The following is a 72,089-nucleotide window of genomic DNA, read 5'->3' as shown; positions in this document are numbered from 1 at the left end:
TGCAACTCCTGAGAGCGAGCGCAGCGCCACTGAACTGGATACTCCCACTTCACGTAAATGCAGTAAATAATTAACAGTAACCTGCAGCCGAACCCCGTCACTTGCCGCGACATCCCTGGAACCCGCTATACGCCACCATGTACCCCAAGTTGGTGGAGTCACCAAGGAGCTGACAAGGGTCATTAGCTGCTGTCCACTAGCTCCCAGAGGTGCGGCGGGCAGAAATGGCCATGAGCATCCGCTTCCGGGAAAAGCATTCGGAATTCCTGCCAATGACAACGGGATAGGGCATCAGCAATGGAATTTTGCTTACCTGGAACATGCTGCGCCCGGAAATATATGTTCAGCTGTAGGCAACGTAGTACTAGGTGACGCAGCAATGACAAAACAGGGAGAGAGGAAGAAGAAAGTCGATTAATACCATAAACCACCCTTAAATTGTCAGTACAAAAACTAATGTGACGGTTGGTGTGTCCCCAAATTTCAATTGCGACTGCAATGGGGAAAAGCTCCAGAAGCGTAAGATCCTTGCAGAGTCTGATGCCAGTGCTCAGGCCAGTGGGAAAAACAAGCTTTTTAAAAAATAGCTCCAAAGCCACAAGCACCAGGTCCGCTCATTGTAGGAACAAAGGAAAGATTTCCATACCTGTAAGTCACTTTTCAGTTGTTTTGTTATATGAATGCGATGTTCAGGGGCTCTGACCCCCAGGTCGACAGCGATAGGCAGAGGGAGAAAACCCTGCCCTCCGGCATGACCCCGCAGTCAAAAACTAAAAGGCCTAGTAGGCACCGCATTTGTTTCAACGTCACCTTTGAGACTGCATAGAAACCATCAATTTACTGGGATAATCTAAGAAGTTTATCAGTGGTAAGTCTGAAGACCATTTGTATGTAGTCTATATTAATACCCAAAAAGGACAGTGTAGTACTGGAGCCTTCCATCTTATCCTCAGACACCGGGACACCAAAACAGGCCATAAAATAATGAAATGTGTTGAGAAGGAAAAGACATTTACTATCACCATCCGGGGCTACGAAGAGAAAGTCGTCAAGGTAATGGATTACCGCCGTGGAGTCCGTCTCACATCTAACCACCCATTCGAGGAAAGAACTGAACGTCTCAAAATAGTGGCAAGATATGGACCAACCCATCGGCAAACAGGTGTCATAGTAATACTTCCCTCCTAAGTGGCAGCCAAGTAGGTGATAGCACTTTGGATGCAATGGTAAAAGACGGAAGGCCGACTCAATATCAGATTTCGCTATAAAGCGCCCCATGTCCCGCCTGGCTCATGAGCATAACTGCCCGATCAAACGAGACATACGAGACTGAGGCGTCCTCTGGAGAAATCCCATCGTTAACCAAAGCACCTCTCGGATGTGAAAGGTGATGGATAAGCCGGAACTTTCCCATTTACTTTTTAAGCACCACGCCTAAAGGGGAAACCCGCATGTTAGGGAACAGTGGTAAGTCAAATGGACCCTCAATTCGCCCCAATGAGACCTCTTTGTCCAACTTCTCCTGAAGGACCATTTGAGGCTATCTGCAAATAAGGAGTGCGACTGAGAATGAAGGGGATGAAAAAACCTAATGTAAATCTGACCCGCAATTGCGCCGCAGCCTGCTTATTGGGATACAGATTTAGCCAGGGCTCCATGGCAGCTGCGCTCACCGAAGTCCTTTGTATCACTAGCTCCTGGCCTTGTGGGCTTTGAATTGGTTGATCAGCAGCAGAGGGCAGGATGGTTTCCTCCGCAAGCAGAACATTCATGCCAGTACTTGCAACGTCTTGCGAATCTACACCTACATTGAACAACCAGCACGCACCTGGTCTACGAACGGCCACTGTGCCCTGGCCTAGTTCAAAGACCGCAAGAGTGCCTTCCCACGGTAGAAAAAAAAAGGCCCAAAAACATAATTGCATGGTTGTATGGCATTAATGGGGATACTTATGGTCTTCTTTGGTAACTATGACTGATATTTAGAAATCTACAATATTAATTTGCATAGAAAATAGATATATGATAAAGATGAGATAGATAGATAGATAGATAGATAGATAGATAGATAGATAGATAGATAGATAGATAGATAGATAGATAGATAGATCTAGTTTGAATTAGATATCTAGTAGCTCTGGCAGGTATGTTGCATTGCATATACATGTACAGTACTGTGCCTACATAAGAACACAACCAGCTGCCACCTTTCAATGATTAAAAAGCTTATTACCAATACCCCAAATATATAGTAGACAGTGATAGTCAGGTTATCGGGGTTATCCACAGTTTAAAAAACAGGTTTTTGTTTTTTTTCCCCCAAAAACAATGCCATACCTGCGCCAAGGAGTGTAGTGTTACATCCTGACTCAATTCACTTCAGTGGTACTGAGTGGTAATATACGCAGCCTGAAGACAGGTGTGGAGATGTTTTTGAAAGACAGCCGTGTTTTTCTTTTTATTAATCCTGGATACCCCTTTAACCCCTTCTGGACAGGGCTAATTCTCATTTTTGCGCTTTCGTTTTTTCCTCCTCGTGTTTAAAAGGCCATAGCACTTGCATTTTTTCACCTACAGACCCACATGAGCCCTTATTTTTTGCGTCACTAATGTAATTGTACATTTTTTTTTAATTTGGGGAGGTTTTGTGTTTACACCATTTGCCCTAGGGTAAAACTGTATACATGTTCCTCAAGTTGTTACAATAACAACGATATGTAACTTGTGTAACTTTTATTTTATTTGATGGCTTTTAAAAAATTAAAACCTTTTTTTTTTTTTTTAAATAAATGTTCCTTAAAATCGCTCTATTACCATGCTTATAGCGCTTTTATCCTTTAGTCTATGGGGCTATGTGAGATGTCATTTTTTGCGCCATGATCTGTACTTTCTATCAGTACCTTGATTGCACATATGCAACTTTTTGATTGCGACTAAAAATGCGCAATTTTGCACTTTGGAATTTTTTTGCGCTTACGCCCCTGGGGGACTTTTAGTATAACTGCTGTGATCTCTCATTGAGATCTATGCAGTATAGATGTACTGCATAGATCAATGAGATAGGCATTCTATTGCTTTTGGCTGCTGCAGCCGAAAACAATAGAATGCCGAGCTGGGATCAGCACCATTGCGGCGCTGCCTCCGGCCGGGTGAGGATGTGGGGATCTCTCCTCCACGACCACGTCACGGGGTAAGGGGGGGGGGGGGCAATCCCCCCCCCAATAGACACCAGGGAAGGGGAAAAGCAGCATTTTAAATGCAGCTGTGAACGCTGACAGCTGCATTTAAAAGGCTAATTAGCGGGCACGTTGATCAGACCGTGCCCACTAATTGCCGCGGTCCCAGGCTGCAGATAGAACCCAGGATTGCAGGGGTTCAGAGCGGGGTCGCCAGACAAGCCCTCTCTGAACGCCCCCACCCGTATGAGGATGTACAGTTACACCCTCATGCGAGAAGGGACTAAAGGAAATCTGTCAGCTTCATACCATGTACAGAGCTGCAGATCCCGGCAGACAGGTGCGTGGAGATATAAACCACCTTTAGTGGCGCTGATCACTGCTTATGTGGGGTCCTACCACAGGTTTTACTACTATATACACCCTTCGTAAAAGTCTGTACTTATTGTAATTATGTGGTAATGAAAGTAGTATTGAGGTTTTGCCACTACATGTCGCTGTATTAGATTTGTGTGTTCAGAAGCTATACAGCTGAAGTATGTAAAGGGTTATTGTTCTTTGTGTGTCACACAGATCTGCGGACCAATGGGAATCTGTTCTTCTCTCCTATCAGCTCTCTCTTTACTTCTTCTATTGCACTCTTCACCCACTCACAGCGCACATTAGTCATGCTGGGGAAGGAAGTCACATGTGTGGAGGAGGTGCATGACTCTTTCACATTGGACATTGTAGAGGAAGGACTCAAGTGATCCTCTCTGGGTCCTGGCCCACTGCCAGGTCTCCTACTCTAGTCAGTCTTAGTCAGAACCCCGTAAGGCTAGGGCGCCAGACAGGTCACGCCTATCAACTTTCTTCTTAGTAATGCTACACAACAGTATGCAGTGCTAAACCCCTTCTATCCACGCTGTGGATTATGAGTATCACAGAGCAGGACAGTATCCACAGCAGTAAGCTAGGAACTGATCCGGATAGAGCAAAGTTGCGCAAAGCCTTGGAACTCTATCTCGCGCCGCCGTTGTCAGCAGGGAGCCCTTAGCCTTCCGCTCATACCAGGTAATAAGGTCAGGCACTTGTGTCACCCCCTAGGACGGTTCGGCCAAATCTAGTGGGCATAAGGTGGTGTGAAGACTAACAAATGGTCAATACACGGGCACAAGTGTTCTTCTTCTAAGTATTCTTCTACCTCATCCTCCAACCTCCTGGCAGAGCACAGGACTACTTGGGTTGAGACTCTCACGACATCCTCTTCTCTGCTACTCTGCTTCTTTGTATCACTCAGCACGCTACTCAATTGGCACAACTGTATTCTACACTACATTGCTATCGCAGATTCGGTTGCTGTATTGTCAAATCCTTGTCTTCAAGTGTTATCAAGTGTATTATCTAGTGCTTTATCAAGGGAACTATCAAATGTAACTTATCTTGTTAATGCACAGCTGTATGTCTTGCTGCACACAAGTAGCTGCCAAGTAAAAGCAAGCTATTTATGGTAAAGAGACTCTGTGATTCTTCGCCTTATACCGACAAAGCACACATCGCAACCTTGGGACACTTCTCCTTTCTGGGGTGGCAGTTCCGATAGTCTGGGAGGGTCACTGCACCGCTCTGGCCATCCGTGATTATGCTATCCCAAGGAACCCAGTAGCAACCCGTCAGGACACTGACCACAGGGGAAAAAGGTTACAACCGGCCTTGTAAAATAAGGCAGGAGTGCCATCACACCTGTGTGCCCAACCGGCACTAGCGTCACGAAGTAACAGCCTCAAGGTCCGGCTGTATCTCAGCCAACCACCTCTGGCATGGAGTCACACTTCACTATCTAGCAAGTGACCGACCAATCCTCCGACAACATCATCACCAGGGGCATAAACCACACTAATAAACTTTCATAATCGTCCTTTTCATTAGCAGCTGAAGTGTCAGAGACAGCAGCCACACCACTGCCCTGTATATCAATCAGTCAGTACAGAAAGGGCAGGGCTGTGCTGCTGTCGCTTGGCTCCGCCTCTCTGACACTTTAGCTGGTAATGAAAAGGATGAATATAAAAGTTTACAAGAGGTGATGAGCAGCAGTGAAGGTCCTGTCACTTTTCTCCTCTGCATCTGTTTGCTGGGATCCGCAGCTTTGTACCTGGCATGGGTCTCACAGATTCATGCGTCGAGTTAAATGGGTGCTGCGCCGAGTTGAATGGGTTGGCGCAGCACCCAGTGGTGTCCCTTTTTCAGTGTTGCAATGGCTGACCAAAGGATCCTAGGGTGGGTCCCGATGACTGCAGGGCCATCCTGGAAATCTCTGTCACCTATCCATTGTCCACCAAGGTTTATTGGACAATTCAATTGCATGTGCACTGTTAGACTATGTTCACACAACATATTTTCTCGTATTTCTACGTCCGTTGATGCCGATTGCAACAACGGCCTTAGTTAATACGGCCATGCTGCCTATGGGGCCCTGGCCGGAGCGTATACAGATAGTATACGCTCCAGCCGGGACCCCTAGCGGCGCTGCAAACAACCGACATGTCAATTTTTTTGCGGCCGCTATTCATTGAATAGCGGCCACAGAAAGCTCTGTCAGTGCACACTATGGAGTAAGTGGCTCCCGCTGCAAGCTCCATAGCGTGCAGTGGTGAGTTCTGATGCAGGCGCGCACGGATGCGCCTGCATCAGAACACTGCGGGCCGAAAAAAATCATCTGGCCGGTACTGCAGTACTGGCTGGGATAATCTTTCCAGAAACTGGCAGCTCTGTGATCTGGCCGGGTCACGGAATGGCCGGTCTCTTATGCCATGTGAACATGACCTTAAGATGCATGAGCAATTGACTGAGCAACACTTCCGACAGAGGTAGTATGATATTTTTTTCTTTTCTTCTTTCTAATTTGCAAATGGGGGCCATTACATAGTGGACTAATTTGGGGGTCTACTATAAGGTATTACACATAGGTGGGGTGATAGTACTATAGAGGACTAAACAGAGAGGCTTTACTGCAGGGGACTAAACAGATAGACCTTTACTGTAGGGGACTGCACAGAGGGGGGTATCTACTATAGGAGAATGCACAGAGGGGGCATCTACTATATGGAGACTGCACAGAGGGGGCCACTTACTATATGGAGACTGCACAGAGGGAGGCACCAACTATATGTAAACTGCACAAAGGAGGCCACTCACTATATGGAGGCAGAGACTGTATTTACAGCTCCTCAGCATTGCTGTGTGCCTTTATTCACAACTTATGCTTCAGTTTTGTATAGTTTCCTGCTAAGGCTTATGGTGTTTCATATCTGGGGACTGTACTTACCCAGTGCTGTCCACATGATCCATATAATATATCACACACACACACACACACACACACACACACACACACACACACACACACACACACACACACACACAGGGCCTGCACTAGCACTTGGCTTGCTAGGGCAAGTGACGGGGCCCACATAGCCTGTAAGGGGCCCAGGTTGACTACACTTTTTTCAAAAAATCTTAAGTCTTTCCGAATTCAAAGATTTTTTTTGTTGCTGAACTACCCCTTTAAATGCAACACATTGGTCCAGCACTACTGATTATGTCCTCCAGATGTCACTGTGATCTACAGTCCTACAGTTGGAAAGAGTTCTAGCGGTTTTTCGGTCTATGGTCTCCGGTTGCCTTGGTTATTGTAATGTTGCAAGAAGTTGTGCTCAGGAGCCACACTCCATACTTTTCTATGGGGATGCTGTAATTGAAGACGGGATGGAGGAGAACAAGTCGCTGGTGGAACTGGGGAATAACAGGATTGTTCGAGTGGTGGGCACGGGCAGCTGTGCAGAGGTCAGCCTGGCCATCCAGCGGACAGAGGGCAAGCAGGTCATACATACAGGGGCGTAGCTAGGATTCATGGGGCCCCATAACAAAACATTGAAAGGGCCCACCCTCCCCTACACTAATATATATATATATATATATATATATATATATATATATATATATATATATATATATATATATATACACACACACACACACATACATACACACACGCACACACACTCGGTGATGTGGCCAAAAAATAAAATGTCTTGTGGCCAGAGGAAGAATCCTGCCTGCAGCCACAAGAGCTGGCAGAGTAGAGAGACATTGGCTGCTTGCTCTGTTAGGCCACTGTTTTTAACTATAAGGGCCCATTAAGAGCCCTTATAATTAAATACATAGGTGCAAGAGCAGACTCTCTTTTGCTTAACCCCTTATGTACTGCAGTGTGTAAGTGACCCAATGTTCAGAAGACAAGGAGATATCTCCTTTATTGCCCGTGCACTGATAACCCCTGACCTCTTCACGGAGTCTTGCACATTTTCCTACTTGATTGCGGCAGGCAGCCAGAACAGGGGTCAGGGGTTATCAGTGCAGTAAAGCAAATATCTCTGTCTTCTGCTTGTTAACCCTTTTTTTGTGTTGCAGCATGTAGGTAAACATTGCATCACTTACACACTGCAGTACATAAGGGGTTAAGCAGAAGGATACAGGAGGCTCTCATCTTCCTTGTGCATACCTGGGCCCCCCTCCCCCACAGGCCCCATAGCAGCTGCATACCCTGCCTCTATGGTAGCTACGCCACTGCATACAGTCACGTGTACTATAGCAAAGCCATAGAATAACACTGTATACTGTACTATAGCATAATCTATAGACAAAGAATAACACCGTATAGTGCTGCAGGGCTCTGCCATCACTCTGTATACTGTACTATAGCCATACCTCCCAACTGTCCCGGATCCGGCGGGACAGTCCCGTTTTTGGGGTCATGTCCTGCCATCCCGGGACAGCCTTCATGTGCCCCCCCCCCCCCCGCACCTCAGTTACACTGGTAGAGCAGGAGACATCGGCTTCCTGCTCTGCTAAACCTCTTGTGGCTGAAGGCGTCATTCTGCCTCCGGACACAAGAGGCCGCTCTCTCCCCCGTAGCTCCAGCACATGAGTGACGTCACTCATGTACACAAAGCAGGGAGAGGGGACACTGGAGGACAGAGGAGACCAGCTGCAGAGGTGAGTAAATGGCTTTTTTGTTTTTTTACTGCACAGGGGGCATTGTCCACATGGGAGAGAGGAGTAATGCCACCTACTACCAGGGGGCCATGGCTACCTGAGGGGGAGTTAATACCAGGGGGCAATGGTTACCTCAGGGAGGGGGGGGGGGCTTACTACCAGGGGGCAAAGGCTACCTCAGGGGGGGCTTACTACCAGGGGGCAATGGCTACCTCAGGGTGGGCTTACTACCAGAGGGCAATGGCTACCTGAGGGGGGCTAACTACCAGTGGGCAATGGCTACCTGAGGGGGGGGGGATTAATACCAGGGAACAATGGCAGCTGCATAGTGCTTCACAACTACAACCCCCAGCATGTCCTGACAGCTGCATACTGCTCCACAACTACAACCCCCAGCCTGTCCTGACAGCTGCATACTGCTCCACAACTACAACCCCCAGCCTGTCCTGACAGCTGCATACTGCTCCACAACTACAACCCCCAGCATGTCCTGACAGCTGCATACTGCTCCACAACTACAACCCCCAGCATGTCCAGACAGCGGCATACTGCTCCACAACTACAACCCCCAGCATGTCCTGACAGCTGCATACTGCTCCACAACTACAACCCCCAGCATGTCCTGACAGCTGCATACTGCTCAACTACAACCCCCAGCATGTCCTGACAGCTTCATATTGCTCCACAACCCCCAGCATGTCCTGACAGCTGCATACTGCTTCACAACTACAACCCCCAGCATGTCCTGACAGCTTCATACTGCTCCACAACCCCCAGCATGTCCTGACAGCTGCATACTGCTCCACAACCCCAACCAACTACCCCAACTGCAGCCCTCCAGATGTTGCAAAACTACAACTCCTATCAGGCCTGGATATCTAAAGCTTTGTCTGTCCAGGCATGATGGGGATAATAGTTTTTCAACAGCTGGAGGGCTGTGAGCTTGACACAGACAATGCTCTGTGAGCTGCAGCTGCTGCCTGTTATATATACTGGTACACTGTATACAGCTCAGACTGTACAGCACAGGACTGGATATATGTTCTCTATACTGACACACTGTATACAGGACTGAATATAGGTTCTCTATACTGAAACATGGTTTCCAAGAGATGATCCTGGCAGGGATCAATGGACCGATATACCCCCTTGAGGCTGAGCGCAGATGACTGGTTCCAATACACGTTTAGACGGTATCGCGATAATGATGTCAATATGTATTCCGGTTAACAGATACTTCCGATTTTTATTTCATATGATGCAACGCGTTTCGGCCCCCAAGTGCTGTTAGGCCTTTCTCAACCATAAACTAAAACAGTGGACTCTCAGAGTGTCTCAAATACCCTGCTGGGTATATTCACTTCCAGGTTAATTACAAGCCAATATGCCACATAAACATGATTCATATTACATAAGTGAAACAAAAACAGTGTTAAATCTCAGTACCTTTTCCTTGGAGGTTAAGCTGGGTTGGCGTGCTGTGCGCGCTCTCCTCGGTACGCACTACTGATGCCAACGCCAGGAGCTGCGTTGACACGCCAGTAGAAGCGCTGTGTAGAGTTGTGCCTATATTCTAGCACAACCTATTCAGGTAAGTTGTATAACCAACAGTAAATAAAGTAATGGGACAAAAGCAACTTCCAAAAACGGTTATTTTAATTTATATTAAATATCCTTGGAATGATACAAAAAGTCCATCACATAAATACAAATGAATGAATGAACGTCACCACAGTGTGTTTGGACAGACGCCAGATGATCTTCACACCACGCTTCGGTGCTAGGTAAGTCTCTGTCCTTCGAGGCTCTCACCCTCTGGGGAACGATGATGTTGATACGTACGCTACGTTTCGAGGGAGGAGCCCTCTTTCTCAAGCGCTGTCATTAAGTAAACCCGCCACCATATTTATACTACACGTGAAATAAGATACATGTCACTATAAAAACAGAGACAAGTATTAGAGAAACATAATAGTAATCCATTACACTTACTAAAAACAGAGTCTATACATACGTGCATACAATCTTAAGTTCATTTAATTTTATGTATCTACATGCACTAGTATGACCTATTCTAACGTCATCAAGATAGATGTTATATAAACCTTTTAACCATCTGAATTATACATAGCCCAAAAAAATTCCTTTACTCAATTATTTATAGAAATACAGAAAAATTACATATTTCATTAAGACCTTTAGGGGCCACGCAGTCCAGTGTATATATCCAATAAGTTTCTTTTTGAAGTAATCTTTTCTTCATGTCTGCCTTACTTCCCATCGCAATCTCTTCTAGGATTACCCATTTTAGATCAAATACTCTATGTTTGTGTTCATGAAAATGTCTCGCCACTGTAGTCTACCTATAGCCCTTTCTCTCACTAGTATCACTTTCTGGAGTCTGTTTTAATTTCTGTGCATAAGTGCGAATCGCAGATCTATGTTCATTAACTCTAATACGCACTTCTCGTGATGTCTGACCAACATACACCAGCCCACACGGGCATTTCAACATATAGATCACATTGCTAGTCTTACATGTGAACATTCCCTTCAACTTAATTGAATTACCATTCTGTGGGTGACATATAGAACCTCCTTTTATTATGCTACTACAATTTTGGCAAGATAGGCAGGGAAAGGTACCAGTTTTACATGACCTCATTTTCATTTGTCTTGTTCTTGTTGTCTTACCTATATCAGACTTAATAACATTATTAGCAATAGACTGTCCCTTTTTGTAGACAAAATGTGGTGTATGTTTAAAAAGTCTACCATATTTTTCATCATAGGTCAGTAATGGCCAATATTTGTTTATAGTCTTCCTAATCAGAGTGGCATGGCTGTCATATTTTGATATAAACATTACTCCATCTTTTTCTCTGTCTTTCTTTTTCTTTTTATCTAACAGAACTTCTCTAGACATGGCACTCACTTCCATAGCTATTTTATTTACTTCATTCCGTCTATATCCCCTGTCACATAACCTCTCCACCATCTGTTTACTTTGTCTACTGTATGTCTCATCATCTGTACATATCCGCTTAACTCTCATCATCTGACTTTTTGGTATCCCCTTAAAAGTCGTAGGGGCATGGCGGCTAGTGCGTAACAGAAGGTTATTCCGGTCCATCTCTTTCTGATACAGTTTAGTATCTAGATGCCCATCCACCAACGTGATCTCGACATCCAGATACTGTACCATATTCTTATTGGCCTTCATAGTGAATTCTATCAGTTCATGAGCACTGTTCAGGTACGTAACAAATGCGGTCAACTCATCTATGCTACCACTCCATAATAACAGCACGTCATCCACGTACCTATACCAGGAGTGAATCCGGTGACTGTGCTCATGTGCTGAGAGAAATTTGTCCTCAAACATAGACATAAAGATGTTGGCGATACTTGGGGCCACTGGGGACCCCGTTGTAAAGCACCAGCGTTATCTATATATATTTGCAAGTTGTATAACCGTCACCTCCCCACAGATTCTACCAAAAGAACACCCGCAATATTGCACCAGGGAGCGCCCCTGTCTCTCTTTTCTTTTTTCATACACTGAAACATTGTATACAGGACTGGATATAGGTTCTCTATACTGATACATTGTATACAGGACTGGATATAGGTTCTCCATACTGATACATTGTATACAGGACTGGATATAGATTCTACATACTAATACACTGTATACAGGACTGAATATAGGTTCTCTATACAGATACACTGTATACAGGACTGGATATATGTTCTCTATACTGACACATTGTATACAGGGCTGGATATAGTTTCTCCATACTTATACATTGTATACAGGACCGGTTGTAGGTTCTCCAGGGGGCCTTATACATTGTATACAGGACCGGTTGTAGGTTCTCCAGGGGGCTTCATACCAGGGCACAATGGCTACATGGGAGGGGGGATGTATTACCAGGACAAGAGGCAATGGCTACATGGGAAGGGGGTTGCTACTACCAGGGGACAGAGAGTTTTAGCTACTATATGGGGAAGAAAGAGGGGTCTTAGCACTATATGGGGGAGACAGAGGGGTCTTACTACTATATGAGGGCACAGAGGGGCCTAAGTACTATTTGAGGGTCCACAGCAGGCCTAAACACTACAGGGTGCCATAGAGTGAGCACTGTTACAGTGCAGAGCAATATAGATGGGGACTTTGAATAGATGGTGAGAATGGTGCAAAAGCAAAAAGCCCAAAATATTTGTCTGGCAGATTCTTCAGGGGCGAGGTATTGCCAGAAGTGGTTTTCATGATGCACTCTACCAGATGGAGAAGAGAAGAAAAGAAAAAGTGAGTAATTCCGATCAGAGAAGACGCCCCCTGTGAGTCACTAAATGTAGCTGTACTGTAATCACTAGAGATGAACGAACCTTGAGCATGCTCAAGTCCATCAGAGATACTGGTCTTTGTATAGTGGATGTTATGTAGTAATGGTATTGGGGTATAAGTCACAAAGTGGTGATATTTGTTTTTTATATAATGGTAATAGGTGATGTGGATATGAGGGTGTGACTATGTGGGCGTGGTTTTGTGGAGGGAGTAGCTATAGGGGGCGTGGTTCATTGCCGTGACTGTCCCTCTTTCCTCCCAGCAAATGTTGGGAAGTATGCTATAGCATAGTGTATTGCCATAGAATAACACTCCATAGTGATGCAGGGCTCTGCCATCATGTCACTATGACATAATCGCTGACACAACCTCACAGTACAGCTCTGATGATTGATGATATCACAATGGAATGTGAAGTCTTCTATGACATGACAATGCTGTGTGAAGTGTTCTATGCATCTGGGCTGCAATGGAGTCACTCCAGATTCTGCAGTTGGAGGATAGAGGCTCAGATTGTACTCATGCTCTAATCATTATTTCCTTTGTGCTTTGGAAGAGGAGGTGACCAAGACATCAGGTAATGGCTTCATAGTGGGGGAACTTTATTTTTCTACATGGAAATTACATTTCTGTATTTAATGTCTGTATTTTCCTTTCTGGACAGTGACCTCAGGGATAGTGAATCCCAGCGGACAGGACGGAGGCCATAACAGTGAGTAGCCAATAACACAATGAAAAAAAAAAATTATATATTTTTTTATTATTATTATTATTAATAAAAAAAATTATATATATATATTTTTTTATTAATAATAATAATAAAAACAACAACTGTCTTTGTTTATTACCAGGCGGAGGCTTTATCGGCCTGATAGTTGCTTTGGTCCTGGCTTTTGTTGCCATTGTCTTCTGGTAAGTTACTGCTGCTTATATTCTCTGACTATAGACTGCACTGAGGTTATGATCTCTGCTACAAAGTCATACATGCCTTGAGGGGGAAAGGAAACATTTACAAATTTTATCATTTCAGCTTAAAGGGGAAGTCCTGTGAATTTAGTTTTTATTTTATTTTAGATCAACTGGTGTCAAAACCTTCAATAGATTTGTAATTTACTTCTATATAATAATCTCCAGTCTTCCGGCACTTACCAGCTGCTGTACGTCCTGCAGGAAGTGGTCTATCCAGTCTGACACAGTGCCGATTTTCATATAAAAGTAAATTATAAATCTATATAACTTTCTGACGCCAGTTGATTTAAAAGAAAAAAAATTACAGAGTCCCCCATTAATATAGACAATATATTATCTTGCTTTACTTTCTAGGGAACAGAGCTGACATGTCGTTTTCTATCAAAACTCTAGAGGGCTCAGTAACTATTGCAGCCAGGCTTTATACAGATAATAGGGGAGGGCTGATAAATGAACAGGTAAATGAATCGTGTCATCTATATAAGTTTATCTAAGGACTTTGCTATGTTTCACAGTGCTATATATTGGATTCGGTGCCAGCGTCATCAAAAGCCAAAAGTGACAAAATTGAGAGAAGTCGTTGGTCATAAACCAGTTAATACTTACTATATCATAAAGGAGGAGGATGTGTCGTAAAGGGGAACTCTAGCATTTTTTTCTTCTTTCAAATCAACTGATGTCAGAAAGTTATATAGATTTGTATTCTACTTCTATTTTAATATCTCCACAATGATCAAGCCATCACTGTAGAGGAGGCAGAGACCATCGGCCAAACAACACCGCTACATATTAACATCATCGGACACATGGCTTATTTCCAAATAAGCCAAATAAACAGGAACCGGTGGCCATGACACTGCATCATAGGTAAATCTGTGTACATGAAGTATGTATTTAAGTCTGTGTGTATCGTGTGTGTGTGTGTGTGTATTCATTTGTGCATTTGCTGATAGCTATGTATGATGTATGTATGTTCTGTGCATATTTGTATGTAATATGTATGTTGGAATTGTGTTAGTACAGTACTGCAAAGATTTTAAACTGTTTCAGAGCTCCAAGCATCAAAATGATGATTATTGTATCCCCATAATGATGATTCTTGTATCCCCATAATGATGATTCCTGTATCCCCATAATGATGATTCCTGTATCCCCATAATGATGATTCCTGTATCCCCATAATGATGATTCCTGTATCCCAATAATGATAATTCTTGTATCCCCATAATGATGATTCTTGTATTCCCTTCCTCTAACCAACCTTGACTCAACATCTCACTCTCAGTCTGTGGTATCAAGCTTTATGCTAGACTTGGATCTATCTTTTACTCCCTATATCCAAGCACTTGCACGCTCCTGTCACCTACATCTCAAAACATCTCCAGAATCTGCCCATTTCTTGCCATCGACACAGCTCAGACTCTTACTGTCACCCTGAACCATTTTCCTCTTGACTACTGTAACTCCCTACTTTTCGGTCTTCCTTTCTCTAAACTCTCACCTCTCCAATCTATCCTGAATGCAGAGACCAGACTCATCTTCCTCCCCAGCCGTAAAGCCCCTATTACACAGGGCAACATAGAGGAGCAAACGAGTGCTGTAAGCGCTTGTTTGCTCCTCGTTGCCCGCTTGCTGCCGGCACTATTACACAGCAGCGAGCAGGTAAGTGCAGGGGGGGGGCTGCACGGGTGATCGCTAGATCGTCCAGGCAGCCCATAAAGGATAGCTGGCGGTCTGCTGCTGCTGCTCCTATTCCACGAAGCAACAGCAGCAGATCACTGCTATCACAGTCGTTTGTCTTTTAACATGTTGAAAGACAAACAACGGCAACGATCGATCAGCCGACATCGTTCATGTTGGCTGATTGTTGCCTACTATTACACGGGACGATTATTGGCTGTAACGACTGACATGGGCCAAATACGGACAATAATCGTTCCGTGTAATAGGGCCTTTGCACTGATGTTTCCCCCCGTGCCAGTCACTGCACTGGTTGTCCATTAAATCCAGAATTTAGTTTAAATTCCTCACCCTCACCCATAAAGCTTTCCTCAGTTCTGCCCCTCTATACATCTCCTCCCTCATCTCCACCTACCATCCTTCCTGTGCTCTACCTTCTGCTAATGATCTTACACTAACCTCTTCCATAATCATAACCTCACACTCCCGCCTCCAAGACTTCTCTCGTGCTGCACCAGTTCTCTGGAATGCCCTGACCAAAGATCTCAGACTCATTCCCAACACTCACAGTTTCAAGCGTGACCTAAAGACTCATCTCTTCAGGCACGCTTATAACATTCCCTAAACTTTTCTCCCCCTCTGCTTTTTTTTTTTTTCGCCTTCTACACTATATCTCGTTCAGTGCCATGTACTTTCTACCTGTACTCAGACAATCACCTATAGACACTTTTTGCTTCTATGTACAATGGAGATAAAAATGAGTAAAGGATACCCTAGGTACACCCTGAAGTGTGCCTTTTGTAGAGTCTGGGAGGATATAAGGAAGACTGAAATGGTAAAAGGGGTGTTGGAATGCACTCAGATGTTGAAGAATGAAAGAATGTTTGGCGTCGAAGGTATTCCAGGACCCAGCGTATTGGAAGGATAGGGGTTTAATTAAGGTGGTACAATTCAAAGAAGGGGATAGGTTGAAGGGGTACACTGATTTGGCGAGAGCACCAAAGGGTAATTTATGTAAGTTGAGATACTTACAACTGCAGAGTGTTACACGTAATATAGTTGGCACGGAAAAATGGATGATTTCTAACTCACAATTAATTAAGCACTTAATGAGGGGGGGTGCTTACACGAAAGGGAAAACCTCAAGGATATATAAATGGATGGGAGAATTGGAGGTGGATGACACTAAGATTATAGCACAAGAAAAGTGGAAAAAGGTTATAGGAGATAAGTCTCCACATTTTTTGGAAAGAGGTTTATGGTCTAGCAATGAAAAATCTCACAGATAGGAAATATAAAGTAATTCAGTTTTTTATTTCACATAGACTATTATTCAACAAAGGATATCACAAGGTGGAAAATGGGTAGAGGAGATAAATGTGTGAGCTGTGATATGAATGAAGTAGACTTGGATCACCATTGGTGGGGCTGCAAATGTATTAATGAATTTTGGAATGTAGTGTTTAAAAGAATTGAAGATATTTATACAATAGGAATAGAAGTAGATTATGTATATACTATTTTGGGGAATTTAAGTGCACTGAAATGAAATATAGTTTTACAGGGTGTGATTTACAGAATACTTTTTGCTGCTCGGTTGCTAATAGTGACAAAATGGATGGAAAGGAAGGCCCCAACCCCTAAGGAGTGGAGGGAAAAGGTTAACACCATTCTGAATTATGAGCTATGGGTCCAGAGAAACAAGAAAGGGTGGACAAGATTGAATGAATATGTGTAGGAGTGGAAAGCTTTTGGACAGACTAGCTAGGTGGCGTTTTCTTTTCTTTTTTTTTCGTGGGGGGGGGGGAGGGTTGAGGTTGGTTTTGGGAATGATGTTGTTATTTAATGATATGGAGATATCGCTACAATGGCAAGTAGCTTGGTTTTCCTCCCTTTTGTAACCTGTGGGGGGTGCCCTCCAGGCGCCAGGTAATTTGTGGGATATGGGATTAGGGTTAGTATCTAAGGGGTAGATGTGGTTGGAGTCAATGGTGGTAATTAGAAATAAGGATTAGGAGATGGGTCTGATTTTATATACCTTGTTAAACTTGTTGTGCCGGGAGGGTTATCCCCCTATGGGAATTATGGGGAAGTGGGAGTGGCGAAGTTGCTATGAGAGAAATGTTGGGGATTGCCATTGTGTGCTGGGAGGGGGGGGGGGGGCAAGGTAAGGGTGTCAGCGGCCAGTCTAAGCTGAAGGTGCCTGCCTTTGTCAGATCGCAGACTGCTACAGGGCTTAAAGGGAACCTGTTACCCCCCGTGCTGGCACGGGGGGTGACAGGTTCCCTTTAAGGCCCGTCAAGTACCAGCATGGGAGACTGGCTGGAAATCCCGGGTGCCGCTGGCTTGAAAAATAAATAAATTAATAAAGCACTTGTTGGTTCTTGTGTCACCCTGAGTCCTCCTAGTCTGTAAGCTCTTGCGAGCAGGTCTCTCACTCCCTTTGTATCTTTATTTATTTTATTCTATAATGTGTAAATGTAACCTCGATTGGCACTATTCAGATAAATATAATTATTATTATACATGATGCCGGGAGTTCTAAAAATCCATTTCGTTGCACACTGTCTGTGTATACGGACTTTGCATGGAACATGGGAATAGGGCCTAAGTTTTATAACTATTATAATTGCTGTTTATTCTGCCAATGTATTAATGCAGAGCAAGCCATTCTTCTGGGGAATATTATGTGCCACCGTTTAATAGCATTTTATCATTGCTGCAATGTGGTTTTGAAAACGATGCATAATAAAACAAGGAACATGTCTGCACTAATGCATTATATGACTAAGATGTGCAGAGTCAAATGTCAGTGCAGGAGCGGTCAACCTCCTGAGTCTTTCATGTGGTAGGGTGACTTGTATAAACAGGTTTGTGAATATACTTTAATGAACTATTTCCATAGTGAAGAGTCATGCTATCCTAATGTTTTACATGTGGGGAGCAAACAAGAACATTATCCAAGGCACTGAATGGAATAATTATTGGCAAAAAGTGTATTGGTAGCTGCAGTCAGACAGAACTTTATTATTGAACATTATATCAACGCAGGAGGATTTGAAGCTTTGTATCACAATAGTGTAACACTAAGCAGGTAAAATAAAAGGGTTTTTGCTTTCAGTGCATTTGCAGTTTTGAAATCACAGCAGGGCGTTCATTTTTTTTTCCTCAAAAACATTGATGTTTTCCTTATAAGAGGTAAAAACATCAGAAAACTCATCACGTCTCATATGGTTTTATCCCCATTCAATAGAAATCCTGAAATCACATGATAAAGAATTATATTGCTGGTACTAAGAAAAAAAACAGGGGGAAAAAAAGATAAAACCACCAAAAGGAAAAAAAAACACCTATAGAAATTTACACTAAAATGAAAAAATTCTAGAAACAAGCAGGAAAATTGCAGGCAGTTTTGGGGTGTATTTTATGGAGTTATTTCAGCCCAAAAAAAATGCTATGTAAAAGTTGTGTCAGGGGGAAGCCTTAGCCTTGTCCTGTTTATGGGATCCAAGCTCATGGCACTGAGATTAGAAGATCAAGTGGTTCGCTAATATTAAAACCTTTCCTGTTCCAATCTACACAATGTCACATTGATTTAATTTAAAATAGGAATAGGTTAAAAAAAAAAAAAAAAATCGCCATATAGACTAAACATTGTTTTCTATTTGCCAAAGAGAACACATTTATTTTGCAGATTTAAAAAATAAACTTTTGTTTGTTGGGAAGGCACCAATAGCTTCACACTCCACGGGTACTAGACGTTTCTTCAAGCCTACATCTTTACCGGTTCCATTAACATGCTGGTTGATGGCCTCAGCTAAGGCCAGACCACTGATGGCTGCTCCTTCTACACTGGGACTTACCAGCCAGTCTCCACATATTCCGACATTATGACTTGACTGAAAGACACATTCTTCATCCTGTAGAACATTAAGGGGATTAGCTGCACCCCATAACTGTACCTTGGTAAAACATGGTACTAAACGCTGTCTGTTTATACCAGTTATCTCTGCAAAACCATTCAGAAGCAAATTAATAACTTCTTTCTCTTTAGAAGGTGGTATAAACTCCTGAGGAACCTTATGGTTGGCCCCAAATGTCTTACTGCTGATAATAGTCCAGCACGGCATCTGATTTTCCGCACTGTATTTGGAGGTGTTATTTCCAATCCAAGATATGTCTGAATGTTCCACAAAAGCTCCATCAAAGTCAACCTCAATTTTCTGAGGTAAAGCAAACAGCAGTACCCAGAGGGAGCACAACTGCATGACACTGGTCTGCGGTGATAGAACAGGTCCGAACTTCACCTTCAGAAGGTTGTGGATTTGAGGTGCGCCAGCATCAGCCATCAGTCGCGCTGCACACTTGCCATTATGAGCGACTATCAAATAATCAAACCAGCCATGGTCATCAACTCGCCACTTTTTCATGGAGGGATCCCAGTGAACACTGCTGACCCATTTGTTGCCTTCCACATTAACAAGAGTTGACAGACACTCCGGAACAGACTGCATTCCTCTGGTCCCGATAAAAGCCTGTACATTCTGCACTTCTGTTGGCTTTTCACCCAGTTTAAGTCGAACGATTTTGCCAGGCCACACTTTTACTGCCCCCTTACTGTGCAGAAAGGACACGATTTTGGCAAACCTTGGATCACTGACGGTGAAGAACTGGACAGCATGATCAAATATATGGAGTTTACCTTCAATGTTGATGAATCGACTGCTACATCTCCCACCTGGGGCATGTTTTCCAGTGTCGAAAACGATAGAGTCAGTAATTCCCAGCTGTGACAGTCTTGCTGCACAGACCAAACCTGAGATGCCACCACCAATAATGGCCACTGACGTCTTCTTTCCACTCATCTTCCAAGATGTTAGAGGTCTAAGACAAGAACACAGAATAAATATTTTAGTATTCATAATATTTCATTGTTTTCTGTTAAAGCATTTTAACCCACGTAGAACCACGTCATTACGTAATACGAGGCCAGTTGAAGCGCGGAAAGCGTGAAACGGCCGTAGCCTCAGTGGAACACACTCAGAATATTATTGCCCTGCCTGTGAGCTGATGTACAGCGTATTCTGAATAAAGTCGCACTGGTTGGTGAGTTGCCGCTTCCTGCTTTGTTACTTTACTCTGTGTTAAAGCATTCTATGTTTTTAGTGAAGGGAAGGAGCCTGGTTTGTTGTATTGTATGAAAAAGTTGCATAGTATATACTATATTGTCTAGTATATACAAATACCATATGTGATCACATTATACAGTATTTGTATAAGTATAAAAAACTAGGTCTACCCACGCTTGACAAAAACAGCGACAGCAAAAAAACAAGTTCTTCTGGAGTGCTACAAGTTAAACCCCTTTTACACAGGAACTGCCAAGAGTAAATGTAACACCCCCCCCCCAAAAAAAAAATCTTGTCCCAAAAATCTCTTCGGGAGGTAACCCAGGAACTAATGAAACCTCTATTTACAAGGTGTTTTCATTAACTATATGGAAACCATGGAAGAACCTGGCAGAAAGCATTAAAATTTCTTGCAGCACCACCATTACGTCATTTATACATGTGTTGGGATCCACTAGTTGGGAAACTCTGCACTTGCCTATTTGTATATGTAGATTTGGCAATATGTCTTTGTGTTGAGGGTACACTGAAAAAAAAGTTAACTGGGAACTGGTCCATTAGAGAAATAAAGAAATGATAAGAGTTTCCCTTAGATGGTTGAGCAGCCAGTCATCTGCATGGTTCCTGCATCAGGTCTTGATATATCTCTGTACAGCTGGACTGGCATTCCATGTTGTGAACCACTACACAGTGGTTTCCGGAAACTGGTAAGATTGCAAAACACAGTCACCAACTGCCATGCCGGATATATTTTGCAAGCTGGTCTGCATGTGCCCCCCTACTTTACATCTGTGCCGGAGAATTCTTGTCTTGAGGAAGTCTGGGGCTCCTGAAGAGATGGAGAAACAGACATAATGATGAAGCACCCAGCACATTCTGGGTAAATATAATTAAAACAGGTGTACATGTGGATGTGGAGGAATGGCACTATTATTTGCCACCAACCAATGGGTTATCTAGTCTCAGAATTGGCCATTATAGGGGTACTCCGGAGAAATCAAATGTTCCAGATCAACTGGTATCAGAAAGGTATACAGTTTTGTAACTTACTTCTATGTAAAAAATATTCAAGCCTTCCCAGTACTTATCAGCTGCTTTATGCCCTGGAGGAAGTGGAGTTTTTTTTCCAATCTGACATGGTGCTCTCTTCTGCCACCTCTGTCCATTTCAGGAACTGTTTAGAGCAGGAGACGTTTGCTATAGGGATTTGCTACTGCTCTGGACAGTTTCTGACATGGACAGAGGTGGCGTCTGGGAGCACCACGTAAAGAATACTCCACTTCCTGCAGGACATATAGCAGCTGATAAGGACTGGAAGACTTGAGTTTTTAACATATAAGTCATTTACAAATCTGTGTTGTACATTAGATCTTTGTTGTACATTAGCCCTCTATTACACAGAACAATTACCAACCAAACTGACCAATAACAACCTGTGTCATAGAGCTAGCGATCAGCCAGTGAACGAGCAAACACTGGGCCATTCTGAGTTTCTGACAGGCCAAAAAATCATCTGCTGTAGGTCGCACATCTCCCTGTGAAATAAGGGAAGTGCGGCTGACAACCAAATGCCAGAATGGGAAGGGGTCTGGGTGTTAAGACCCCCAACGATCATGAGAATCAGACACAAGATGCTTAGACTCTCTTTCTTGCCCATCATTGTACATGACAGGTTCAATACTAAAGCCCCTATTACAAGGGCCGCTTGCTCCCCATTCCCCGCTTACTGCCAGCGCTATTACACACTCCAACAGCAAGCGGGTAAGTGGGGGGGGGGGCACGGGAGGTCGTCCGCGAAGCCCATAGGCGATAGCAGCGGTCTGCTGCTGCCAAACCCATTACACCTATTGAATTTGTTTTTAACATGTTGAAAGACAAGGACCAGCCAACATCATGCATGTCGGCTGATCGTTGCCTTTTAACACTAGCTATTACACCAAGTGATTATTGGCCATAATCGCTTGGTGTAATAGGGCCTTAAGCCTATGAGCCCATCACCTGCAGAGGGATGGGGAGATAAGAGTGCATATATGAACGCTTCTCACCGTTTGTTCTAATCATTGGAGGGGGACTGAATACCCAGACTATGAGATGACCAAATCGCCGGGAAAAGCTGGATCAATCCTGGGAAACTTCTCACAGTTTGCCAGGATTGGATCCAGCTTTTCTCTGGCACCCAGGGTGAAGCAGCAGGGAGCAGAGCAGCGCTGACAGCCAGCTGACTAGATGAGCGGAGCACTCATCAAACTAAGCACTTTGATTCGTTTAGATGAGTGATTTGCTCATCTCTAACCCTGACATATCTCAAGTTACAGCGACACTTTAATTTCCATTTTTGGTGCAATTTTCCTTTAAAGGACAATTCCGGCAGGACCTAAAAAAAAAACAAAAAAAAACACAGACACACACACAGGTCACACTCACCATCCCGCCGGTGACGATCGGCACTTGAATCCCCTGCCGCCCGTGACTCAGTCACCTCCGGCCGGCGTCTTCGAAACTCCCTCACTTCTGGGTCCGTGTGAAGTGAATGGGAGGGAAAAGGCTGCCCATGCGCATGCTGAGCTGAGCAAGCTGGAAGCCATGTGATGCGGTCCAGCCAATAAAAAGTCTGCTGGTGCGCAAGTACACCAGCAGCCTTTTCATGTCCCATTCACTTCACCAGTAGACGCAGAGGAGGATGAAGACCTAAAAATGACGCCCGGGAGAAGAGAACAGCGTAGACCGTAATCGGGTATGTATACTTTATTTAATTCCTGGAAGGGGGGGGTCGGGGGTGGGAAAGGGGGGGATCGGAGCCAGACCGCTTATTTAGACACATTCCAAAGTTATATAATTTTGTAATGTGTGTTAATAAGCTAAAAAAGAAAAACGCCTGAGAGGCCCTTTAATACTATTCTTACCACCTCAAACACAACTAGAGATGGGTTGGAAAAACATGGAATCAGCCACAGGCTGCAGCAATGTGAGGGGCACAGTAAGCAGAAGACAGAATATCACCAGTTGTGCTCTTCCAACACAGGCCTGCTTAATGTTTTTAGGGTTTTACCGGTTATTTGTTAAAGGGAGTTCTGCATCTTATATGATTGCTATATATGAGATAAGCTAGTAATCTTGCCTAAAGTTTGGGTTCACACAAACCTGAACAATGGTATTTAAATCTTGCTGCCTGGAGAAGGTGGATGAAGCCTGAGGACTGCAATCGACCGTCTCCAGGCTGTATGATTCAAAAGCCGATTTAAAAGCGGGTTTGTGTGAATCCAAACTTTCGGCAGATTTGCTCATCTCTAGTTTTCACATTTTTTTGGACACATTGGGGTAGATTTAACTGGTGTAAAGTAGAACTGACTTAGATTCCACCTTTCATTTTCCAAGGAGTCTGTGAAGAATGAAAAGTGGAATCTGACTGGTTGCTAGTTCTACTTTACACCCCTTTGATAAATTTCCCCCATTATTTGTATATCATAGCAGCACCCATGTGTTAGTTTACAGGATTTTAGATGTCCATCCTCCATAACACGGCCACCATGTAATAGAGCGTATCACCTGCAATGGTCACTGCAGGAGAAATGACTGACTGACTGTGGCTTTCCACAGCTAAACCAACCGCCAACTGGTTCCACATCGATCAAATGACCCCCACACCATCCTCCATGTGAAAGGCCTTGTCTGTGATGTACAACCATTTAGTATAAGCGAATGAGGCTAATCCACAGGTAGTAAACAGTTATTAGTCGTCTCCATTTCTCCTCACTCAGCCCTCAAAAACAGAAAATCCTGCTGCCTCAAGGCATCCCTATGCAGCCAAAAAAGTGAATGTCTTTGCCTCGCCTCCTTTTCTACCACAAAACTGGCAAAACATGCTTGTCCTGGCAAGTACCTTGAAAGGGATCGTGACCATCCATATCTAGGCAGCTACTTAATATAACCACCGCTATTCATGTATTTTACAAGCGTGTTCGGTGAGAGAAATCAAATATGCTTGCAATTAAATCTTGTGAGTCTGACAGCGTTTGCTGAGACAGGCCCACCAGAAATGACTATTAATATCCAGAATCCTTCAATATTACTTTATTTCCACAAACCATAGAACAGGCTGATGGGTGTTATTTTGCATTTTTTTCCCGAAATAAAGACCTTACAAAAACAGGCTATGGTATTGCCTATAGGGAATACGGGATATTTTAAGCAAGAAAAAACAAGTTTTGGGTACAGTTAATTGGTATGGACGAGACAAAAGAGAATGAAGCCTTTAACACTGGGCACTGTAAACAGTGCGAGATGAGAGCCGCTCTGTGAGGGTGGGAAGATGTCTGCAATTTAGGGTCCATATTGCACCCATAAGACTCAGCATCCTGTGGTTCTACTGAGCCAAATGTAAATGCTCGTAATATTCTATGGTGATTGAAATTTAGTTTATTAGAAAAGTACTGTCCCGAGGTATGGACATACGACCGACATGTGAATGCAGTCTAGTAGTATATAATCTATACCCTGTAAGGGTATAAACACACACACCGTATACGCAGCGTATTTACTGCTGCGATACGCAGCAAATACGCAACAAATACGCAGCAAATTACATCTAAATAACTGAACACAGCATTAAATCTGCTGCAAATCTGCTGCGTATTTGCTGCGTATACAGTGTGTGTGTTTGTACCCTTAGGTTACAAACACACTTGGCGGGTCTGCAGCGAGTCTCCATGCTGCGTTTTTGCAGCGAGACTCGCTGCAGATCCCGGCCCTATGCTTTTAATGGCAGACAAACACGCAACAGGGATGTACATCCCTGCTGCGAGTTTGTTTGCAGCCCACCCCATCAACCCCCCTGGCCGCGGGAGCTGATACTTCACCTGATCCCGGCTCCGGCGGTTCCCGATGTCTTCAGCAAGCCGCAGCAGGGACCAGGTGAAGTATATGCTCCAGCCAGCCGCCCGCAGCCCCGGCCGCCCGATCGCCCCCCCCCCGCAGCACCGATCGCACGCCCCCCCCCCCCCCCCCCGCAGCACCGATCGCACGCCCCCCCCGCAGCACCGATCGCCCACCTGCAGCCCCCATCGGGGGGGGGGGGGCGATTGGGCGGCTGGGGCTGCAGGGGGGCGTGCGAGCGATCGGTGCTGCGGGGGGGCGAGCGATCGGGGCTGCGGGGGGGGCGATTGGGGGGGGGGCGTGCGATCGGTGCTGCGGGGGGGGGGGGGCGTGCGATCGGGCGGCCGGGGCTGCGGGCGGCTGGCTGGAGCATATACTTCACCTGGTCCCCGCTCCGGCTTGCTGAAGACATCGGGAACCGCCGGAGCCGGGATCAGGTGAAGTATCAGCTCCGGCGGCCGGGGGGTTTAATGGGGTGGGCTGCAGACAAACTCGCAGCAGGGATGTACATCCCTGCTGTGTGTTTGTCTGCCATTAAAAGCATAGGGCCGGGATCTGCAGCGAGTCTCGCTGCAAAAACGCAGCATGGAGGCTCGCTGCAGACCCTCCAAGTGTGTTTGTAACCTTAGGGTACAAACACACACACCGTATATGCAGCAGATACGCAGCAGATTTGATGGTGAAGACTTGATGCTGTGTTCAGTTATTTAGATCTAATCTGCTGCGTATCTGCTGCGTATCGCAGCAGTCAATACGCTGCATATACGGTGTGTGTGTTTATACCCTTATGGTACAAACACACACGGCATATACGCTGCGTATTTACTGCTGCGATACGCAGCAGATTAGATCTAAATAACTGAACACAGCATCAAATCTGCTGCGTATGTGCTGCGTATCTGCTGTGTGTGTTTGTACCCTTACACTATATAACAGGTCGTTGGCTGCATGGAGGTAGGAACTGCTGACATGTATAAACCCTCCCTGGAAAAGACTATTTGTAAACGCTAACATCTGTGAGTGTTATATAAAGGTTTCCCAGAACTTGTACATTACTTGCATGCAGATCTGAGCTTTGCACATTCTTGATGCCTGACTCATCTATCTGTATGGAAGGTGCAGGGTCAGCGCAGCCCCTTCTAGTACCTGTAAATGAAATCATCTTACCTATAGTGCACACACTTCTCCAACACAGCTCCACTCTCCTACTTCCTGTGAGCCTGCAGCTTCTCCTCCCAGCATGCTTCACTTCAGAGGAGTTGTATAACAGATCAAGTTTCCAGTACTTTGAATCAGGAGAGGCAGGCTAGAGCTGGTGCATCCTTGGCCTTGTAGTTCCACACGACAAAACACTACACAGCCTAGTCTAGGCATGCAAATGCAGTTCAGTTTCATTATTTAGGTAGTTTCCAAGCCTGCAAGCGGGGAGGTTTATAAGCCTAGCAGTGGCCTCTGGTCCAGCAGTAACCAGTACAAGGAAGCTCCTTTCCTCACTTGTTAGGCTGCAGCCTTCACTTGGTGATAAAAATATTGAAACAAATATCGACCAATTCTTTCCAGTGGAGAGGCACAGTTCTTAAAGGGAATGCACTGTCACAAAAAGGCCTGTTGTTTAAAGTGTACCTGTAGAGATTAGTGAAAAATTACTGTTATGCAGCATTGTGTGCAGTGTTAAAGGGGTAGTGGGGCGCTAAGAAATTATTCACAGAATAACACACATTACAAAGTTATACAACTTTGTAATGTATGTTATGTCTGTGAATCGCCCCCTTCCCGTGTCCCACCACACCCCCGCACGTGTACCCAGAAGTGTGGTGCATTATACATACCTGATCCGTGTCGCGCATGTCCGCCAAGACGTCATCTTTGGACGGACGGCAGAACCGCTCCGACCGTCCCTTGTGCCGGCCGCCTTCTGCAGCGATTCGGCCGGCCTCCCAAAGATGATGTCTTGGTACAAGATGGCGGACGGGCGTGACACGGATCAGGTAATGTATAATGCACCACACTTCCGGGTACACGTGCGGGGGTGGTGGGACACGGGAAGGGGGCGATTCACAGACATAACATACATTACAAAGTTTTATAACTTTGTAATGTGTGTTATTCTGTGAATAATTGTTTACCGCCGCACTACCCCTTTAATTCTTCTAATAGGGATAAATTTTGAATTTGATGCCAAAAAATGTTTTCAAATGTCCGTTCTCCCCACTCCCTGATGCATATAACTTAGCATTAGGAGTCAAAACTTCCTGCCTATGGCACTGGGCCTAAGGGTATATCCACACGGAGTAATTCTAGCGGAAAACTCTGTGTGAAATCTGGCGCTCGCTCCTCCGTGCTCCTTCTTGAAGTTCTGCCCGTCACTTAGGCTTCATTATATGCTCGGGCGGATACCATCGTCGGCCCAACAAAATGACAGTTCAATTCTTTGGGTGGACAGCAGAATCCGCCCAACCATAGAATGGAGTCTATGGAGCCGGAGGAGAGGGAAGCAGGAGCGCGCAGGGATGAGGGGCGGATTCGTCATGGAATTTTCAGTTAGAATTACTCTCTGTGCATATACCCTTAGGGTACATGCACACTACAGAATCCCAACGAAAAACCCGTTGCGGATCCGCGGCTCGCACCCGTGCATAGAATGGAGTCTATGATGTGGGATGTGGAGGGAGGACAATGTAGTATGTAATGTAGTGGCAGATAGGTTAGAGAGGGGACAGAACAATGAGGAGGGAGGAGAAGGGTCCTGTGGGGGGAGGATAAGAGCAGTGCATAGGGAGATCCATATGTTGCGGATGAACAGTGAGGATGATTGTAGCCACAGCACAGTAATAAATCCCATTTCTTATAATGAAGCGGTTAAACTCGATGGTAATATAAAGTGTATGGTTACTAATGCCAGAAGTCTAGCCAGCAAGATGGGGGAGCTAGAGGCCTTGGTTCTGGAGGAGTCCATTGATGTGGTTGGTGTGACTGAGACATGGACTCCTCACATGACTGGGCTGTCAATATTCAGGGATTTACATTGTTCAGAAGGGACCGGGTGGGCAGAAGGGGAGGAGGAGTATGTCTGTATGTCAGAAATGATATTAAAGTGAGTGTAAAAGATGCAATAGTGGGCGATGACTGTGATGATGTGGAAGCATTGTGGGTAGAACTACAGAAGGAGGAAAAGAGGGAAAAAATTATTCTTGGTGTAATCTATAGACCCCCCAACATTACTGAGGAGGTAGATGGCCAGTTGAATAGACAAATAGAGCGGACTGCCCGGGAGGGGACAGTAGTGATAATGGGGGACCTCAACTACCCAGATATAGATTGGGGTCACGGTTCAGCTAAAACCACAAAGGGGAGGGAATTTCTTAACCTACTGCAGGATAATTTTCTGGGCCAGTTTGTGGAGGAGCCAACTAGAAGTGATGCCTTGTTGGATCTGGTTATTTCTAACAACGCTGAGCTGGTTGGGGATGTCACTGTCCATGAACACCTGGGTAATAGTGACCACAATATAGTGACTTTTAGCTTAAAGTGTAGAAAAGAAAAACATGTTGGGAGGGCAAAAACTCTTAATTTTAAAAGGGCCAATTTTCCTGGGTTAAGGGCAGAACTTCAGGGCATAGACTGGGAGCGGCTGCTGTCACATACGGATACAGCTAATAAATGGGACATCTTCAAATCCACATTAAATAACTGTACTGCCAAATATATTCCTATGGGTAACAAATATAAACGGTTAAAATCCAATCCCACATGGCTTACAACCGAGGTAAGAAGGGCTATAAATGAGAAAAAAGGGGCATTCAAAAAATATAAATCAGAGGGGTCAGCTGTAGCATTTAAACATTACAAAGAAGTCAACAAAACCTGTAAAAATGTAATAAAAGCAGCAAAAATTCACAATGAAAGGCAGGTAGCTATAGAAAGCAAAAGAAACCCCCAAAAATTCTTCACATATATTAATGCAAAAAAACCAAGGTCAGAGCATGTAGGACCCCTAAATAATGGTGAAGGGGAATTAATAACTGGGGATCAGGAGAAAGCTGAGTTACTTAATGGGTTCTTCAGTTCTGTATACACAAAAGAGGATGGAGCTGTGGTGGGTGGGGCCAGTACTGAGGTGGGTGGGGCCAGTGCTGCTAACACATGTAATGTACTGAACTGGTTTACTATAGATATGGTCCAAGATAAATTAAACAAACTCAATGTAACCAAAGCTCCAGGGCCTGATGGATTGCACCCCAGAGTTCTTAGGGAACTCAGTTCTGTAATTTTTCTACCCTTGTATGAAATATTCCGTGATTCTTTGCTTACTGGTATTGTGCCGAGGGACTGGCGTAAGGCAAATGTAATGCCGATCTTCAAAAAGGGCTCTCGAACTTCCCCAGGTAACTATAGACCCGTAAGCTTAACGTCCATTGTGGGGAAACTATTTGAGGGGCTTATAAGGGACTACATCCAGGAATATGTAGTGGCTAATAGTATTATAAGTGATAACCAGCATGGTTTTACTAAGGACCGAAGCTGTCAAACCAACCTAATATGTTTCTATGAAGAGGTAAGTAGAAGCCTGGATGGCGGCGCGGCTGTGGATATCGTGTACCTGGATTTTGCAAAAGCGTTTGACACAGTTCCTCATGGACGTCTGATGGGTAAGTTAAAGTCTATCGGTTTGGAAAATTTAATGTGTAACTGGATTGAAAACTGGCTTAATAATCGTACCCAGAGAGTGGTGGTCAATGATTCCTACTCCGAATGGTCCCCGGTAATAAGTGGTGTACCCCAAGGGTCAGTACTGGGCCCTCTTCTGTTTAACTTGTTTATTAATGATATTGAGAATGGAATTAACAGCGATGTTTCTATCTTTGCAGATGACACCAAGCTTTGTAGTACAGTACAGTCTATGCAGATGTTACAGGATGACTTAGACACACTGAGTGTTTGGGCGTCCACTTGGCAAATGAGGTTCAATGTGGATAAATGTAAAGTTATGCACCTGGGTACTAATAACCCACATGCATCATATGTCCTGGGGGGAGTTACTCTGGGAGAGTCACTGATAGAGAAGGATCTGGGTGTACTTGTAGATAATAGACTACAGAACAGCACACAATGTCAGTCAGCTGCTTCTAAGGCCAGCAGGATATTGTCATGCATTAAAACAGGCATGGACTCACGGGACAGGGATATAATATTACCGCTTTATAAAGCTTTGGTGCGGCCTCATCTGGAGTATGCCGTCCAGTTTTGGAACCCGATTCATAAAAAGGACGTTCTAGAGCTGGAGAGGGTACAAAGACGGGCAACTAAACTAATAAGGGGAATGGAGCATCTTAGTTATGAGGAGAGATTAAAAGAATTACATTTGTTTAGTCTGGAGAAGAGACGTTTAAGGGGAGATATGATTAACTTATTTAAATATATAAATGGCCCCTACAAGAGATATGGGGAAAAGATGTTCCAGGTAAAACCCCCTCAAAGGACAAGAGGGCACTGCCTCCGCCTGGAGAAAAAAAGGTTCAATCTCCGGAGGCGACAAGCCTTCTTTACCATGAGAACTGTGAATCTGTGGAACAGTCTACCACAGGATCTGGTCACAGCAAAAACAGTAGAGGGCTTCAAAACCGGCCTAGACAAGTTCTTAGAGCAAAATAATATAAATGCATATGTATAGAACCTATCACCCCTCCCCCTTCCCTGTATCCATCCCCTCCTTGGTTGAACTTGATGGACATGTGTCTTTTTTCAACCGTATTAACTATGTAACTATGTAACTATGATACGGGCGGAGACAGAGTAGGTAGTAACAAGTATGGAAGGAATTGTTAGTCTTACCATGGGCAGCAACATATCAAAAGTTGTCTTTGCACAAAAGGATAAGATGAAGTGCGGCAGCTCACCAAAATCAGTTAAAAGATGCTTTATTTGGACATAGAAGGCATCAATAGCAGGTACTATTCACAAATAAACAGAGCGACGGCCGTTTCACGTATAAAACGCTTCTTCTCGGCTCATCTTATCCTTTTGTGCAAAGACTTTACTGGACTGTTTTCTCAAGCTGAGCACCACCTGCGGTAGAGTTACACAAACCAAGGGAGAGTCACGGTGAGGTCCAAGTTTGGTTTCCTAAAACTGGGGACAGTGCCAGCATACACATCTTGTGTGAATCTATATCAAAAGTTGTGTTTAAGTGGAATACCCCTTTAATAGAGCAGGTAAGAAGCTCAGGCAACTTGACTTCCTATATTAATGTACAAAAAAGTAACAATCAGAAAAAATAGAAATTGATTTAAAAATTGATTCAGTTTGTGGCTCTAGCCAGTGAAAAAAAAATGTAGATGACACATTCTTTTTTAATGGTTACAAATACTTGTTAGGCCCTGTTCACGTGATTATCTTATACAATCTGCATACTGTCTTCTATTTTGTGTCCACAATTGCAGACAATATAGAACCAATTGTATTCAATGCACATCCCTGTGGATTCCACAGTTCATACATATGCCCGGAGTCTAGAATGCAAAAATGTCTGGACAAGACATTATACAGTCTGGATTTGTGTTTAGTGCTCATATACTTCTCTCTAGGACTTCTCCACCTGTTAGCGTTATACCAGGAATCAGCAAAGCATCTCAGCGGGTCCAACAGCGCAGGAGCGAGGCATGCTGCACACAGTCCTGTTTTCTGTAGCAGTATCAGCAACCTCCAACTTCTTCTATACTCTGCAGACTATTTAAGCACAAAAAGGCACAAGAACTATTACATTCAAATTTTAAGGGAAAGTTTTTCTGCAAAACTTGCACAGTGACGCATACTGCCATAGGGTAGAGCAACCCAACAAAGTAAGTAACCTTCACAAGACCTGAAAAGCTAAATGGATGTTTTATATACTATTCTGGGGCCCACAGGGCATTGTGTCTTACCTAGCACTTTCACTGTGAATTTTATTACCAACCACCAATGTTAAACTGACACCCTGACTTAATACACTGCCGAAACACAATAAATATATATATATTTTTTTATCCCAGATTGCATAGTGTGTTGGTGATTGGCGACAAGCGTTCACTTCTATGCATTGCTACACCTGATGTCTACACCTGCGCCTGGCTCACTTGAAGGGTATCCCTGTCCCAGATGGCCTCTGCTGGGTCTCTCTATGCTTCCTAATTGCTCCATTCCTCGGTTTGGCCGTGAATAACCCGGAGCTGGCAGCTGTTATTGGAGTGATTGATAGAGCTGTGCCTATGGTTTGCACAACTCATCCAGGTGAGCGTACAATTGTTAACCTTATCCTCACTCCCTTTGTTTTACACGTATTACTGCACTACAAGGCGCCCCTTCTCTCCTTTCTCTTTACAACAATAACAGGCATAGAGATAGTTCAGTCCAGATAACAATACATAGACATGTAGACATGAATAGAACAGTAATAGTAAGGGAACCCCTTTACACGTTAGGTTCTCCCCATTCACTTTACAAGCAGATGAAAGATAAAATTGATACAGGAATAATATAACCTCTCTTATAGACAGATTGGCAAATTTGCTTCCTATTACAACACCGCGGCTGTAAGTTTTGAGAACATTCCAGGTCTTGACAAGTATGTGTATGAATATAATCTTGGATTAAGCAATGTTAAATATATGCTAATGGACATTTCAACACACTTCCCTTTGATTTTACAAGAGTAAATGTTAAGACGTATTGAAAAACAAGCTTGTGAATCACTTATTGTAGAGGGAAAATGAAACCTGGAAAACAAATATTTGACATAAATTAAAAAAGGTTCCTATGAGTTTTCTCCTTTTTTATATACTCTGGTGGTAGAACAAAAAATGACTTAATGTCGGTTTCATCAGGAATCTCTAGAATTCCTCATCACCGACCGAGGCCTTGAGAGAAGAGAAAGGACACCTGTGTTGGCCAAGGCTGAGCCGCAATAAGGACGGAGCATTTGATACCCGGGGTTTTAGTCACTAACGTCGGCCCTTGGGACGGATGTGGGAGGGTTAAAGGGGTTTTATTGGCCTAATAGCTCAACAGAAAGCACTCAGTGTGAAAAAGAAATATGTGTCTTGGGTGTAATTTTATGCAAAAATAAAAGGGGGATTTTAAAGGGAACTGTTCAAGCACAGCATGAACACCCGCTACTGTAATCCAGTCTTATAATACACTGCTGGCTTTATCTTAAATGCAGAACATTAGAGGTCGTGGTCTGGAGACGGATGGTGGCAGCTCGGGAGTAATGTGAGGAAGTGCGAGCTCACGGAGGAGTTGATAGATTGATAGAACGGGCTCCCAACAAGGTGGGTCATGTAAAATCCACCACTGAGCCCTGTGATTAAGGTCAGTTCATTTTTAACCCCTTAACTATTGGCTACGTAGTTATGATGAGGAGCGAGGGGTTGTTCAGAACTTAATAAATATGGTGTATTGTGGTCTTCTAAGGAAAGCATCTGTGCATCTGAAATAATATATATACCCATACCCGTATCACTTTCCCATGTTTGCATATACCTGTTATGCTACGTTTTGCATCCATGGTCATCAATGGGTCACAACGGCAATTACCTTTGTTTTTATCTTGCCCCATTTAGTATTGGCTGCCGATATGCAACCACTCCAATGCGCATGTGCAAGGCATATTCCAAGTTTTGAGCCATCTCTTTCATCGCAATTTAGTCACGGATAGTGAGTGACGTGCAAATTGTGAGCGCTATGTAGAATACAATTCAGGTGATTATGGACATGACTTTACACCTGAACATATAAAATGATCTCCTCGTCTCCATCTCATTACTCCCTGAGGAAGCAGCAAAGCAGCTGAGGTGGAGACAAAGCGTGTGGGACCATATGCACTTGTGGGTATACCTTTTTGTTTAAAAGCATTGTTTTTATACCCATTAAATGCACTTTATAGCCTTAGCCTTTGGCAATAGGAATTGTACTATGCTTTTTATCTTTTCATGCCAATAGAGGGTGCTATACATGCATGTGATAGGTTTCTTTGTTATGGTATGGTGTCCTTTTTATCTGGCCTCCTTTCTCCATGGTCATGTTTTTAACCTGTTTGTGGTGGATTGATAATAATAAAGTTACATTTTGTTTGAACATGTGGTATTTTTTTTATTAATGGTACAACTCGGTATTGGTGAATCTGTACAGTTGTGTGTGGAGCTGGATGTGGGAGGGGCTGCTGAGAATGATGGACAGCTCTGCACCAACGGAGAATGCTGAGCACAGAGCTATCAATATAACATGAGAATGGCCGTGTCACAGGTTATGTGGTGGGATCCCCCACCCTATCATATACACAATAGGTCAATAGGATGAATTGTTCCCCTACACCCATAAACAGAGATGCTCACCTATCATTTGTGCTCTATGAACAGTGCCATATACATATGTTGGAAAATGTCTCTGATTGACTTCACTTTTCCCCACACTGGTTCCATACACTAGTTATAAAGCCGCTGTAGATTGTAGTGCTAGGTCGGCAGTCCTGTTGGACAGGTGGCTCCATTCACACCATGTTTCCACTACAGATCTACTATTTGCTCTGGAACAGGTTTCAGCTCAATGTATGTACCTTTACATGTCCATTCACCCTTTTAGCCTCTATCGGGCCTGTATACATTGGTTATAAAGTTTCTTTGCTGCAGAGTGAGCCATTCCATGTTAAGGCATCCAGTTGAAATTCTTGTACCGTGCAGTATAGATCTTTTTAACATGGGAGCTTGTGCATGATGTATGCTAGTGACATCTGTCAGAGACGTCCATCTGACATATACTACAACATATAACCTAAACTCGGCTAGGTAACATGTTTTTTTGTATTCCAGTATTAGGGCCACTCATCAGCAACCAATTCTGCCTTGATCAGGGTATTTGTTACCAAATGTTAAAGCGACTCTGTACCCACAATCTGACCCCCCCACACCACTTGCACATTCGGATAGCTGCTTTTAATCCAAGATCTGTCCTGTGGTCCGTTCGCCAGGTGATGCAGTTATTGTCCTATAAAAATACGTTTAAACTTGAAGCCCGTGCCAAACGGGAGTATCTGTGCCCTAACTTTGCACCACCCCTCTGTCCCTCCTACCCACCCTCTTCATTACTAGGAATGCCACTGAAAAATTTTCTCCATGTTGAACATTGCACAGGTCCTTAACGATCCAGCCCAGGTGCCGGGCTGACACAGGTGGGGAATAGGAGACAATCTGCCTGGAGCATTCCTATTGATGAAGCGGGTGCGGAGGAAGCACAGAGAGGTTGTGCAAAGTTAGGGCCCAGATACTCCCGTTTGGCACGGGGCTTCAAGTTTAAAAGTATTTTTTTAGGACAATAACTGCATCACCTGCCGAACGGACCCCAGGACAGATCTTGAATTAAAAGCAGCTATCCGAAGGTACAAGTGGATTGGGGGGGTCAGATTGTGGGTACAGAGTCGCTTTAACATAGACAACATACACATAGAGCTCTGTGATAGGATGGCACATACATAGGCATCCAAACTATAAAAATTATTACAATTAAACAAGCAATCTGAGGGCGAAGGTAAATAAGAACCATCTTAAAGGAGAAGTCCAGCGATTTTTTTTTTTTTTTAAGTATTGTATTGCCCCCTAAAAGTTATACAAATCACCAATATACACGTATTACAGGAAATGCTTGTAAAGTGCTTTTTCCCTGCACTGCATCAAGGCTTCACTTCTTGGATAAAATGGTGATGTCACGACCCGACTCCCAAAACTGTGTGGGCTGAGGCTGCTGGAGAGGATGATGGCAGAGGGATGCTCAGTGTCCCTTCAGTGCCCTGTGTCCCTCAGTGTCCCCCTGACATCATCCTCTCCAGCAGCCACAGCCCGCACAGCTCTGGGAGTCAGGTCATGACATCACCATTTTATCCAGGAAGTGAAGCCTTGATGCAGTAGTAGTTTTGCCGACTTCTCCTTTAAGGGCCTTTTACACGGGCCGATAATTGTGCAATAAATCCTTAAGTTGTTTGAATTTAAGCTAAAATCTTCTGGTGTATATGTGGCAATGATCAAACGATGAACGAAAAATTGGTTATTGCCTATGTCATTGAATGCATCTTTTGAGCAGACATCAAAATGCAAGTCTTTCAGTGTTAACAGTCGCTTAATGAGGGCTTAAACAATTTCTCTGTATGTGTAAAAGGAGCCATACTCTCTCCCTAGTTTGTGATAGGTACTGCCAGGATATGTACAGAGGAGTAAAGAGTACTTCAAGACTGGGTGCCCAAGAAGTGTTTGAGAACCGAGCAAAAGTTTGAGAACCAAAGCAAACTTTCCTTGAAAATACAGTTTGAGTTCCGAGCAATTTGAGAACCAAGGTACCACTGGACAATCTACTATTGTCAGATGGCATCAATTAAAGGAACGCTCTTTGGAACACTATTATACTGTGTTATGCTTAGAGGGTAGAACATAGTACATGGATACACTGTGTATCTGGGTTCTGCTGTAATTGTAAGGGTATGTTCACAAGGGTATTCCACGACAACAATGCAGTGCAGCAAGGTTTTGCCCATTTGTACACACCAAAATACAATGTATAATATGGCACAGAATTATCAGTCTGAGAAAAAATAGATTTACCCATAGCAACCAATCACAGCTCAGCTTTCATCTCTCAGATTGATCTTGTATAAATATTGTTAGTGATGTCCGTGCAGCCCTTGCCTTTAGTGTAAAATAAAAATAATACCATACCACATTCCCAAGTGCCTTCCCCGGTCTCTGCAGCTCTGCCTTCTTTTCCCTTCTGTTCCATATGCCGGGGTATGCCATATGCCGGGGTAGCTTGTGGCTGCTGCATGGGTGTAGGGTCACTTGTCACGGTAGCCTGGAGTGATGTTGGAACCCACCCCCGAAAAAACAGGCACTGCCCCAAAGTTTGGGTAACCCAAGTGTAACCTGGTGTGTAGATGCATGTTCAGGAAGGATAGACCAGAGTCCAGTGGCTTAAACAGAATATTGTCCGTTTACTTAAAATCTTCAGTGCAATACAGAAATAACACTTTGGTAACTGCAGATGCAGGCAAGAGGTATAGGAGTGAACTTTACAAGTGAGAGTAGAGTGGAGAAGAGAAGCGCTTGAGGGCCCTGTCAGGTGTAGCCATGTACTCTGCCGGAATAGCATAGTAGAATAGAAGAAGAAGAGAGAATACTTATCTCTAGATCCCTTTTTGATCTTACTGCCTTATTCCCTGTTGGGTGATCCCCAGGGTAGTACGAGGTCCCAGGTCCCTGCACTGGGTTTTACAGAATAGCCGCGTGTTACAGTAGGATAGGTAGGCCTTAACTGCAGCTTTGTCCTACTTGGGTCAGTACCTAGCTCAGGTATGCTGTCCCATGTCATGTTAAAGGTATTCCTGGCTAAGACAAGGTGATCCTTAGAGGACATCCTTCCTCCTGAGGGGGTCTAGCACTGCATGCTAGCGGTGGGTAACTTACAAAAAATAAGGTTAAGTCTCTTGGTCCCGGACAAGGGTCCTGGCCAGAGCCAGGCCCTGGCTTCACTGCAGCAGGAACTGTCTCTGTGTGTGTGTCTCTCTCTCCAGTGACTAAACTAGAAGACCCTCCCACCAGTAACTAGCTCCTATTTATAGAGGTGAACTAAACTTGCTTGTGACTGGTGGGGCTGTGTGTGTGCAGAGAAAGAGTAGAGGTGATAAGGTAGAAAAAAGAGGGAAATGGGCCTGCACTTGTGACAGTATGAGAACAAACATGTGACACGAACAATTAACCCATTGCTTCCTTCAGCTGTGCAAAACATGATACATACAGAAAATACAATAGTGACACTTAGTGGGAAAAAACTAACACTTCAACTCTCCTTCATCCCATTGTAGTGGCAACTTAGTGGCACACCTGTGCATTACATCTGCACTGACAGATCACTCAGCCAATCACTGGAGACTGGATCAGAAGGGAACAGAAGGCAATGCCGCAGCTACAAGAAAGAGAGGAATGCCCGAGGACACCAGGGAATGTAGTAAGCTAAGTAAAATACTTTATTATTTTATACTACAACCATTAGCCGTTGGCCGCGCATCACTATTCCTATCGATGCACACCCGGTGGCCAGCGTAACCAGCTAATCGTTGTCTTTATTAGGCCGAGCAATCGCTCCATGTAATAGGGCCCTAAGCCTATAGATGTATTCATTTTTTCCAGTCAGCCTTAAGGCCCTATTCCACAGAACGATTATCGTTCATGTCGGCTGATTGTTGAAGTCGAAGAACATGTTGAAAGACAAACGACTTATATAGCAGCGATCTGCTGCTGTTGCTTGGAGGAATAGGAGTGGCGGCAGCAGACCGCCACTATATCCTATGGACTGCCTGGACGATCAGCAATGACCCTGGCAGCCTCCCCACGCATTCCCCCTAAAAGTGTCCTTTTATCAACTGCAGATTGTATTAAGTGGGCGTGGCCTCTTGGCATTAGCGCCACTTAACCCTGCCCACAACGGCACCATTGGCCCCGCCCCCTTGACGCCCATTGGTTGGCCGACGTAAAGGGGGTGGGGGCTAGCCCTTTCGGCCAGCCTGTTCCAATGGCCGACGAGGGGGCGGGGCCAACTGTGGCGTTGTGGGCGGGGCTAAGTGGTTCTAATGCCCACTTAACACAATCTGCAGTTGATAAAAGATGACTTTTTACTTGAACAAGCACCATGACGTTTGATATAAAATAAGGTATGAAAACCGCTAAATTTACCCTTTACACCTGTGTAGAGATGTCAGAATGCAAAAAGGAGGTGACAGTGTCACTTTAAGTTTTTAGGGGGCAATCAATGGAGACTGTTGTTTGAGCTCCATGATTGCTGTGTTTTGTTAAACGGAGGGCTGGCCTGTAAAACAGCAAGCGGGAGCAGCAAGAGGCGCTGTCCATTGGGGTTAGTGGTAGCCTGCTGCTGCCACACCTGTTGCTCGGGGCAACGAGCAGCAGATCATCACTGACATGATTGCCATCTTTCAACATGTTGATGGCATGTCGTCTGATCGTGGTCTTTTAACATGCGCTATTACACTGAATGATTATCAAATGGATAAAACCTTACCTGTGCACAATGCTGTACCATGTTGTTGTTGTGGAATACACTTTTGAACATACCCGTATCATTAGAGCAGAACCCAGATACTTAGTGTATCCATTTACTATGTTCTACCCCTGCTCTAGGCATAACACAGTATAATAGTGTTCTGAGGAGTGTTCCTTTATTTGATGCCGTCTGACAATAGTACATTGTAGTTGCACAAGTCAACCAAGGATAACCTAACAAAACAAGTGGGTAAGAATTGCAATGTGAATGGATTTCCAGAGGTGGTGCAAGGGGGAGCTTTGATGATGCAACAGTCTATTGGTCAACAGTTACCATATATGGCCACTTACACCTCTGGAGGAGAGTATAGGGCTCCCTCCAGGGTGATGGTACTGCTGACATCCATTCAGTCTGTTACAGTATACTGCAATATCTTTCATTGTATTGCACTGAACTCAGATACACTGGTCAGGAGGCCAAAGTAAGACTGTCTAGCAGTGGAAGTGTATGGATACATTACCATGTATATTTATGCCCCTATATGAGTCTTGCATGCCCAGAGCATAGGCGTATTTCATGCCATGGAGAGGCCATAGTACAGTGTAGGACTGTCCCTAGTATGAGGCCATCGTAACGTGGTGGGGCAGTTTATACTATTTTCAAGTGGTAACCAAGAGCCTCATTATTTTTATGGAAGTTTTTTTCAGCAGTTGGGGGGGGGGGGGCTGCTTTTAACTATTTTCATGCCTGTAGTGGGTCTGTATCTTGCCATTGCGGTGAGCTGTTGCATTTTTCTGTGTTTTTGTGTGTCTGCAACTTCAGCCTTAGCAACATGCTCCTGCCTAGTGTGAATGGTGTTCTAGGAGAGCTGACCAAATTTGTCTTTTTTTTTTCTAAATGCAAAGTCACTGCCTGTCAACATGCAGTTGTCTAAAAGTGGCTAACCATAGCACTAAGGTTACTATCTGCAGGAGATCCATGAAGTGGTTAACCCTTGGACTCCTCTCTGTTCTGTTATGTATTTTCATTACTGTTGTTAATATTGTCACATTCTTAATTCGTATGCCGAGGTTTGCCGTTTCCAAAGAAAACCCAGGCAGCATTTTATCCATTGCAGCTGAGCTAATTTGATGAAAGGAGAAAACAGATTTTGAAACCAGGTCAAATACATTGAGTTCCTACCTACAAGCATCTCTCTGCCTCTCGCCGTCAGCCAAAACAAACACGTCACTTCATAACATGACAAGACCTGGAGGGATTGGATTACTAAATGAGGGAATTGGACGGCTCTCATAACATGGCTATTCTATTAAAACTTCCATCAAACTCCTCAGACGTGGAAGGGAATGCCACAGAGCCTGTCCACGTTGTTTAAAAAATAACCCACTGCCTTCTGCTGTTTACCGAAAAGAGGCCGTAATAAAGATCAGGAGTCTAATAAAACATTTTACAGCCGGATCACTTTTCAGGAGCCCCTTTTTTCTGCCATACACATCTTGAAGAATTAAAATGGAAGCATCCATTGATGAAGAAGTTTTCAATGTTCATAAACATACATTATTAAATATGAAACAGATTGATTCAATAGCGTAGAGTCTAGTATAGTCTATCACTATAGGATAGATAGACAGACAGATAGATAGATAGATAGATAGATTAAAGGAAAAGTCTGGTAAAAATTTTTATTAAAGTATTGTATTTCCCCCCAAAAGTTATACAAATCACCAATATGCACTTATTACGGGAAATGCTTATAAAGTGTTTTTTTTCCTGCACTTACTACTCCATCAAGGCTTCACTTCCTGGATAACATGGTGATGTCACGACCCCACTCCCAGAGCTGTGTGGGCTGTGGCTGCTGAAGAGGAGGATGGCAGGAGGACACTGAGGTACACAGGGCACTGGAGGGACACTGAGCATCCCTCTGCCATCATCCTCTCCAGCAGCCACAGCCCGCACAGCTCTGGGAGGCGGGGCGTGACATCACCATTTTATCCAGGAAGTGACGTCTTGATGCAGTAGTAAGTGCAGGGAAAAAGCACTTGAAAAGCATTTCCTGTAATAAGTGTATATTGGTAATTGGGGCAATACAATACTTTAATAAAAATTTTGCCGGAATTCTCCTTTAAGTATTGGTAGAAAAAGGCCACCTGGTCCACCCTTATAGTATAGATAGACTTACAGATAGATACATGTATATAGATAGCATAAATAGAATATAGCAAGATAGATAGATATTTAGGATATTTAGATACATACACATGAGACAAAATAAAAAAGATCAACAGATACACAGATAGATGCGAGGCAAACAGAATAAATAAATAGATAGATAGATAGATAGATAGATAGATAGATAGATAGATAGATAGGTAATCCTCCATCTTCATGGAGTTAAGCCCCTATTACACGGACCGATCTGGAGAAGCAAGCGAGCGTCGACCTGTCAAATCAGTGCTGGCTTGCTCCTCATTCCCTGCTCGCTGCCGGTGCTATTACACATGACAACAGCAAGCAGGTAAGAGCGGGGGGCATGGCAAGCTGTGGGAGGGGCTCCCCTAATAATCTTCAGATCCTCTGGGGAGCCCAGAGGAGATAGTGGCGGTCTGCTGCCGCTGCTCCTATTACACATAGCAGTGGCCAGCAAACCATAACTTTTCTAGTTTTGTAGGCAAGGATCAGCCGACATTGTGCATATGGGCTGATTGTTACTTTTTAACAGGAACTACTACACCAAGTGATTATCGGCCAATAATCGCTTGTTATAATAGGGCCTTTATTGTCTTTTTACTTAGCATCTGTACAAATCATATTACTCAGAAGGGGGTGACAGAGATAACAGTAGAAACCTCTCAGGTTTAAGAGAAAATGAAATCTGTGATTATATCTGACAGTTTCAATTAGAAATATCTACTGTACAATAGTAGTTGTCGTTGCTATTTAAAGAAAATCTGTCTCTAAGTTTATTCCACCTCAAATGAGGGCAGCATAAACTAGTGACAGAAATGCTGAACAGATCGGTGCATTAGGTACATCATTCTGTTCAGCTGTTCTCCTAATACGCAGGAGAAAAGGATTGTTGAACCCCGCCCCCAGCCCCCCCCCCCCCCCCCCAACAGTTGGCTGCCTATACATACACAGCATGGATAAATAACTGCCAACCAGCAGCTGGTGGGTGGAGTTTTCTTCTTCATTTGAATACTGAGGGCTACTGGGCTCAAACTTATAATAGAGAGGACTTCTTATTGTCCATGTTATTCAGGATATGTGATACATCATTCTGTTCAGTTTCTCTGTCACTAGTTTATGCTACCCTGAGATAGGACAGCACAAACCTACTGACAGAGTCTCTTTAACACATTGGGCCTCATTACTAACAGTGAGTCAATTTAAAGCCATTATTCTGTTGTTTGTGTATGTGTTTTTCATGCTAAATTCATTAATGTGGCGTACACCCTATGTAAATCTGGAAGGTTTTTCACAGGGGAAAACTAAAACCCAACCATTCCCACCACACTAGAAGTGTCTGGTTTTTAGAGCAACCCACAACACGCTCACTTGGCGAGTTTTCGGACAACAATTACGGTTTTGTCAGGTTGGTGGACAATTTCTGTTGCATGCCTTTAGTAAATATGTCGGTCTACTAAAAGTGGACAATAAAGGGAACAAAAACCAGACAATCATCAGCTTATCGTTGTCTTTTAATCATGTTTAAAAATTGACTGCTGGCTGCTCATCACTATATGTTTATACTCACCTATTCTCCCCCATTACCTTGCATCCTTTTGTCTGTGTTCCCTGCTCACCACTAACGTTTCTTGTGTTCTCTTTTCAGTGAAGGGTCTCTCAGCTAATCACGGCGGTGCTGGCCACAGCGCTTACAGAGAAATGTCAGGCCTACACGGAGCGATAATCGTCCAAATCAGGTCAGTCATCGGCTGATCGTGTCTTTAGGTCCGGAACTAAAATCATCGGCCACCAACTGCGCATCATTGGTCGCAGCAGTCCCAGCCTGTACTCTGCTTCTTCCCTGCAGCACTGGGGAGGAAGCAGAGAACAGGAGAAGACCGGGAGCATGAAGAGGTGATGTATAACTGTTTAGGGCAAGGACTGCATGGACATTGGTAATAATGTCCATGTAGCCCTCGCTAAATGATAATCAAGCTGTATAATAGGCTTAGTAAATGAGCTCCAATCTAGCAGATCAGCGTTTGTTTGCATTATTGATCGGGCCGCCATCGGCCCGTCTAATAACACCCTTGCTTCCCCTGCGGAAGCACTCATGTCAGCTATACTGCCTTATGCTACTTTCCTGACAAGCAAGAAAAAAAGATATTTCTACAGATCTGCAGAAAATCACTATAAAGAGACCTGGTTGTGGGAAGACTAACTGAGCATGTGCGTCCACCAGCCCGTGCTCATTGGGTGGACATGCGCATTCCTGTACACACTGAACACCTGCATGGCATCAAACTATGGAACATAACTTAAACATTATGCAAATAGCAAACATTGTTAATTTTATGATTTATAAAATGAATATATTTAATGGTCAGACAACCCCTGTAATATACACTCCATCTATAGTAGCTGCTGAAGGCTTCATCATCATGTAGGCTGAGGTCAGCTGACCAAGTAAAATGTCAGTAACTCCCTTGTTCCATGCCATGGGGTGCTGTAGTCCAGGTCAGCTCTGGTGAATAAGTCCAGGGGCAGCCCATGGACCAGCATGGCTCAGACTTCTTTTGACTCTTTGTTCTAAAGCAAAAAGCTGAGTTGTGACAGATGAAAAGGAGCTCACATTCCTCGTGTCCCACTGTACACTTTTAAGTCTGGAGAATTTTCCTTCTGCATATACATGAACACAGGGCTCACACAATTAGCAAACGCAGCAGTTACTTTATGGTATTCCAAGAACGAAGCGTGGCGTGCGACAATGGCGATGTTGTCACATTCACAATTCAGACGAGTGCTCCTGGGATAAAAGTCATGTTAGGAGAAGAAGAAACTATTACTGTGTTCCCATTGGACATAGAGACATAGTAAAGGCAACACTCTCCCAAATAAACCATAAAAAAATAAATTCCATGGTTCACACTGTACGGGCCCATTTACACTAAATGATTATTGGCCTCTCTCGACCAATTCCTGGCCGTTCATCATTTGGTCTAACAGGTCATGTTTTTTAAAAGCCAACGATCAGCCGACATGTACAATATCGGCTGATTGTTGTCTTAAACCATGTTCTATTAAAACAACTACGATAGTGACAGTCTGCTGGCCATTGCTCTGTGTAATAGCAGAATTGGCTCAGACCCCAACGTCTGTTTCACCTTCAGTCTTCTACTGGGGTACTGATGTGGTGTACATGGCCATGTTATATATAAGGGGGGAAGTGGCCCATCTCATTAACTGATATTCATAGTCTGTAAAAATGGTGGCTCCAGGGACCTGATGTTGTCTGCTACTGTGGTATATGGAGTTTGTGGTCTGTTACTGTAGTATATATGTTGTGGTCTGTTACTGTAGTATATAGATGTTGTGGTCTGTTACTGTGGTATGCAGGGTTTGTGCTCTGTTATTGTGGTATACAAAGTTTGTTGCCTGTTACTGTGGTATGCAAACTTTGTGGTCTGTTACTGTGGTAAATGGAGTTTGTGCTCTGTTGCTGTGGTTTAAAGGGTTTATGGTCTATTATTGTGGTATACAGAGTTTGGGGGTCTGCTATTGTGGTATACACAGTTTGTGGTCTGTTATTGTTGTGTATATACAGTTTTTTTGTCTGTTCCTGTGGTATACAGGGTTTGTGGTCTGTTATTGTGGTGTATATACAGTTTTGTGGTCTGTTGCTGTGGTATACAGGGTTTGTGGTCTGTTGCCATAGTATACATCGTTTGTGGTCTGTTGCCATGGTATATGAGTTTGTGGTCTGTTATTGTGGTGTATATACAGTTTTGTGGTCTGTTGCTCTGGTATACAGGGTTTGTGGTCTGTTGCCATAGTATACATCGTTTGTGGTCTGTTGCCATGGTATACGGGTTTGTGGTCTGTTGCTGTAGTATACAGGGTTTGTGGTCTGTTGGGGTAGTATATGGGTTTGTGGTCTGTTGCTGTGGTGTACAGGGTTTTTGGTCTGTTGCTGTAGTATACAGGGTTTGTGGTCTGTTGCCGTGGTATATTTATTTGTGGTCTGTTGCCTTAGTATACAGGTTTTGTGGTCTGTTGTCATGGCATACTGGTTTGTGTCTGTTGCCGTGGTATACAGGGTTTGTGGTCTGTTGCTGTAGTATACAGGGTTTGTGGTCTGTTGCTGTGGTATACAGGGTTTGTGGTCTGTTGTCATGGTATACTGGTTTGTGGTCTGTTGCCGTGGTATACAGTGTTTGTGGTCTGTTGCCATGGTATATGGGTTAGTGGTTTGTTGCTCTAGTATACAGGGTTTGTGGTGTGTTGCTGTGGTATACAGGGTTTTTGGTCTGTTGCTGTGGTGTACAGGGTTTGTGGTTGGTTGTCATGGTATATGGTTTTGTGGTCTGCTGCCATGCTATATGGGTTTGTGGTCTGTTGCTGTAGTATACAGGGTTTGTGGTCTGTTGCCGTGGTATATTTGTTTGTGGTCTGTTGCCATAGTATACAGGTTTTGTGGTCTGTTGCCATGGTATACAGGGTTTGTGGTGTGTTGCTGTGGTATACAGGGTTTGTGGTCTGTTGCTGTAGTATACAGAGTTTGTGGTCTGTTGCTGTAGTATACAGGGTTTGTGGTCTGTTGCTGTGGTATACAGGGTTTGTGGTCTGTTGTCATGGTATACTGGTTTGTGGTCTGTTGCCGTGGTATACAGGGTTTGTGGTCTGTTGCCATGGTATATGGGTTAGTGGTTTGTTGCTGTAGTATACAGGGTTTGTAGTGTGTTGCTGTGGTATACAGGGTTTTTGGTCTGTTGCTGTGGTGTACAGGGTTTGTGGTCGGTTGTCATGGTATATGATTTTGTGGTCTGCTGCGATGCTATATGGGTTTGTGGTCTGTTGCTGTAGAATACAGGGTTTGTGGTCTGTTGCCGTGGTATATTTGTTTGTGCTCTGTTGCCATAGTATACAGGTTTTGTGGTCTGTTGCCATGGTATATGGGTTTGTGGTCTGTTGCCGTGGTATACAGGGTTTGTGGTGTGTTGCTGTGGTATACAGGGTTTGTGGTCTGTTGCTGTAGTATACAGAGTTTGTGGTCTGTTGCTGTAGTATACAGGGTTTGTGGTCTGTTGCTGTGGTATACAGGGTTTGTGGTCTGTTGTCATGGTATACTGGTTTGTGGTCTGTTGCCGTGGTATACAGGGTTTGTGGTCTGTTGCCATGGTATATGGGTTAGTGGTTTGTTGCTGTAGTATACAGGGTTTGTAGTGTGTTGCTGTGGTATACAGGGTTTTTGGTCTGTTGCTGTGGTGTACAGGGTTTGTGGTCGGTTGTCATGGTATATGATTTTGTGGTCTGCTGCGATGCTATATGGGTTTGTGGTCTGTTGCTGTAGAATACAGGGTTTGTGGTCTGTTGCCGTGGTATATTTGTTTGTGCTCTGTTGCCATAGTATACAGGTTTTGTGGTCTGTTGCCATGGTATATGGGTTTGTGGTCTGTTGCCGTGGTATACAGGGTTTGTGGTGTGTTGCTGTGGTATACAGGGTTTGTGGTCTGTTGCTGTAGTATACAGAGTTTGTGGTCTGTTGCTGTGGGATATGGGTTTGTGGTCTGTTGCCGTGGTAAACGGGTTTGTGGTCTGTTAGTATGGAAATTCACAGAAGTTACATAAGCAAAATGTTAGATTTGAACACAATAAAATGCTTGCAGATCTGGCTATAACGTCTGAGTCAGGTGGGTAGGATGCTATTTATGGTTATTAGTGTTACATACAAGGATGGACAGAACGTGCAGGCCTGAGCCGTAGCCTTAGGCAGGCTTTCCATGTACATGTGGAAAATACACAGCCATCTAAAATAAAATTATTTCTTCCAAACAGGAAAGTAGAGATGAGCAATCTCTCCATCTACGTACAAGGACATGACTGGAACAAAAATAAAATCTCTTGGAGAAGTGACGTCACGGGTTAAACACATGAAATGATTCATCTTACACTGAAGGAATAACTAGCCATGAGGAAAATTATTCATAATGCTGTTACATTGCAAGGCTTACCCTAGGTGTCAAACCTGCGACTACCCCAATCAAAAAGCTTTGGTCGTCCAGGCATGATCATAGTTTTGCAACATCTGAAGGGCCAGAGGTTTGACACCTGTGCCATAGAGGCAGACTGTGGCTGCTATAGAGCCCGAGGAGAGAGCAGACCCTGCCCTGTTTGGTCCAATCTCCTTTACTACTGTGTGGCACCAACCAATTCAATAGATTGGAAGATGCAGCCGCTAACTTCTCTTTACAAGAGCGCGGTCCAGAGGGACATGGTATAATAACATTAGATCGCTCCATATTACAGAGCTAGGAGATTATTTATTTATAATATTGTAATGTTTTCTTATTCCTAGATATCAGGAATGGCTGGAATTGGTGGTTTGCACAGTTCTGTTTGCTTAGTAATGCTAGGATCTTATCAGACGGAAGCTGCCTGAGAATATAAACTGAGTAGTAGACAAACACGAGCTGCCATTAAATATGAATATGACAGAGGGTTTCGTAGGTTAAAGCAGCACGAGCCAAAATGGCAAAAATAAAAACCCAATACGATAAAATAGTCTTGACCTCTTCTTTATGTACAGCAATAAGAATTACAATGGCAAAGATAGATATGTTTTGATGACACATTGTCCGGCCATATTAAGAAAGGGGAGGGGGGACATTAAAAAAATAGAGTAAAAGTATAAGGCAAACAAAATGTGACAGCTATAATGTCATATAATCCACTCATTGACACATCCTCTTTTTTATGTGTCAGTAGAACAGGTTGGCCCATAATAAAAACCCATGCCCATATGGCCTATGCAGGTGCCCCCCACCCCCACCAACATTTTGGCTCTGCTTGACTTGGCTAGACATGCTTGATTTTTGCCAAACAACTTTGATACCATATATTACCTTGGGAACAAAAGGTAAGTTAAAATCTAACATCCTGATAAACTTTTTCCACCAATGACAAATATCTGTAAGAAATCTGGTCAGAGCGTAAATCTAAATTTGCTAGGATCTAAGGCTGCATTCACACATTTAATGAATTTGTCCATGCGCACGGACAAATTTATAGCCTATTGCTTTGTGTTGGGCTATTCAGGTGTTAAGTGTTTTCTTGGATCTCCAATCCATTCCATGAAAAATAGAGGACGTCATAACTCGGTGCAGAAGCACGGTACGGATTTCCCCATAGAAATGAATGAGATCCGTGTTTTTCACGGATGTAGACAGATGTTACATCTGTGATCCATGAAAAACACTGAACATGTGAATGCAGCCTTAGCCAGGGCTTCTGAAACTTTTTGGACAAGTAATGCCTGGGCCTCACCAGACTGACCAAGGGGATGCCGGGGCCTGACCATCAGTGGTGGATTATCCATGTAAAAATAGAAACTTTTGCTTAGTCTTTCATTTGTTTCCTAAACTCAGTATAACATTAAAGGGGTTCTCCAGCTTTCTTCCGGAGACAGCTCCAGTTTGAGTGAGGTTCTGCAGCTCGGTTCCATAGAGTTTAGATTGTGAGCCCTAATGGGGACAGGGACCAAAACTATGTAAAGTGCTGCAGAATCAGTTGGCGCTATACAAAGAAAAGCAAGTGAATCGAGCTTAATTGCAAACCACACCTGAACTGGAGACAAGAATCATGCTGTCTCTGGAAGAAAGCAGCCATGTTTTTCTAATGCTGGATAAACCCTTTAAGGCTATGTTGACACAGTGTTCCTTCAGGTGAAAATATGGCAGTATTTAGATTATCACGGTCGTAAATAAAGAGCGTGATCATTATTTACGTCCGTAATTATAAAAATATGAACGGATTTCCACCTCAAAAAATGTTGCGTGAACATCCCCTAAAAGTACAAAACGAGTCAATGATTCTCATAAACCAGAGATTGTGGCAACCAGAGAAAGGAGTGAGCAGCCTATAGTCATTATTATGAGAAATGCCCCCCACCAACTGTGCCTCACCAACAACTAGGGGGCGCCTCACAGAAGCACTGATCTAAGATAATTATAAGGAACTACAATTCTCAGAGAAACAAAAGCAAGAAACACCAATAGCTTAAGCAAAATATGAATACTCTCTGTATACCATACATGCGAATTGTATCAATTCCAACAATAACCTCCATTGTATGACTTCTTCCAGCTTTATTTTCAACCTAAAAAAAAAAAAGCAAAACTAAAATTAATTGTTTTATCAGAAGACTACAATCCTAAGGAATTAGATTGCAATCTGCTCTCTTACCAGCAGATGGCGCTGTCTACCTGCATGTAGCAAGCAGTATGCAATTATGTGCTTCATGTCAGCAGGGCTCCCAGGCAGAGATGAATAGATAATGCACTCTAACTATTAAAAAGGCAAAGGAGGAAAAAAAAACAATTGTGTCTTTCCTCAGTTATTAATCATAATTTATTGCTTAACATTTTCAGAGTAGAGCAGCAGAAAACCTCACCCTTCTGTGGATATTGAAAGGCCAAAGGGAGAAAAAAAAAATCCAGTGTACATAGATTCTAAATATTTCAGGTTGTGTGACTTTGTGTTTGACCTTATGAGAAGATGAACTAATCCTGCAATATAATAGACTTTTATAGAGATATGGAAAATGGCTGCGCTTTATCTGCTTTGCCATAGCAACCATCAGACAGCAGGCCTAGCTGAGATGCATGGGAGGTTATTAAATGTGCTGGTGTGTATTGGAAAAATACAGCTTTTTGTCATTGTGAGTCACTCAGAGTCTTTAATACGTAATATTTGGGTTATTAAAAAAACAACATGTTCAGTTCTCTTTACAGGAAACCAGGAATTCTAGCTGCAAAATATATGTAAAAAAAAAAAGCAGAATGTGGTTAATATTTGCAGCCGGGATATTTCAAGGTTTTTCAATATATACTGTATATATTGTAACGTAATGTAGCAAGACGATGAAAAGCAAATATTAAAATGTAATATTCATGGGCATCTATCATTGACCATAGGATAGCCGGTCACATTCCATAAAAAAACGCCCCATGTCTTTACCCGTACCAGAAATATCCTCAGCTCTAAAAGGGTTTGGCCATCTTAATTTTGTAACATATTTATTTTTTCTCTAAATCAGTATGTATGATGGCCTAAAACAGCTGTAACAGCTGTCATTTTCATCATTGTTGACCACACATTTCCCGTTTACAATGTGCGGCCTATTAAACAATATGATCAGCCAAAAAGCGAGCATTTTCTTATTTATCACTGGCCTGTTTACATACATCAGTTATCAGGTACAAACATCAATGCATATTACAGACCCTTAGAGGACAAAGGAAAATTCCGCATCATAAAGAGAGCCCATTCTCCTCTGTACTATGGGGCACCCCCATGCCTATGTGCACTACTGCATACAACATTGAGAATAAACCTTATGTGTCTTTGCTTCCCATAGTAACTAATCATAGTTTAGGTTTTTGTTTTCTGAATAGGACTCGGATTGCTATAAGCAGCGCGGACACTTCATCCACCCCCAGTTTGAAGCATGAAGCCCATATAGTCATAGACCATATACACATTTTCATTCCAAACAAATAAAACATCTCAGTGGCTTGCGCGGCCAGATAGCAATAATAAAACACAGGCGCCTACAATCCAACACCCTAGATTCATCAAGGAAAATAAGACTTATATTTTGGTTTCTTTCCCCGGATAAATCAGAAGTTGTTTCTTTTAATTTTGCACAGGGCAGAATGCAATAAATCATCTGTGAGATATGTTATGGCCATTGCCACCAGTCAAGATCCTGTATCTCCATTACACAGGGCCATTTTTTATATTCTTCTCTAATGGGCCTGAAATCCATACTTTCTAGGAAAGCAGTCTAAATGGCGGATAATTTGGTGTTTAATATAATTCCTAATCTGCTGGTTTAATTATATGAAAATGAAGATGTGTGTTTTCCTTTGCGGTTGTCACATTGGTAGTTAAATCACAACACAATTGTCTATATGACTTCTGGAGAAAGTCCAGCTTAGTTTCCAAAATAATAGCTAACAGCGCCACCCTGAAATACAGAAGGCAGAAAGAAGTACTGCACTTCATAATGCATTGCAGCACAGACTATTACTTATCACACCTGATTATTTTTGCATATTAATAACAACTATTATTATTATTATTATTATTACAAAATAATAATAATAATTTGAACTACTATTATAGAAATTAATATTCTAAGAGAATAAAATTTGTTTAGGCCAGTTTCACATATGTAAGGCGGTCCGGCATCCTTCTTTTACCAGAAACTAATGACAACTAATGCCACAAAAAAGGCATCTGTTGTCATCAGGTGTCCTATCCTTTTTTTTTTTTTCTTTTTTCACTAACGAACATTTGTTGGAGACATTGGACGAAAGAGAACTGCAAGAAGCATTTTTGCGCCATTAATGTCTGGCGCTCCCGTTCAAACAAATGGGATCAGTTTAAATATCACTTTCCCTCTGGTGCTTTGCTACTCTGGAGGTAAACTTAGATGGACCACCGGATAAATGTAAAGGGGGCCTTAATAGAAAAAAGTGCTATGAAATCTTTTAGAATTATAAGAGATAGATAGATAGATAGATAGATAGATAGATAGATAGATAGATGATAGACAGATAGGAGATAGATAAATAGATAGATAGATAGATAGATAGATAGATAGATAGAATAGATAGATCAGTATACTTGTATACAAGTAATAATATGTTAATGAATAACCTTGTATTAAATTTGATTATTAAGTATCTGGAACTGTATGGTATATAGAATGGCCATATGAGGATGTACTTACACTCTCTACATGTGATATGGGGTGGAAAATACACATATATTAGAGGGATATGATTATCAATATGGTGGTATATTTAGAAGTTTTGGGGTATTTTTTTTTTATGTAGGACATTAGAGTTCCTATAGACCTCTTGATACTATACAACCCCTGGCATTTGGGTAGCACAAGGTTCTTTTGCTGCAATTAATCCTCAGCATCCCTCAATGATAGTCAGGTTACAGGCAGGCACTGGAGAAGCAGGCAGTGTCTGGTTGAGGACTGGATGTTTATAGAACACAAACCACACAATTAGACAATTACACTACAATAACTTTATCCCTCCCTCATTAAAAAATTAATTAACATATAGGTATTAGGAGGGGTGTCACTCACACAACACAATTCTTATTACAGGTCTGTGTTTATTTACCAAAGAGATTTATACAAATCTAATACCACCATACTAACAATGGTATTATTATTATTATTATTATTATTATTACTACTACTACTACTGCATTATATACTAATAGAATAATACATTTAACCCAAGAGTAATAAAATTGATCCACCTCCCAACAAGGAAAATACTTTCACACAGTAATGTTTCCAATTCCTACATTGTATCCAAATAATACAAGTCCATCTAAATATATCCAGATATTATTCAAGGACAACAATATACAAATATTATAATGTCTCCAACTAGTTATCCCTATAACAAGACATAACCCACACATTGTCTAAACCTAAACTTGTATCTAAATATTCCAGTGTATCTAATCCAGATCCCAAATGAATCTAATTATTCTGGTAAATGAGATGTTTGTGCTTTCTGAATGCAATAGTTGGATCTGGCCTTCATATTTCTCTGTTATTTGTTCCTTCTGGATGATTGTGCTGTGTAGTGCAGTTATAATATATTTATTCCTTCTGGATGATTGTGCTGTGTAGTGCAGTTATAATATATTTATTCCTTCTGGATGATTGTGCTGTGTAGTGCAGTTATAATATATTTATTCCTTCTGGATGATTGTGCTGTGTAGTGCAGTTATAATATGTTTATTCCTTCTGGATGATTGTGCTGTGTAGTGCAGTTATAATATATATATTCCTTCTGAATGATTGTGCTGTGTAGTGCAAGTATAATATATATATTCCTTCTGAATGATTGTGCTGTGTAGTGCAGCTATAATATATATATATTCCTTCTGGATGATTGTTCTGTGTAGTGCAGCTATAATATATTTATTCCTTCTGGATGATTGTGCTGTGTAGTGCAGTTATAATATATATATATATATATATATATATATATATATATATATATATATATATATATATATATTCCTTCTGGATGATTGTGCTGTGTAGTGCAGTTATAATATATATATTCCTTCTGGATGATTGTGCTGTGTAGTGCAGTTATAATATATATATTCCTTCTGGATGATTGTGCTGTGTAGTGCAGCTATAATATATTTATTCCTTCTGGATGATTGTTCTGTGTAGTGCAGCTATAATATATTTATTCCTTCTGGATGATTGTGCTGTGTAGTGCAGTTATAATATATATATTCCTTCTGGATGATTGTGCTGTGTAGTGCAGCTATAATATATTTATTCCTTCTGGATGATTGTGCTGTGTAGTGCAGGTATAATATATATATATATATATATATATATATATATATATATATATATATATATATATATATATATATATATATTCCTTCTGGATGATTGTGGTGTGTAGTGCAGCTATAATATATATATTCCTTCTGGATGATTGTGGTGTGTAGTGCAGGTATAATAAATATATATATATATATATATATATATATATATATATATATATATATATATATATATATATATATATATATTCCTTCTGGATGATTGTGGTGTGTAGTGCAGTTCTAATATATTAGAGGCACAAAGCCCCGGAGCCCTGCCTGCTGCCTAGGAGAAGAAGAAGAGGAGGAAAATCCATAGATGTTGTCTATATGGCCATCAAACGGCGAGATCTGCTCGGGTAAATGATGCATGTGATGCTGGGGACGTGCTGTTTGTTGTGTGGCTTTTGAAAGGCGCAGATTATCTGCAAGGTGGAGATAAGGAGCGCCATTTATTTCTGCAGCACTTTGGAGCCAATTTTCAACCCCGCTCAACTCTATTCTCCAGCAGCCTCCAGGAGCCCGAGAGATAACGATTAGTCAATTTATTATCTTCCCCAGGAACAAAGATTAGCTAGCAGAGATGAAAAATTACCCCCGGATCCCAATAATAAGAGCAGGGGGGGCTGCTGGAGACCCTCAGTTACCCCCTCCCATGACTAGGTGAAAACACAGGGGGCAAAGCTGTCAGCTCCTCCTGCACAGGAAGAATCTACAAGACAATGCTCCATTCTGAGGATGACATCTTTACTGCAAGAAGAAAGAAATAAGGGGACATCATTAGCCCAAGAATACCTGATACACCTGATACATTGGCTCCTTCCTATAGGAGATCATTTAGGGGGGGGGGGGGGGGGGCTTTTATTATGGAGGCATAAATAAATCGAATCCACAGGAAATTCTGCTGAGCTGATGACTAGGAGATAGCTTATTGGTTTGGAGGTGATTAATGGTTTTTCAGCTTATTGATGATTAAAAGGAAATTTCATATTACACCTATTAGCATAAGAAAGAAAGAAGGAGATGCTCTTTATTAAAGGGGAACGAAGTGTACATTAGGATATTGGGGTGAAGCTTGAAGTGGGAATAAGTGTGTGTGTGTGTGTGTGTGTGTGTGTGTGTGTGTCTATATATATGTGTGTAGACTGATATATGTGTAGTTATATATATATTTATAGATATATAGAGATTTATAGATATTTATAGATATATATGAATATAAATTGAAATCCGACCAGAAAATAGTTGTTTGAATATATGTTACATCACTCTTAGTATATGTGATATATCATTTAGGACTTGTTATGGTTTATGCCCTGTCAATCACTGTTGATCTTCTAGGATAGTGTGTTGGTCATATTAGGGATCGATGTAGTCTATTGTTATCTGTTATCAGCCATTGGAAATTCTTCACACAGATGGGCAGCAGAAAAATATAGGCCTGATGACTGGTGTATGTCCCCTTCCTAGGTGTGAGCACTATTGTAGGCTGTGGGTGTATATTGGAGCATACCTGCACTGTGAGGAATACAAGTGTAGGCCCAGTGTCCATCTCCTTGTACACATCTGATACTGGAGGGGGAGTAATTAGGCCGCTTATTCTGGATCTGTGCTGTGTGATACAGATAAGACTTTATCTGCACAATATCAAGAGCTCTTTCCCTGAACCCTATCACAAAGCCAGGCAGAAATGCCAGTAGAATAGGCCTCATTCTGCTCCTGTAACATCCTCACCCTCATTATTATGATAATTTTTTCCTATTAAAGTTTTTTTTTCTGCAGGCCTTTGCCTTTGAATTGATTCTTCTAGAGCTGTATATTTTCTATGTGAAGAGAGAACAAGATAGCATTTTTGCAATTTTTAATTGTGTGGGTTTCATATTTTAATAATGGTGTTTTCAGGCTGCAGGATCCCGATTTGCATGTCTATCTGGCTGATGGGACAAGCCTTGTTACTTGCTATCAGGAGCTGAATGCTCAGGTTGCTGATACACAAGCACACCTTCCCTTTTATATATTAGTTATGGCTGGCTTCCTTAATAGGACTTAAACATTTGGAGGGTTCTTTCTTCTAAACAATGTCTCTGCTGATAGCTGGATCTTCATTCGCCTGATTTTATTTGCTGTGTGTTCAGCAATTTAGGGCAAATAAACGCAGAGCAGAAAATAAAAATGGAGAATGGGAGGAAGCAGATAAAGAGGGCGAAGGATGAAATGCACTGATCAGCTATGAAATACTGGCACTCTCATCATTGATGCCAGGGAACAATGCTCGGGAGATGGATTCTCTATGTGCTGCCACTTCTCGGGTGGGAGGGGGGTCTTTGTAGCGCAAAAGAGAACAAGTCAAGAGCAAAGATGGAGTCATAATGAGGAGGAAATATATCAACAGGCAAATGGCTCAAATGATTGTGTTTATTGTACTTGGCAATTATTTCATCTGGAGTGGAACAAATAATCGAGGACAAAAATTACCAAAATGAAGATATATACAGGTTATATAGAAACAGGGAGATATTAGATAGATAGATAGATAGATAGATAGATAGATAGATAGATAGATAGATAGATAGATAGATAGATAGATAGGAGATAGATAGATAGATAGATAGATAGATAGGAGATAGATAGATAGATAGATAGATAGATAGATAGATAGATAGATAGATAGATTTAGTAGATTAAAACATATGGATATATATATATAAATAGACAGATAGCAATAGTTATATACCTGTAAAGTAACTATAGATTGGTATGTAAACACTTTAATAATTATCTACATGGAGGGTTGTGTATGGATAGACTGAAAAGGCAATAATAAGATAGATAGATAGATAGACAGACAGACAGTAAATACATATTAAAAATAAAATAGGCAGATATATACTTAGATAAGATAGACAGACAGACAGATAGATAATAGAAAGTTTAAATTCAAGGTTCATAAAAAAAATATAATCGCTCTCCACAAATAATCTGTATATACATGTAGAGAGCGCGAGAGAAAATGATGATGATGAAGATGATGATGATTATAAGGATTATGACAAAAAAACTGTTTATGTGGTTATCCCTTATGTCTGTTCCAAATGGCATCTTTATCTTTTTTGTACATGTATTAGATAGATAGATAGATAGATAGATAGATAGATTAGATAGATAGATAGATAGATAGATAGATAATATATAGAGATAGATAGATAGATAGATAGATAGATAGATAGATAGATAGATAATATATAGAGATAGATAGATAGATAGATAGATAGATAATATATAGAGATAGATAGATAGATAGATAGATAGATAGATAGATAGATAGATAATATATAGAGATAGATAGATAGATAGATAGATAGATAGATAATATATAGAGATAGATAGATAGATAGATAGATAATATATAGAGATAGATAGATGATAGATAAATAATAGATAGATATTAAAGAAAGGTAACTAGATGGAGTAAGTAGGTATCGAAAATAGGAGATATATTGATACTAAAGATAGGTAGGTAGGTGGAGAGAGAGAGAGAGAGAGAGAGAGAGAGAGAGAGAGAGAGAGAGAGAGAGAGATAGGAGATAGATAGAACCTGTTGATAATTACATTTATTGATACACAAATTCCATTAGAAAGATCTGGTTGTTGGAGATCTCCAGGTGCCCCACTGGCCTGGCTGCCCTAGTTCTCTGGGCTCTGTAGTTCTCCAGCAGCTGGGCAGCCACAGGTGGGAGATAGGAGAGTTACTGCGCCTGCCTGGGATCTGCCTCTCCTGGATGCCATAATATCAATCCACAGCAAATATCAAAGTCAAGTCGCGTAGGCAGTGACAGCAACCAGTAACAATAGGTGCAAGAGGCAGACAATGCGATGAGCTTGTATAGATATTGTAACAATGCAAATGAGGGCCAGGGGCAGAGCGCCTTATTATGTACATAAATACACTCAGCCTTCCCTGTGCCATCCTCAATGCAAGGGAGAAAAAAGCTGCTGCCAGCTGTAGAGAGGCAGAGACACTGCTTGGCATCCTCTGTGCTGCTGGTGTATATGAGGAGAGGGGATCTGCCTACCTAGCCCAGTATCCCTAGGAGAAGCTGGGAGCCCCACATGCTTCAGTGCAAGAAGGGGATGTGACACCTGCCAGGTCTGCCAGCCACAGGGCAGAGACAAGGTAAGGACTGGCCCTTCCCAAGCCTGGCACATAGTGTCCACAGGGGCTGCGTTATATATATAGACTGCCAGGATACATAATATATCTATAATATCTATATATAGTACTCATTCAATAGCTGAACAGTAATATTGGTTGTACAGATCTATATACTTTCCATAGCTGTACAGTAATATTGGTTGTACAGATCTATATTCTTTCCATAGCTGTACAGTAATATTGGTTGTACAGATCTATATACTTTCCATAGCTGTACAGTAATATTGGTTGTACAGATCTATATACTTTCCATAGCTGTACAGTAATATTGGTTGTACAGATCTATATACTTTCCATAGCTGTACAGTAATATTGGTTGTACAGATCTATATACTTTCCATAGCTGTACAGTAATATTGGTTGTACAGATCTATATTCTTTCCATAGCTGTACAGTAATATTGGTTGTACAGATCTATATACTTTCTATAGCTGTACAGTAATATTGGTTGTACAGATCTATATTCTTTCTATAGCTGAACAGTAATATTGGTTGTACAGATCTATATTCTTTCCATAGCTGTACAGTAATATTGGTTGTACAGATCTATATTCTTTCTATAGCTGTACAGTAATATTGGTTGTACAGATCTATATTCTTTCTATAGCTGTACAGTAATATTGGTTGTACAGATCTATATACTTTCTATAGCTGTACAGTAATATTGGTTGCACAGATCTATATTCTTTCCATAGCTGTACAGTAATAATATTGGTTGTACAGATCTATATTCTTTCCATAGCTGTACAGTAATATTGGTTGTACAGATCTATATACTTTCTATAGCTGTACATTAATATTGGTTGTACAGATCTATATACTTTCCATAGCTGTACAGTAATATTGGTTGTACAGATCTATATACTTTCCATAGCTGTACAGTAATATTGGATGTACAGATCTATATACTTTCCATAGCTGTACAGTAATATTGGTTGTACAGATCTATATTCTTTCTATAGCTGTACAGTAATATTGGTTGTACAGATCTATATACTTTCTATAGCTGTACAGTAATATTGGTTGTACAGATATATGGAGTTGCGTTTGTTGTTTAGCTGTTTGTTTGTTTGTTTGTGCACTGTATAATGGGATGTCCCTAAGCTCCTGTCTAATTATTATCTGTTTCATCGTATATTAGAATCTCTCTATTATATATGGATATTATAAGTGCAGAATTGTTGGTATGTTTTGCCTGGACATATTAGTTGTTGTTTCTTTCTACTCTCAGGTGTTGATGTGCTATAGTGTTATATATGGCTAGAGTTACACTATAATCTGTACAGGGCAGTGTATATATTGGGGCAGGCAGCGGCTTCTCCTCAGGGACAGATATTGGTGAGGTTAGTAAATGGATAGTGACAGGGAGCGGCTGGAGGCTGTGCACATGGCTGCGGTACCGGCAGCTTCTCCGCTTCATCTGCAGCATCATCATCCAGCCCACACCTGGTCATCTGCACAGGAAAATCACCTTCTATATTACCTCTGACTTCCCTTCATATAGCCTATTCTATATTTATTGATCTTACAGGTTCCAATAAGCTATAGGATCCCGAAGCCTCGTACAGAGAAGGCTGCCATATTATGTACAACGCATCCGCCCAGTCTGCTGTGTATACTGCATGGATTCATCTGATATATTACATTAGCCTTGTTTCTAGGGATAATCTCAGCACAATTTCCTAGCATCTAGTTATCTGTGTAGAGGTTATTCTATTATTAAATACTCGTACACTTTGTTATATATATATATATATATATATATATATATATATATATATATATATATATATATATATATATTATTTTTATTTATTTATTTATTTATTTTTTAATACAAAATAAGTAAAAATTGTTACATATTTGAATTCAGAACATCCGTGCAAGAGAATATGGAGAAGATAGCTCGGCTATTCGTGATATAGATAATAGATAGATGGATGGATGGATGAAAGACGATAGAACTAGTGATTCCTTTTTAAAGTTACATAAAAAAAATAAATTATATATATATATATATATATATATATATATATATATATATATATATAAACTGTGAACATCATGTGTTATACTCTATTTACATCTAAATCTTAGATAAAAAGATGGATGTGGAGACTTTTATATGGTGGGAGCAGCCTGGGAATGGATGGATGGCCAGCACTTTGTACGAGGCTGGGGAATAATATACTGTATATACATATAGATACATAGATGGATGAAGAGACGTATATGGTGGGAATGGATGGATGGCCAGCACTTGGTACGAGCTGCTGGAGAATAATATACTGTAATATAAATAAATATATATATATATATATATATATATATATATATATATAGACTTTTCTATGATGGGAATGGATGGATGGCCAGCACTTTGCAGGAGCTGCTGGAGAATAATATACTGTATATACATATAGATACATAGATGGATATAGAGACTTTTCTATGGTGGGAATGGACGGCCAGCACTTTGTAGGAGCTGCTGGAGAATAATGTCGCAGCCAGCCCTGTCCCCAGCACCTGCTCTATAGGCGCAGCCCGGTCCCGTGCAGGAGATTAGAGCTTTGCATGTTTAAGCCCATCTTATATTATGCAGGAGAGCCCCCCCTTCCTTCCCCCCAATAGTGTGCAGGATCCCTCAGCCCCGGTATTAGGGGAGCTGATCCCTCACACACGTGCCCAGGAGCGGAGGGGCGCACACATGAAGCGGGGGGATAAGAGGATTTGCCCGGCGCAATGCTCTGCCTTGTAATGGGTTATAATGGGTTAGCGCTGGGTGTTATGTAGCGCTGGCAGATAGGAGAACGTTATCTGTCCATCTCCAGCTCCAGCCCGATAATCTACTGCTGTCATCATCATCATCATCATCATCATCATCACCATCATCATCATCTTATCTGGAGGAGCAGGGGACGAGGTGGAAACACTTGCCCGAGCAGCAGTTATAGATATGGAGACACGAGACTAATAACCAATAGCCACCATGTGTATGCTGAAACTCTATGGGATAGAATACCAAGCAGCACTATCTCGGCTCTGCTACATCTCGGGATGGCTGCTATTATAGTTGTCCACGGAAAGTTGAAAACAAACTCATATTATTATAGAACTGGAAACGATCACTGATTATAACAAGACCGACCTGATCACATAGAGGTGCTTACCTTCCTAACTGGGACTGGGGAAAATATCTCATATCGATCCCTTATGTTTATCTTATCTAATCGATCTCATATCGAATCAATATATCTATATTGTACCCACCTCATACATTATCTATCTATCTATCTATCTATCTATCTATCTATCATAGTATATCTAACACACTTCTTCTTCTTCTTCTTCTTCTTCTTCTTCTTCTTCTTATTATTATTATTATTATTATTATTATTATTATTATTATTATTATTATTATTATCATTATCATTATTATTATATGCTCCCTCAGGCTGGAGTCTCCTACGTGTCCCTGTGGTGATGGATACAGGCAGGTGCTGCCCCTCTTGTATATCAGGTGTGCATGTTGTGTAGGATGGATACATATGTTTCCACAGGGCAGCATAGCGGTCTGGGTTCCTAGTCCCTCTCTGTACACACTGTCCCCTCCATTTGCAGCAGCAGGAGTGTGCCGGGAGGCAGCAGAGCTGAGTGTGCACAGCAGCAGTGACGCCAGTGCTACGTGCCTGTAATGTCTCTACCTGTGTGGAGAGGGAGCTCAGTGTCCTCTCCAGCTCACACAGCAGCTACTGGGTTGGAATGAAGGGTTCTTCCATCTGAACCCCAAGACCTTTCAGTTGGGTGTCCAGGCTGGTAAGTACATCTTCCACCTTCACCCCCATCATTATCACTACAGCTGTGACACTGGGATGAGTGTTGTGCTGTGTGTTAGTAGAATTGCGCCTGGTCCTCTGCTGCTGGAGGATGTGAGGAGGATGATGATGATACTTGGCGTCCTCTATCCTTGTCATTACCGCCGTAAACCAATTAGGAGCACATAGGAAAGGCGAGAAGAATGGAGCAGCAACAGAAGTAAGACTATATGCCGCCCATGGGAACATTACACGTTACCCGGGTCTCTCCAGCGCTTCTCTGCCCACAGGCGCAAGTTACGCGCAACAGCTACACTGCATACGCACAGGCGCAAGTTACGCGCAACATATAACACAAGCGCAAGTTACGCGCAACATATACACTGCATGCGCACATGCAAAAAAAACGCAAAACCTCCCCAAACCAGAAAATATATATAGTCACATATAACATGGATGTGACCTAGTCACACTCAGCTCAGCATACAGGTGGTTAATGCAAATACAAAGGAGGAATTCAATGTAGTATTATTATTATTATTATTATTATTATTATTATTATTATTATTATTATTATTATTTCTGTAATTTTACAATCATGAGCGGTATTTCATTTGGTGTGCGTTCTGTGGACGCCCAATTGTGCCATATTTATAGTATCGATGATTATGATGACGATGGGTTTCATTCTGTTGATATATTAAACGCAATATACATGTAATGTGGAAATGGTTCTATGACGTTAATGGTCGGCAAAATGTGTGCGCTTCTATCTGTCTGCGCTTCCTCCCCCTCTGATAAACCTATCTTTATACACTAGATGGATGTAGGGGTTTTGTCGCCCAGTAAAGATAATGTAGATTACCCGTAGTAACACCAGTATCACCAGTATCACCAATCCATTACATCCTAAACACTGGGAAGGCAACATCAGCCCTGTCACATCTGTATATAATCTCACAGCATTGTGCAGTACACAATATTACATATGTAATATCTAAAATAGAACGTAATATCTAGATATTAGAATATGTGTGTGTATAAATACATACATATATATATATATATATATATATATATATATATATATATATATATATATATATATATACATACACATATATATATGACTGTGTGGAGGGCATTCAGCAGTCTCTCTGGAGGGACGTGCAGATAAATTGGCCAGAAGACTTGTGTAACCAGCCGTGTGAATGGGGCAGGACTGGGCTAAGCTGCCACAGAGGGTCGTGTGCGCGGGATTTAATGTCCCGTGGAGTGAATTCACGAGACGGATAAAGCCCAGCTCGGAGCAGGCGGCTGTGCCCTGTCAGCTGCCACCTCCACCCCCTGCCCACAGCTCCAGTGCCCCTCTCTGATCAGCTCTCCATAGAGAATAATATTCCTATCAGCTATGGACCAGCAGAGGGGGGGTTAACAATTTGGGAGTGAGAAGGCTTTAATTCCAATCTAAACATGTAATCCAAGCATCACTTATCAGGGGCTGCCCGGGCAGCAGTGACAGCTAGCTGGCACAGACCTCAGCTGCCCTGGTGACTTTATTGTGGTGAGTGACACACTGTACACACTGTACACACACACACACACACTATATATATATATATATATATATATATATATATATATATATATATATATATATATATATGAAGGCACTAAGCACAGCAGTGGCCAGGACAGGAGTAGCCGGGATTCCTCCTATATATCCAGTACTAGTCACACTGGGCTCTGACTCTCTCTGGATCTGGCGCTAAGATTGGCGCAGGAGGCTCTATGTATTTCTGACTTGATAGATCCCCCAGATTCCCATCTAGCAGAAAGAAACGAGCAGGAGGAGCCATCATTTATTGTGTATTTCATGGAAAGATTTATTCATTACCTGAATAGTCAGTAAAGCCTCCGAATGTTACAATGTATCCAATAACAATACAATAACAATGGGACTGGGGACTTTCGGGGCCATTGTTGTGTCGCTGTATTGTCTCGATTGTTTGTGCAGCGACCACAGCAATAAGTGGCAGAGTGACCTGCTGTCCAGGGTGTGTGCAGGTATATGGTCATGTGGCTTGTGGGGTCACACTGTGCAGGTATATGGTCATGTGGCTTGTGGGGTCACACTGTGCAGGTATATGGTCATGTGGCTTGTGGGGTCACACTGTGCAGGTATATGGTCATGTGGCTTGTGGGGTCACACTGTGCAGGTATATGGTCATGTGGCTTGTGGGGTCACACTGTGCAGGTATATGGTCATGTGGCTTGTGGGGTCACACTGTGCAGGTATATGGTCATGTGGCTTGTGGGGTCACACTGTGCAGGTATATGGATCCTGTCCTATGGTTTGCACCGTCCCATGTTCGGTAGTGGTCGTCCCCTCCAGTCGTGCAGCACTCCCACAGTCCTGTGTACAGCTCTGATCTCGGTCCTTACTCACCTACAGCTTCCTTATCTTCAGTCCCTTCGGTAACCCAGGGGGTTCAGTCCCCGGATCCAGATCCCCCAGATCCCCGGGCAGTAGATCCCTTTCCCAGTCCTCAGGCAGTAGATCCCTGTCCCAGTCCTCAGGCAGTAGATCCCTGTCCCCAGTCCTCAGGCAGTAGATCCCTGTCCCCAGTCCTCAGACAGTAGATCCCTGTCCCCAGTCCTCAGGCAGTAGATCCCTGTCCCCAGTCCTCAGGCAGTAGATCCCTGTCCCAGTCCTCAGGCAGTAGATCCCTGTCCCTGTCCCAGTCCTCAGGCAGTAGATCCCTGTCCCAGTCCTCAGGCAGTAGATCCCTGTCCCAGTCCTCAGGCAGTAGATCCCTGTCCCAGTCCTCAGGCAGTAGATCCCTGTCCCAGTCCTCAGGCAGTAGATCCCTGTCCCAGTCCTCAGGCAGTAGCTGTGGTGTCCGGAGGTCCCTGGTTCTCCTTCCTTCTCCTGAACACAGAACCTCTGTCTGCCGCTGCATTTCCTCCTGACTCTATGGGGAGTTAACCTCTGCAGCGCCGGCCAGTCCTCCCAGAATCCGGCTAATAATAAAGAACACATCATCCTCACAGCTCTTCTTCTTCCTTCTCCCCACGCAGGAGAATTCACTCTGTGCCCCTGAATATGGCGCAGGCCCTGTATGCCATAGTGTAAGATCTGCAATGGGAAGTAGAGGCGCCGTGCAATTGTACGAGCCCCAAGAGCTGACACTTCATAGCTAAAGGGTCCATCTTATGGTGGTCGTGTTATGTATCACATTAGCCTGATATACTACTACTAACAATACCCCTCATCATCCTCGTGTTGCCCAGGCCCATATATTGAGCAGTTCTCCCTTAGGATGCCTGGCACTGAGAACAATCACCCTCATCATCCTCGTGTTGCCCAGCTTTCTGCCTGGCACTGAGAACAATCACCCTCATCATCCTGGTGTTGCCCAGCTTTCTGCCTGGCACTGAGAACAATCACCCTCATCATCCTGGTGTTGCCCAGCTTTCTGCCTGGCACTGAGAACAATCACCCTCATCATCCTGGTGTTGCCCAGCTTTCCCTTGGAGGACAATCCTCTCCCACTTGTAGCTGATTGGAGTTGGGTGAAGAAGAGGAGAGAGCTTCCTCCCCTGTAGCTGCAGCAGCTGTGACGTCACGGAGCAGGCGTCTGGATGGCTGCATTGGCGGACTGGAGAGACAGCATCAAAAGCCAGAGAGCCAGAGAGCCAGAGAGCCAGAGAGCCAGAGAGCCAGAGAGCCGGCCTCCTATTACCTAATTACTAACTTTCAGCCCTTTAAATCCCCCCCCCCCAACTTCTGTGAAAAGCACACAGATCATCCCATAGAGGGTCCAGTCGGGCCCAGTCTGCAGCCCCCCAGCCTATACACGCCCTGCATTCATCATTACGTTGTTTTGGGTCGCTACAATACAATCCACTATTAGCATTAACCCCTTGGCTGCCGGTGTAATGGGGGAATGACCATGTGTGGCTGTAATGAGTTGGGTGTTTGTGGTGGAGGAGACTACAAAGCTGAGCTGCTGCATATTCTATTGCTTTGTGTTTGCCCAGACTTTACCCTCATGACTTTATTGTGTATTTTACTATTTATGTGTAAATCCATCCATGTCCCGGCCCGAGTCACCGGCTGCACAGAGTGTATGGCCTGGAGCCCACAATGCACCGCGAGGAACTATCCCATATCTAATATTCATATCGTGCACATACGTCATATGGCCTCATGCTATGTATGTCCTCTAGTACACAGGTATTGTATACAAGTATCTGTAGTGACATAGCATGGGACTAGTAATACTGAACTACCGGGCTGGAAGCTATAAACCAATCCAAACATCTATCTATCTATCTATCTATCTACTATCTATCATCTATCTATCTATCGCATATCTATCTATCTATCTATCTATCTATCTATCTATCGCATATCTATCTATCTATCTATCTATCTATCTATCTATCTATCTATCGCATACCTATCTATCTGCTTATGTATCTCATATGTATCCATCTTTCTTTTCACGTATCTTTGCAGACAATCTATGAATCTACATATCTCATATCTAGCATCTATCAATCTATAATTGCATCTCCTATCTACCCATTAACCTATCCATCCATCCCATATCAATATCTCTACCAATCATTCAATCAATCAATCAATCAATCAATCACTGTATGAAATATCTATTTATTATCTATCTTCTATCTATCTATCTATCTATCTATCTATCTATCTATCTATCTCCTATCTATCTCCTATCTATCTATCTATCTATCTATCTCCTATCTATCTATCTATCTATCTATCTCCTATCTATCTATCTATCTATCTATCTATCTATCTCCTATCTATCTATCTATCTATCTATCTATCTCCTATCTATCTATCTATCTATCTATCTATCTATCTATCTATCTATTATCTATCTATCTATCTATCCGATATCTGCTTATGTATCTCATATATATCTATCTTTCTTTTCACGTATCTATGCAGACAATCTATCAATCTACATATCTTATATCTAGCATCTATCAATCTATCATTGTATCTCCTATCTATCCATTAACCTACAACATTCTCCCTTCTGTTAACTCTATCTTTATTTTCCTATCTGATGTATCAGTTCTCTTTATTTTGTTTATATATACACCCCCCCCCCCCCCTTATCTAGCCAGATATATTCAACACGAAATATTTTAAGATTCCATTGTGATGAGATGTGGAAACAATTGAAATAAAAAAGCAATGTATATTATTAGTTAATGATATAAACTTCAATTGAAACTTTGAAACCTTCCTCTCTTTTCCCTGGTGCGCTGGATGACTGTACTGCGCGCCTGCATGGGGAGATATATCGATAGATGTTACCTGCATCTCTAGTAATGGATTATCATGAATACATCGAATATCTATCGATCTATCTGATGTCTCTGCATACATACACATGCAATACATATCTGAGGAGTATACATTTGGCAATGCAATAAACATTTACAAGATGTATAGTGTATGTAAATCCTACAGCAGACAATCCCTCCCATTAGTGGACTCACTAATGACCCCCCCCCCCTTCAGTAATGAAGACCCCCCCCCCCCCCCCCCCCCCCCCCCCCCGGGCTCTTTAGATGTTTGGAGTGAATTAGGGAATGTGGATTTTCAGGGGAGTGACCAATAGCAGCGCCGGGCTGAGTGACGGCGCCCTGTGATTGGCTGGCCGGGGGTTATTAGCTGTGCGAGGCTCTCTAGTTCATGTCTAGTGAAGGGAGTCCAGCTGGCGCCAGGGCTGACATAGGATGCTGCGGGATGTTCCAGGGGAGGCCAGAGCTGGAGAGGCTGCCATCTGACTAACAGCCGCTGCCCTGCTGCCCTGCTGCCCCCGGAGCCCTGCTGCCCCCGGAACCCTGCTGCCCTGCTGCCCTCTCCTGAAGCTGCCCTCTCTGGGGGAACTGCTGACTGCTGTAAGTAACTCGGGGGGAACTTTCCCCTCTTCCCTGCTACACTCAGCACAATGCTGCCCAGGTTTATTTAGTGAATACAATGTAACTTCTCTGACTGATCTATTGTAATGTTACTAGTTACATTGTATCTAATAGCCAGGACTATAGATCAGGCGTCTACCTATCTGCACTGCTACAATGTATTTCCTTTCTCCATCTTGTCACTATGTGTTATGGTCAGTAACATTATATGGTATATTATGGTTAGTAATTATGGTCAGTAACATTGTATATGTATATATATATATATATATATATATATATATATAATGGTCAGTATGTATTATGGATAGTATCATTAGATGGATGTATTATAGTCTTACATGTATGTATCATGGTGACACTCTTTTGAGAGCAATAACATAAGGATTACTGAGATATAAGCCATATGATATAGGACTAGCATTGAGCCCATGTATTATTATGTATTATTGCTTCGTGATGCTTTCCATGCAGCCAGTAGGGACTGGGCGCACCATAGCTGGCAGGGAGGGGGCAGAGCTGGGTATTTGCTGGCATGTGGGCATATTATTATTATTATTATTATTATTATTATTATTATTATTATTATTAAAGAAGCTGAGGATAACGCAGTTTGTACCTTTCTTTACAGGTGTTGCAGCTTCTTGTGGTCGTTCGAGGGACTTAAAGGGAGTTCACTTTCGCTTTCAGACGCCTGAGTGATATAAGGCTCCAGGGATTTGGCTCTCTTTGGAGTGAATAATAACCCATGATGGAAGTGGCCACCGACCAGCCTCGCTGGATGGCACACCACCCCGTGCTCAATGGCCAGCACCCAGAAAGCCACCACCCAGGACTGGCACATAACTACATGGAGCCCACGCAGCTCTTACCTCCGGATGAGGTAGATGTGTTCTTCAACCACTTGGATTCCCAGGGAAATCCTTATTATGCCAACTCTGCCCATGCCCGGGCCCGGGTCTCGTACAGCCAGGCGCACGGTATGTATGCCAACCTATGTCTATGCGGTTATCTTATGGGGAACACTAAACTCCAGCGCAATCTCTGAAATACTTCCTTCCCCACTGGGGGCCATTTTTGTAACCCTTTCTATGCCACTCACTGACAATACAGGAAGGTCCTACCACAATTATTCATCCTGTACAAACTTTATTATTATCTTTACCATATTATATAAAAACTATATGGAAATAGCAAGATTGATCCCCATAATAATATGGGCCTTACAATAGTGGCAGATTCGGGGGTCTTGTATATTGTGTAATGGGGGGGGGGGGGGGGGGGTGATTAGATTTGGGCCTCAGTATTCTGTGATGTGACTGAATAATATTTATTTATTAACAACTTATTGGTTTCATGTCCGTGTGCTGGGCTTTACTACTTTATCTCAGGGGTTACAGGCGTCTTTATTGTAATATAGATATATATAGATGTATATATATTTATATAAAACTGTCCCTGTAATGCGATGTGTACATGATAGACGCATGGTGTGTACTGTGCACATGATCAGTCAGTATGTTTCTCACAGAATAGCCTGTTATGCCATATGCCATGCATAGAGGCTGCATGTGAGAATATCTCTGGTGTATATATATATATACTGGAATATTACTTGGCATCCCTGCTGCATGTTGGGGATGATAGTATTGCACATATTGTATAGTAATGTGTCCCTGACTAATGGCCGCCTCTCGTGTATATATACAAGAATATAACCTGCTGCATGTTGGGGATGATGGAATTGCACATATTGCATAGTACATATTGTATTGCCCATATTGTATAGTAATATATACCTGACTAATGTCCGCCTCTCGTGTATATATACTGGTATATAACTTGGCATCCTGATGGTAGTATTGCCCATATTGTATAGTAATATATACCTGACTAATGTCCGCCTCTCGTGTATATATACTGGCATATAACCTGGCATCCTGATGGTAGTATTGCCCATAGTATATAGTAATATATACCTGACTAATGTCCGCCTCTCGTGTGTATATATATACTGGTATATAACCTGGCATCCTGATGGTAGTATTGCCCATAGTATATAGTAATATATACCTGACTAATGTCCGCCTCTCGTGTATATATACTGGTATATAACCTGGCATCCTGATGGTAGTATTGCCCATAGTATATAGTAATATATACCTGACTAATGTCCGCCTCTCGTGTATATATACTGGCATATAACCTGGCATCCTGATGGTAGTATTGCCCATAGTATATAGTAATATATACCTGACTAATGTCCGCCTCTCGTGTGTATATATATACTGGTATATAACCTGGCATCCTGATGGTAGTATCCCATAGTATATAGTAATATATACCTGACTAATGTCCGCCTCTCGTGTATATATACTGGTATATAACCTGGCATCCTGATGGTAGTATTGCCCATAGTATATAGTAATATATACCTGACTAATGTCCGCCTCTCGTGTATATATACTGGTATATAACCTGGCATCCTGATGGTAGTATTGCCCATATTGTATAGTAATATATACCTGACTAATGTCCGCCTCTCGTGTGTATATACTGGTATATAACCTGGCATCCTGATGGTAGTATTGCCCATAGTATATAGTAATATATACCTGACTAATGTCCGCCTCTCGTGTGTATATACTGGTATATAACCTGGCATCCTGATGGTAGTATTGCCCATAGTATATAGTAATATATACCTGACTAATGTCCGCCTCTTGTGCCCGCAGCCCGCCTGACCAGCAGCCAGATGTGCCGGCCACACATCCTGCACAGCCCCGGGCTGCCCTGGCTGGAGAGCGGCAAGTCGGCCCTGTCCGCCGCCCACCACCACAACCCCTGGACCGTCAGCCCATTCGCGAAGACCCCCCTGCACCACGCGGCCACCGGCGGCTCCCTGTACCCGGGCGGGGGCTCCTCGGGGGCCCCCCCAACCTCCCACTCCAGCCCGCACCTGTTCGGCTTCCCCCCGACCCCTCCCAAGGATGTATCCCCGGACCCGGGCAGCGCAGCCTCCCCCACCTCCTCCCGGGCGGAGGACAAGGACAGTATCAAGTACCAGGTGTCCCTGTCTGAGGGCATGAAGATGGAGAGTGGCAGCCCCCTGAGGAGCAGCCTGGGACATATGGGCACCCAGTCATCCACCCACCACCCCATTCCCACCTACCCGTCCTATGTGCCCGCAGCACACGACTACAGCAGCAGCCTCTTCCACCCCGGCAGCCTCCTGGGGGGCCCAGCCTCCAGCTTCACCCCGAAACAGAGGAGCAAGAGCAGATCCTGTTCAGGTGAGACCCCAGAAACACCCCTAACTTCCTGCTGACTGTATCCAAACCTGATCAATACATTATCACATTGATAGCCAATACATACTAGTCACACATGGAAATAAAGAATTCTCCTCCTTCTATAGAAAGCTATAGACTATCAATCACCATAGGTGAGGATGGGTCCCTAATAAGGACCACCCCCTGTCTATAGGAAAACTTACCTATTCTCTCCCATACACTTTACTTGTCACATGACATCACAATATTCATAAGGTACAGTACATATATATATATATATATATATATATATATATATATATATATATACAGTGCAAGCCAACCCCTGCATATGTATAGACTATATCCCTGCAGAGCTCAGGAACACACACTGGCACTGGCTGGATATATTTGTTAAACATGGCAGGGATAAATCACTATAAATAGGTGGGCTACATGCCCTTCAGGGGGAACTGGCCACACTACAAACATGACCTCATCTGGGGGGGCTTGGTGGGCGACTATGGCTGCAGGACTAGGCTAATAGATTAAATATGACTTTACTATTCCATTCTATCTAGAGATCTCGTTCATGACTATAGAGATGTTGGAGGTGGCACTCTATAATAAATTATTCATATTAGACACATGTTAAATAGGCAAAGATATTACTTATTTGTAATACATTTTTACAATTTTTATTAAACCTCCGTTAATGATATAAACTTTGGGGAACGTTATTATAACTTGTGGTGATTTAATACACCCCGAATATAAGATGAAGTCTGCAGAGATTTCCATTATAGGGCCGAATGATCACTGTAATACATAACATCAGCATCCATACAGCATCTTCTATGTCTCACACTATGGATTGTTATTTGGTGCAAGAAATAATTCATATAAAAATATA

The 72,089-nt window shown here is 42.7% G+C and overlaps 2 protein-coding genes and 1 long non-coding RNA gene across 7 annotated transcripts in view; 2 read left to right on the top strand and 1 right to left on the bottom strand.

Annotated features, from left to right (window-relative positions):
- Positions 1–17,512: 17,512 nt before the first annotated feature.
- LOC138789883 (renalase-like) lies at positions 17,513–26,418 on the bottom strand. 2 transcript variants are annotated; one of them, XM_069968741.1, is made up of 2 exons: positions 26,379–26,413; positions 17,513–20,094 (listed from the first exon to the last, which is right to left on the bottom strand). In XM_069968741.1, exon 2 carries the CDS (start codon positions 20,073–20,075, stop codon positions 18,894–18,896), a length of 1,182 nt encoding a protein of 393 aa, XP_069824842.1. In that variant the 5' UTR covers positions 20,076–20,094; positions 26,379–26,413; the 3' UTR covers positions 17,513–18,893. The 2 variants fall into 2 exon arrangements, 1 of the variants encoding a protein (XP_069824842.1); XR_011362806.1 differs by lacking the exon at positions 17,513–20,094 and adding an exon at positions 20,797–21,168 and having other exon boundaries at positions 26,379–26,418.
- Positions 26,419–42,520: 16,102 nt separating this feature from the next.
- LOC138789882 (uncharacterized) lies at positions 42,521–47,992 on the top strand. The gene is made up of 3 exons (XR_011362805.1): positions 42,521–42,660; positions 43,117–43,207; positions 47,806–47,992. It is a non-coding gene; the product is annotated as an uncharacterized lncRNA (long non-coding RNA).
- A 9,995-nt stretch (positions 47,993–57,987) lies between these two features.
- Positions 57,988–72,089, top strand: part of GATA2 (GATA binding protein 2) — a 19,990-nt gene continuing 5,888 nt past the window's right edge. For 2 of the 4 annotated variants that reach the window (XM_069968740.1, XM_069968736.1), the window contains exons 1-3: positions 67,825–67,883; positions 68,536–68,884; positions 70,640–71,197. In XM_069968740.1, the coding sequence (XP_069824841.1) occupies positions 68,653–68,884; positions 70,640–71,197 (790 nt within the window). In that variant the 5' untranslated portion in view covers positions 67,825–67,883; positions 68,536–68,652. Of the gene's footprint in view, positions 58,075–61,848; positions 61,930–67,824; positions 67,884–68,535; positions 68,885–70,639; positions 71,198–72,089 lie in introns of those variants that run through there. The other 2 variants (XM_069968738.1, XM_069968739.1) reach the window with 2 other exon arrangements.

The sequence above is a fragment of the Dendropsophus ebraccatus genome, chromosome 4 (genome assembly GCF_027789765.1).
Source record: "Dendropsophus ebraccatus isolate aDenEbr1 chromosome 4, aDenEbr1.pat, whole genome shotgun sequence".
In the NCBI taxonomy this organism is placed as follows: domain Eukaryota; kingdom Metazoa; phylum Chordata; class Amphibia; order Anura; family Hylidae; genus Dendropsophus; species Dendropsophus ebraccatus.
The sequence above is the reverse complement of the archived record's forward strand: the minus strand, read 5'-3'. Positions and strand labels throughout refer to the sequence as shown.

Bases quoted from the DNA above. Each gene is read 5' to 3' on its own strand.
- LOC138789883 (XM_069968741.1), bottom strand. From the start codon at position 20,075: ATGAGTGGAAAGAAGACGTCAGTGGCCATTATTGGTGGTGGCATCTCA.